Genomic DNA, 70,547 nt, shown 5'->3' with positions numbered 1-70,547 from the left:
GGAGTCCGTTCGGGGCTCCGGAGAGGGGGGGGTTCGTCACCGTCGTCATCATCAACCATCCTCCATCATCAATTTCATGATGCTCACCGCCGTGCGTGAGTAATTCCATCGTAGGCTTGCTGGACGGTGATGGGTTGGATGAGATTTACCATGTAATCGAGTTAGTTTTGTTAGGGTTTGATACCTAGTATCCACTACGTTCTGAGATTGATGTTACTATGACTTTGCTATGCTTAATGCTTGTCACTAGGGCCCGAGTGCCATGATTTCAGATCTGAACCTATTATGTTTTCATCAATATATGAGAGTTCTTGATCCTATCTTGCAAGTCTATAGTCACCTATTATGTGTTATGATCCGTTAACCCCGAAGTGACAATAATCGGGATACTTACCGGTGATGACCGTAGTTTGAGGAGTTCATGTATTCACTATGTGCTAATGCTTTGTTCCGGTTCTTTATTAAAAGGAGGCCTTAATATCCCTTAGTTTCCATTAGGACCCCGCTGCCACGGGAGGGTAGGAAAAAAGATGTCATGCAAGTTCTTTTCCATAAGCACGTATGACTATATTCGGAATACATGCCTACATTACATTGATGAATTGGAGCTAGTTCTGTGTCACCCTATGTTATGACTGTTACATGATGAACCACATCGGGCATAATTATCCATCACCGATTCGATGCCTACGAGCTTTCCATATACTGGTTTACGCTTATTTACTTTCCCGTTGCTATTGTTACAATCACTACATAATACCAAAAATATTACTTTGCTTTCATTACTCTTTTGTTACCGTTACCACCACTATCGTATTACTTTGCTACTAAACACTCTGCTACAGATGCTAAGTTTCCAGGTGTGGTTGAATGGACAACTCAGCTGCTAATACTTGAGAATATTCTTTGGTTCCCCTTGTGTCGAATCAATAAATTTGGGTTGAATACTCTACCCTCGAAAGTTGTTGCAATCCCCTATACTTGTGGGTTATCAACATGCTAGACCAAGTTCGAGCACATGTCTTAACAAGATGCTCTCCCGGTGGCGCTAAGTGCGGCACCAGCACTGCAGGTGCAGAACTGTCGTGTTTGTGAGGCAAGCTAGCGACGCGTCGAAGTTGTGTATTGGGCATTCAAACAGCACACCACCTTTCATACACATATTTGGACCACATGCAGGTGGTGTGTGTTGGGGAACACGGTAATTTTAAAAAAATCCTACGCACACGCAAGATCATGGTGATGCAGAGCAACGAGAGGGGAGAGTATCATCTACGTACCCTCGTAGACCCTAAGCGGAAGCGTTATGACAACGCGGTTGATGTAGTCGTACTTCACGATCGACCGATCTAGCATCAAAGGTACGGCACCTCCACGATCTGCACACGATCGGCTCGGTGACATCCCGTGAACTCACGATCCAGTAGAGCTTCGAGGGAGAGCTTCGTCAGCATGACGGTGTGATGACGGTGATGATGTTGCTACCGGAACAGGGCTTCGCCTAAGCACCGCTACGATATTACTGAGGTGGATTATGGTGGAGGGGGCACCCCACAGGGCTAAAGATCAATGATCAACTTGTGTGTCTATGGGGTGTCCCCTCCCCCGTATATAAAGGAGTGGAGGAGGGGGAGGGCCGGTCCTCCTATGGCGCGCCCAATGGGGAGTCCTACTCCCACCGGGAGTAGGATTCCCCCCTTTCCATGTAGTAGGAGTAGGAGAAGGAAGGAGGAACGAGGGAGAAGGAAAGGGGGGCGCGGCCCCTCCCTTCCTAGTCCAATTCAGACCAGAGGGGGAGGGGCGGGCGGACTGCCCTGGCAGCTCCTCCTCTCTTTCCACTAAGGCCCATAAGGCCCATTAAACTCCCCAGGGGGTTCCGGTAACCCCCCGATACTCTGGTATATGCCCGAACTTCACTCGGAACCCTTCCGATGTCCAAACATAGTCGTCCAATATATCAATCTTTATGTCTCGACCATTTCGAGAGTCCTCATCATGTCTGTGATCAAATCCTGGACTCCGAACTACCTTCGGTACATCAAAACACAAAAACTCATAAAACCGATCGTCACCGAACGTTAAGCGTGTGGACCCTACGGGTTCGAGAACTATGTAGACATGACCGAGACATGTCTCCGGTCAATAACCAATAGCGAAACCTGGATGCTCATATTGGTTCCTACATATTCTACGAAGATCTTTATCGGTCAAACCGCATAATGATATACGTTGTTCCCTTTGTCATCGGTGTCGGTATCAAAACCGGCGGATCTCGGGTAGGGGTCCTGAACTGTGCGTCTAAGGCTGATGGTAACAGGAGGCGGGGGACACAATGTTTACCCAGGTTCGGGCCCTCTCGATGGAGGTAATACCCTACTTCCTGCTTGATTGATCTTGATGATATGAGTATTACAATAGTTGATCTACCACGAGATCGCAGAGGCTAAATCCTAGAAGCTAGCCTATGATTATGATTGTTGTTGTCCTACGGACTAAACCCTCCGGTTTACATAGACACTGGAGGGGGCTAGGGTTACACAGAGTCGGTTACAAGGGAGGAGATCTACATATCCGAATTGCCAAGCTTGCCTTCCACGCAAAGGAGAGGCCCACCCAGACACGGGACGAAGTCTTCAATCTTGTATCTTCATAGTCCAACAGTCTGGCCAAAGTATATAGTCCGGCTGTCCGAGGACCCCCTAATCCAGGACTCCCTCAGTAGCCCCTGAACGAGGCTTCAATGACGATGAGTCCGGCGCGCAGATTGTCTTCGGCATTGCAAAGCGGGTTCCTTCTCCGAATACTCCATAGAAGATGTTGAACACAACGATTGTGTCCGGCTCTATAAAACAAATTCCACATACCAGCATAGAGAGTATAATATTCCACAAATCCAATCTGCTGACAACTTTTCCTAACGTGACGTCTGCCGTGGTTCGGTCATTACGAACCATTTTTCCCAGACTGCCACTACACATGTTGCGAGGCGGTTTATTGGCACGTCTTGTCGAAGCACAGATCGTGTTCCCCTTATCACGGTCATCAATACGAGTGTGGGTAACCCAATCGTGCTTGTTAGTATGACTCCTCGATTTTAGGCAAGTTCCAAACGGCCACGCGGAGGACGCTTGATATTCACCCTCTTTATAAAGGGGCCACGGCCTGTCCTTTTCTTCTCACGCTCGATCCTTCCCCTCCCCCACCTCGATTTCCAACACCCAAGGTTTAGGCTAAGCGCTTCGGACCTTCAACCATGTCCGGATCCAACCTTCAAGGTCAGTGGATGGCCTCCTCTGTCACAGAGGAGGACATCAAGAATCTAAGGGAAGCCAGGTATCTAACCGCTGAAATCTCGCATAGGCTGCCTGCTCAAGGGCAGGTCATCCCCACTCCCGAACCCAACGAGAGTGTCGTATTCATTTCCCACATCCTCCGAGGGCTAGGCTTTAGTCTTGATCCCTTTGTAAGAGGGCTTATGTTCTATTACGGGCTCGATTTCCATGATCTAGCTCCAGATTCCATCCTTCACATCTCATCGTTTATCGTCGTGTGTGAGGCCTTCCTCCGCATCATCCCACACTTCGGCTTATGGCTCAAGACCTTCAATGTGAAGCCGAAGACGATCGATGGGCGACACGCAGAATGCGGAGGTGCCATAATAAGCAAAGGCGCCGATGCTCTACGGCCAAAGGGTTCCTTCCCGAAGGTGTCCAACTTATGGCAGCGGGAGTGGTTTTACATCATAGCTCCCCGAAGTAAAAAGTGGGCAGCTGCCCCCGCCTTCCGCTCGGGCCCCCCGCCGCAACTGGCGTCATGGGTCAACAAGGGGCTGGACTGGGGGCCAGTTAATGACGTGTTGACATTGCAAAGTCGCATCCGAGATCTCCTCAAGAGGGATGTCAGTCTTGTCAAGGTAATGCCAGTCATGCTAGTTCGCCGGGTCCTGCCACTCCAATGTCGATCTCTCTGTATGTGGGAGTTCAACCCGGAAGGACCGCGAACTATTCAGCAATTCTTTGGAATGACGCTCGAAGAGATGTATGGATTGTTCTTCGGATCACGAATAAAGTGTCCGGACACCACCGAGGATGCGGGTCTCAACTGCAATCGTCTAGATACCCACGTAAGTAATTCTGCGGTCGAACATGCTGTCTTTTTATTTGTCACAACATCATTCTGAAAAAATCGCTCTCGGCCAGGACTGGATAAGAAAGGCGGAGAGGATCAGGTGTTCGGCCCCCCTTCCCGAAGGCTCGCCGGATCCTGTACTAGCCAAGATGCTTGAGCACGCACCTTATCAAGTGCCATCAGGGGAAGATAAAGGGAGGAATAAAGAAGCCGAAAGCGGGCTTCACACATTACTCATCCAAACCGGGGGAATTAGTGTCTCCGCGAAGGAGGATAATCAAGGAGAAGAATCTAGAATCCCCTCTCCCCAAGAAAGGAAAAGGTCCGCCTCTGAAGACTTGGAAACAAAGGTTTCCAAACAAGGAAAGAAACCTTTGCCAAGGGGCCCTGCCCCGAAGGGCGTCCTTACCGCACAGTGCCCGCAAGGGGGCCAGCCCTCCACCGAGCTGTAAGTGAACAAGAGTATTTTGGCAAATATATCCTGCTTTATCTCCAAGGACAATAACCGAGACATATATCTTGTAGTCTGGCTCATAGCCCTTCTTGACAGAGTTCGTCTTCGGGGGATCTTCTTCCGGAGATGATGGAGAGCGAAACGCCTCCCCCTGTCTCCCCGCCTCCTGGGGCGGACGACCCTGAGGTCTCATCACGGAGGATTTCTCCTGATCCGCCAAGGCCAGAAGGTAACCCTTTGGCCACCCGAAGTCCGGAGTATTCGGCTCCTAAGGAGAGCAACAGAAAGAGTTTGGGATTGTCCAGTGCCCAACCGGATGCACTGATGGGTCTTTTGGAGCAAGCGACTATCTCAGAGGCGCATCGTACTTTAATGGGTACGGTGGTTGAGAGGATTTCATCCGCCAAAAGTGGGTTGCATGAGGCTTTTACGAGCCTGCTAAGAGGCTTTGAGGTATGCAAAAAAATTGATGGTACCGCACACGCTAGGTGTGCTCTATACAGGTAGTAGCCCCTGAGACTCTGGTTGCTGTCTAGAGGCGGCAAACAAAGGATCATAGTCCCAGGTAATGATCGCAATGCTTTCATGTGCAGGCGGCTGAGGGTCCGGTGGCTGGCCGGACTGCTGAGTCTGCCGGACTGAGGCGGCAACTTGACGCGGCAGATGCCGACATTGCGCTTGTGAACAAGCGGCTTGACGAGGCACGGGGTATGTATTTTCGGGTGGTCAACAAATATTAAGAGGAGCATGATGCTAGTATCCATAATATGTTGTGACTGTAGATGGAGCTGCCGTCGTGGAGACCCTTCAGGCGGAACTTGCCCGAGCCAAGGAACAAGCTAGGAGAAGTGATGCGGCCGCCCTAAAGGCAGTCGAAGACTTAAGAGCCGAACAGGCTGGTCATCGCCAGAGCGAAGATAAAATAGCCAAGATGGCTGTTGAGCTGAAAGAGGCCGCCGGCCGATATGATCTCCTTGAAAAGGAAAGCCAAGCGAAAGTGGCTGACCTGAAGAAAGCCGTGGAAGCGACCAAGGAAACCTGCTCTGAAATCAGAGCGGCGAAGGAGGAACTCCGTCAAGCCGGAGATATCACGGCTGGGAAGCCCTTTTTGTTGCAGACGAAGTTCGGAGATCCGAAGTATGGCCCTTTGGGTCAATTATGGAGTGATGCAGACGCGTACTTGGACTTGGCAATGAGTGCTGCTGATGCGACTGAGTTTTTCAAAGATCGGAAAGATCATGAAGTGGAAAGATTGTTCTGATCGCAGTTCAGTGCTCCAACGCGTCCGTTGCTGTTAAATGAACAAATGGCCGAGTGGGCCGAGCTCCATAGGTTGTCCGGACTTGCCATGAGGTCTGTCGTGGACCATCTTTGGCCAAAGGGACCAAGGCCGAATAGTTATTTTGGTTTAGTGCAACGATTCCTTGGTGCTGTGCCGCATATCGACGCTGTAAAGAGGTCGGCGTGCATAGAGGGTGCGCGGATGGCTCTTGCCCGTGTTAAGACATACTGGGCGGACATGGAGGCCACCGCTGTTGCAACCTGGGATCCGGCCGTAGGCCAGGTCTCAGTTGAGCACTATTTTGAAGAAGTCCTAGAAGGCGCTCGTTTAATAGAGGCTCAGTGCTCGAAGAGTATCATGTTCGAGTGACATGTATCCCAATTGTAAAAACAATGCTATTTGGATTATAAAGGCTGTGTTTATACTTTTGCATGAAAGTATTATGATGCCTCCTGTGCGGCCATTTATGTATGTATATAACCTGAAAGTTTGCAGTTGTCGGCTTCAGCCCCCACGCACATAATGCGGGGGTGTTCGGAAAAGCGCATATTCACACTTGACCCAACGTCTTGGTCCATTAAGGAGGTGATAGCACGACGAACAAGGCAATCGGGCTATATAGCTTTAACACTTTCACTTAGCCATAGGAGTTTGATGGTGGGGCTACTATATAGCCCCTGGTACTTCCGCGCTCATCCGAATACGGTGCGCGTACATACATGATCGGGAAACCGGTCCTTCGTTAATGCGGAGGAATCGCGAAGATTCCGCTGAGTCATCGAGTGGTTAACCAGTCTCGTGCTTTATCATGACAGTCAGTTTTCGGCTTTCTCTACTGAGGTGCTCATCCAGATGAACCAGGACACAATCACAGTAGTTCTCCCGGTGCCACCTTAGCCGATAGAGCGGAACGTAAGGTAGCAAAACACGGGAGCCGGGCAAACCCAACTATTGACCAAAGACATGATTCGGAGCTGATGCATATAACGCCAAACTCGCGATGCCGAACACTCCCTAAGGTATTCGGACTTTACAACATATACTGGGCTGAGTAACGCCCTCGATTATGAGCCCTGAATTTCCAGGTACTTGCATTAGTCTAATGTGACGAAATGTCAATAACGCCAGCATCCCTTTCGGTTGTGTTGAGTATCCGGAGGGAGTGAAGCAACAAGAGACAGTAAAAAAAGATTTACACAGGGGCTTAATCTAAAAATAAGCCTTTGAGCGGGTCCCTGTTGCACGTCTGTGCCTGTGTCTCCGTTGTGCCGTATCCTGGAAGGGTGTAGCACGATGATCATCTATAAAAGAGAAAAACCCAGGTGAAAGTCTTCGTACAAAAAATTGGTTATTCTTAATGAACCATTAAAATGTAATCTAAATAGGGTCAAGCCGAACTGTGGCCCTTTTTACATGCGGGAAGTACCTAGCACCACCTATGGGGGTATATCCATCGACCCAATCTCAGGTTTATCTGAGCTGTTACAGCTAGTGGTGCGCCGGACTCGTCTAACCGTGTCCGCGGTCTTGACGACCGATCATTTATTCTGGTTGGAGAGGCCGTTCTATGATTGGCTGCTAGAGCCGCCACATATTCCTCCGTACGTGAGGAACGCTCTGTGTTTCCACTAACTATGATGATGCCACGTGGACCGGGCATCTTAAGCTTAAGATAAGCGTAGTGCGGTACTGCATTAAAATGAGCGAAGGCCGTTCTTCCGCGTAGCGCATGATGGCCGCTTCTGAATGGAGCGATGTCGAAGGTTAATTCTTCGCTTCGGAAGTTGCCGGGAGAACCGAATACAACCTCTAGTACTAGAGAGCCCGTGCAGTGGGCCTCTGGGCTTGGTATTACTCCTTTAAGGGTAGTATTGCTTTGGCTGATTCTTGTCGGGTCTATCCCCATTTTGCAGACGGTGTCCTGATATATCAGATTACGACTACTGCCGCTGTCCATAAGGAATCGGGTGAGGTGGTATCCGTCAATTATTAGGTCTAGCACCAAGGCAGCCGATCCTCCATGCCGGATACTAGTCGGGTGATCCCTATGATCAAAAGTGATCGTGCAGGCCGACCAAGGGTTGAACTTGGGGGTGACGGGATCCACGGCGTATATGTCTCGGGGTGCGCGCTGGCGCCTCCTCTTCGGTATGTGAGTTGCGTAAATCATGTTCACTGTTTTGACCACTGGTGGGAATTTTTTCTATCCCCCGGTGTTCAGCTGGCGAGGCTCGTCCTCGTCTTCGCTTGGTGTCTCCCTCCCCTTGTGTTCGGCATTTAGCTTGCCGGCCTGCTTGAAGACCCAGCATTCTCTGTTGGTGTGATTTACAGGTTTGTCGGAGGTGCCATGAATCTGACATAATCTGTCTAGAATCTTGTTTAGGCTGGACGGTCCATCTCTGCTGCCTTTAAATGGCTTTTTCCGTTGACCGGGTTGAGAGCCCCTGAATCCGGCGTTTACCGCTGTGTTGTCTGGGCTGTCTTCATTGTTCCGACGCTTGCTTTTGTTGCGTCGCGGTTTCCCGTTGCCATCCTTGACATCGGATGTGCCTGGGTTGCTGGTGCCGCTACAGGCCAGCCAACTATCTTTGCCCGCACAAAAGCGGGTCATAAGGCTTGTTAGGGCAGTCATTGTCCTCGGTTTTTCCTGGCCGAGGTGTCTGGCGAGCCATTCGTCCCGGACACTGTGCTTGAAAGCCGCTAAGGCTTCGGCATCCGGGCATTCGACGATTTGATTCTTCTTCGTAAGAAATCTGTTCCAAAGCTTTCGGGCTGACTCTCCGGGCTGTTGAATTATCGCTTCCTCATAGTTCGTAGGTTTGTCATGGTCAAGTAACATGACTTCCAGAACAGGATTACCGTACCACTCTGGTGCGGATCTTACTCTGGTTGACCTACGAGATTCGATAGTAACTTGATCAGAAGTTTCATGATCATCATCATTAGCTTCCTCACTTACTGGTGTAGGAATCACTGGAACTGATTTCAGTGATGAACTACTTTCCAATAAGGGAGAAGGTACAATTGCCTTGTCAAGTTCTACTTTCCTCCCACTTACTTCTTTCGAGAGAAACTCCTTCTCTAGAAATGATCCATTCTTGGCAACGAATATCTTGCCTTCGGATCTGTGATAGAAGGTGTACCCAACAGTCTCCTTTGGGTATCCTATGAAGACACATTTCTCCGATTTGGGTTCGATCTTATCAGGTTGAAGCTTTTTCACATAAGCATCGCAACCCCAAACTTTAAGAAACGACAACTTGGGTTTCTTGCCAAACCACAGTTCATAAGGTGTCGTCTCGACAGATTTAGATGGTGCCCTATTTAACGTGAATGCAGCGTCTCTAAAGTGTAACCCCAAAATGATAGCGGTAAATCAGTGAGAGACATCATAGATCGCACCATATCTAATAAAGTGCGGTTATGATGTTCGGACACACCATTACACTATGGTGTTCGAGGTGGCGTGAGTTGTGAAACTATTCCACATTGTTTCAAATGAAGTCCAAACTCATAACTCAAATATTCGCCTCCACGATCAGATCGTAGAAACTTGATTTTCTTGTTACGATGATTTTCCACTTCACTCTGAAATTCTTTGAACTTTTCAAAAGTTTCAGACTTATGTTTCATTAAGTAGATATACCCATATCTTCTCAAATCATCTATGAAGGTGACAAAATAACGATATCCGTCGCGAGCTTCAATGTTCATTGAACCACATACATCACTATGTATGATTTCCAATAACTCTGTTGCTCGCTCCATTGTTCCGGAGAACGGAGTTTTAGTCATCTTGCCCATGAGGCATGGTTCGCAAGTACCAAGTGATTCATAATCAAGTGATTCCAGAAGTCCATCAGAATGGAGTTTCTTCATGCGCTTTACACCAATATGACCTAAACGGCAATGCCACAAATAAGTTGCACTATCATTATCTACTCTGCATCTTTTGGCTTCAATACTATGAGCATGTGTATCACTACTATCAAGATTTAGTAAAAAATAGACCACTCATCATGGGTGCATGACCATAAAAGATATTACTCATATAAATAGAACAACCATTATTCTCTGATTTAAATGAATAACCGTCTCGCATCAAACAAGATCCAGATATAATGTTCATGCTCAACGCTGGCACCAAATAACAATTATTTAGGTCTAAAACTAATCCCAAAGGTAGATGTAGAGGTAGCATGCCGACGGCGATCACATCGACTTTGGAACCATTTCCCACGCATATCGTCACCTCGTCCTTAGCCAATCTTCGCTTAATTCGTAGCCCCTGTTTCGAGTTGCAAATGTTAGCAACTGAACCAGTATCAAATACCCAGGCACTACTGCGAGCATTAGTAAGGTACACATCAATAACATGTATATCAAATATACCTTTCACTTTGCCATCCTTCTTCTCCACCAAATACTTGGGGCAGTTCCGCTTCCAGTGACCAATTCCTTTGCAGTAGAAGCACTCAGTCTCAGGCTTAGGTCCAGACTTGGGTTTCTTTACTTGAGCAACAACTGGCTTGTTGTTCTTCTTGAAGTTCCCCTTCTTCCCTTTACCCTTTTTCTTGAAACTGGTGGTTTTGTTGATCATCAACACTTGATGCTCCTTCTTGATTTCTACCTCCACGGCCTTTAGCATTGCGAAGAGCTCAGGAATCGTTTTATCCATCCCTTGCATATTATAGTTCATCACGAAGCTCTTGTAGCTTGGTGGCAGTGATTGAAGAACTCTGTCAATGACACTACCATCAGGAAGATTAACTCCCAGTTGAGTCAAGTGGTTGTGGTACCCAGACATTTTGAGTATATGTTCACTGATAGAACTATTCTCCTCCATCTTGCAGCTGTAGAACTTATTGCAGACTTCATATCTCTCAATCCGGGCATTTGCTTGAAATATTAACATCAACTCCTGGAACATCTCATATGCTCCATGATGTTCAAAACATCGTTGCAGTCCCAGTTCTAAGCCGTAAAGCATGGCACACTGAACTATCGAGTAGTCATCATCTTTGCTCTGCCAAGTGTTCATAACATCTGGCATTGCTCCTGCAGCGGGTTTGTCACCTAGCGGTGCTTCCAGGACGTAATTCTTCTGTGCAGCAATGAGGATAATCCTCAAGTTACGGACCCAGTCCGTGTAGTTGCTACCATCATCTTTCAACTCAGCTTTCTCTATGAACACATTAAAATTCAACGGAACAACAGCACGGGCCATATATCTACAACAACATAGACATGCAAAATACTATCAGGTACTAAGTTCGTGATAAATTAAAGTTCAATTAATCAAATTACTTAAGAACTCCCACTTAGATAGACATCTCTCTAATCATCTAAGTGATCATGTGATCCATATCAACTAAACCATGTCCGATCATCACGTGAGATGGAGTAGTTTTCAATGGTGAACATCACTATGTTGATCATATCTACTATATGATTCACGCTCGACCTTTCAGTCTCAGTGTTTCGAGGCCATATCTGCATATGCTAGGCTCGTCAAGTTTAACCCGGGTATTCTGCGTGTGCAAAATTGGCTTGCACCAGTTGTATGTGAACATAGAGCTTATCACACCCGATCATCACGTGGTGTCTCGGCACGACGAACTGTAGCGACAGTGCATACTCAGGGAGAACACTTATACCTTGAAATTTAGTGAGAGATCATCTTATAATGCTACCGCCGAACTAAGCAAAATAAGATGCATAAAGGATAAACATCACATGCAATCAATATAAGTGATATGATATGGACATCATCATCTTGTGCCTTTGATCTCCATCTCCAAAGCACCGTCATGATCACCATCGTCACTGGCTTGACACCTTGATCTCCATCGAAGCATCGTTGTCGTCTCACCAACTATTGCTTCTACGATTATAGCTACCGCTTAGTGATAAAGTAAAGCAATTACATGGCGATTGTATTTCATACAATAAAGCGACAACCATATGGCTCCTGCCAGTTGCCGATAACTGTGTTACAAAACATGATCACCTCATATAATAAAATTTAGCATCATGTCTTGACCATATCACATCACAACATGCCCTGTAAAAACAAGTTAGACGTCCTCTACTTTGTTGTTGCAAGTTTTATGTGGCTGCTACGGGCTGAGCAAGAACCGTTCTTACATACGCATCAAAAACCACAACGCGGTATAGTGATTGCTTTTTGATCTTCAGAAAGAACCCTGTTCATTGAATCTGATTCAACTAAAGCTGGAGAAATAGACACCCACTAGCCACCTGTGTGCGAAGCACGTCGGTAGAACCAGTCTCGCGTAAGCGTACGCATAATGTCGGTCTGGGCCGCTTCATCCAACAATGTCGCTGAATCAAGAATCAACTAGTGACGGCAAGCAATATGTATATACCCACGCCCACAACTCCTTTGTGTTCTACTCGTGCATATAACATCTACGCATAAAGCTGGCCCGGATGCCACTGTTGGGGAACGCAGTAATTTAAAAAAATCCTACGCACACGCAAGATCATGGTGATGCATAGCAACGAGAGGGGAGAGTATCGTCTACGTACCCTCATAACCGTAAGCGGAAGCGTTATGACAACGTGGTTGATGTAGTCGTACGTCTTCACGATCGACCGATCTAGCACCGAAGGTACGGCACCTCCGTGATCTACACACGTTCGGCTCGGTGACGTCCCGCGAACTCACAATCCAGTACAGCTTTGAGGGAGAGCTTCGCCAGCACGACGGCGTGATGACGGTGATAATGTTGCTACCGGAACAGGGCTTCGCCTAAGCACCGCTACGATATTACCGAGGTGGATTATGGTGGAGGGGGCACCGCACACGGCTAAAGATCAATGATCAACTTGTGTGTCTATGGGGTGCCCCCTCCCCCGTATATAAAGGATTGGAGGAGGGGGAGGGCCGGCCCTCCTACGTTTTAGGATTCCCCCCTTTCCATGTAGTAGGAGTAGGAGAAGGAAGGAGGAAAGAGGGAGAAGGAAAGGAGTGCGCCCCCCCTCCTAGTCCAATTAGGACCAGAGGGGGAGGGGGCGCGCGGCCTGCCCTGGCAGCCCCTCCTCTCTTTCCACTAAGGCCCATAAGGCCCATTAAACTCCCCGGGGGGTTCCAGTAACCCCCTGGTACTCCAGTATATGCCCGAACTTGACTCGGAACCCTTCCGATGTCCAAACATAGTCATCCAATATATCGATCTTTATGTCTCGACCATTTCGAGACTCCTTGTCATGTCCATGATCAAATCCGGGACTCTGAACTACCTTCGGTACATCAAAACACAAAAACTCATAAAACCGACCGTCACCGTTAAGCGTGCGGACCCTATGGGTTCGAGAACTATGTAGACATGACCGAGACATGTCTCCGATCAATAACCAATAGCGGAACCTGGATACTCATATTGGTTCCTACATATTCTATGAAGATCTTTATCGGTCAAACCGCATAACGATATACGTTGTTCCCTTTGTCATCGGTATGTTACTTGCCCGAGATTTGATCGTCGGTATCTCAATACCTAGTTCAATCTCGTTATTGCAAGTCTCTTTACTCATTCCGTAATGTTACATCCCATAACTAACTCATTAGATACATTGCTTGCAAGGCTTATAGTGGTGTACATTACCGAGAGGGCCCAGAGATACCTCTCCGACAATCGGAGTGACAAATCCTAATCTTGATCCATGCCAACTCAACAAACACCATCGGAGACACCTGTAGAGCACCTTTATAATCACCCAGTTACGTTGTGAAGTTTGGTAGCACACAAAGTGTTCTTCCGGTATTCGGGAGTTGCATGATCTCATAGTCATAGGAATATGTATAGTTATGGAGAAAGCAATAGCAACAAAATAAATGATCATCGTGCTAAGCTAACGGATGGTTCAAGTCAATCACATCATTCTCTAATGATGAGATCCAGTTAATCAAATGACAACTCATGTCTATGGTTAGGAAACATAACCATCATTGATTCAACGAGCTAGTCAAGTAGAGGCAAACTAGTGACACTCTGTTTGTCTATGTATTCACACATGTACTAAGTTTCCGGTTAATACAATTCTAGCATGAATAATAAACATTTATCATGCTATAAGGAAATATAAATAACAACTTTATTATTGCCTCTAGGGCATATTTCCTTCAGTGTGGTCTTCCTACCCTCCCTCTCACGGTTTTTGGAGATGAGCCAATTCGTAGGGCTCGTGCGATCTACGCCTTTGACTGGACTCTATAGGGGTTTGACCAGGGTGAACTCCTTTTGGTTTGTGTTATGGTAGGCCATGGTGACATGCCAGACCAAGTTTGAGCACATGCCTTCACAAGATTTCCTCTCATCAGCGCTCAGTGTGCAACCAACACTGTAGGTGTGGAACATTCCCGGGGGACTGTCATGTTTGTGAGGTAACTGGTAGATAGAGAGAGATAGAAAAATTGAGGGCATCAAAAATAAGACCCATTATAATATTAAAATGGCGGTAAATAGAGAGAGATAGAAAAATTGAGGGCGTAAAAATAAGACGCATGAAACTAGTCAGAGAAAATCAGCGAGAAAGAATCAAAGAATGGAAAGAAATACTATTCGAATAGTAACTATAAATGCAATGTAAATCATTTTGAAACTATTTTTGCATTAAAAAATAGGCTTGCAGAAAAATCTTCAAAACATAAGCCGAATACATGCAGGAAGCACTCGGCTTATATCTCATGTAAGCCGAGAGCATTCACAGGGCACACGACTTATAGGCTGCTCCATGACGGCGCCGTCAAACACCTTCATTTTAGACACGCGACGGATATCTTTGTCGGGTTCCTGTTGTAAGCAAAGTGTTTTTTCGTGTAGAAGCCATGTACCACGCATAAGTCGAGTGCTTTTTCACGTAGAAGCCGTGTGCTGCATGTAAGCCGAGGGCTTTTTGAGACCACTCGGCTTACATGACACTATAGGCCAAGTGTCATTTGTTTGCCGAGTGTGATTCATTTGGCACTCGGCTTAGAGAATCATAAGCCTAGTGGCCGCAAAATAGCTCATAGCTTATATAGACTAGCACACGGCAAAAACGTGATTTTCCTATAGGTGTTGGTTGGGTTAAAAAGAGGCAACTGCGTTTACCCTAGCGAGGAGCTCGGTGTGGGCTATGAATGTCATTGACGAATTAGGCCGCGAGTATCTGCGCCCATGGATCTCCGCTCAGCGACTTAAAGACCCTACGGCGGCCTGCGGCATCACCACCCGTGGCTCCCCTCGCTCTCCGGCCACCGGCTCGTGGTTGGCCTGCTCCTCCGCAAGCCCAGACGTCGCCCTCGTTGGCATGGCCGCAGCTCGGTGACGCTACTCTACGGGTGGGAGGTTCCACTACTCCGGATGCGTTGAAGCAAGCACCTCTCTGCTCAGTTCACGCGGCGACTGTTTGGCTCGCGGGGGCGCAATCCGATGCTTCTTGCAAGGCCGTGGCAATGGCACTTGCGTCTGTGATAGGTGCGAGCATAGCAGATGTTAGGGTGGTCCGTCATTTTGTGGACAATGTTGCTGCCGATCATACAGTCTCTCGTGATTCTTCCCCGGCCAAGCAAGCGCCTCTGTCGACCGTGTTGGTGGTTGATTCTACTGCGAATGAAGCTCTCTGCATTTGCTCTTCGGCTAGGCCTGTGCTACCCTCGTCATCTTCATCTGCATCGCGCCCTCCAGGATTTGAGGCGTCTTCCTTGATGAGCTCCGCTACGCAGACTCTGCCCTTCATCACCGACGCTTGCCGCACACCATGCAGCGTTGCAGATGAGGATGACTGCTACCCTACTGCTGATATGGTTGTGGTGTCCCATCACCTCTCTGTCGAGCCTGCCCCGGCCGTGGGGCATGCCGCGGTGCTCCTAGGCTCTGGCTCTGCAAGTGGGGACGCGGCACGCGCCGTCGAATCGCTGCTTGTGCTTGCCCCTCCTTTGGCTACCGATGGGCACGGCCAGAGCCCGGCGGGTTAGACGCCTCCCCTGATGCCCAATGGTCCGTTACAGCGCACACCATCGTCGGTGCAGCTGCGCAGGGCTGCAGTTGCTACTGGTGGTGCGGTGGGCTTGCAGTGCCTCGCACCACTTTTCGAAGAGCGCCAGGACGCCATCCTGCCCTCCCCTACCCCAACACCTGTCAGGGCGCCAGTGGCTCGTCAGAAAACAATGGCTGGGATCAACATCTCCAAGATCGGTGGAGGCTTCTCCATCAGCAAACCGTGGGCTGCAGGCCGCCCAAAGGCACCTCCGGCGGCCAGGGAGGCTGAGCTGCTAGTGTGCCACACCTTAGGCATTTTCGAGGATGGAGAAGACGTCACTAACGCCACGATGGATGCCTTCGCGGAGCGATTCAAGGAGTAGCTGCCACCTGACGTGATCGTGGCCATGCGAGGGCTGTTTAAACTCGACAACGACAGCGCGACAGATGTTGAGGAGGCCCTCATTGCGCATGGAGGAGGAGGTGCTCTCGATCTGGAGACGAGCGACGCCGGCACCGTGGCTCAGCAGGCGGCCACCTGACTGCTCGTTGGCTCTGTCCAGCTGGGATTCTTAGTCTCAATATGTTAGTACAAATTCATGAACTGCTAGGTGTTTGGTCCATGTGAAAGGGCGCTCTGTGTGTTTGGAGTAGTCTGTATGTTGGCCTGTGGCCATGTATCCTTAGTGGGCTACGTTCCGTTTCCTCTGGATGGCAATGTTCTGTTGTATGTGCAACTTTCAAACCTTGCTGGTTGATGTCTGTGCGCCCCAAACATGTTCATGCCCCTGTTGTCGCTGCTTCGGCCACCTCCACCATGTGGCCAGGCTACAAGGTGCTCCTGGTTTTAATATGATAGAACAACCGATCAATTTCCTGAGCTGGAACATGAGGGGTCTCAACTGCCCAGATCGACGCTCCACTGTCAATGCCACGATCGCCTCCTCGTCCTGTCATGTCGTTTTCCTCCAAGAGACAAAGCTCCAGCATGCCAATCAGTTCACGGCAACCTTCCTGGGCGGGCATAGGTTGCATAGCTTCGCGCAGAGACCAGCAACTGGTACCAGGGGTGGCATCTTGATGCTTTGGGATGATCTGCTTGTTGATGTTTCCTGCATTAACTTCACTACGTACTGCCTTTCCGCCATGGTCCGGGTGAGAGGGACCGACGTCCTCTTCAAGATCACTTCCGTCTACGGCCCCATGGATTACTCATGCAAAGATGCTTTCTTTGACGAGCTACTGGCAGAGAAGCCACCACCTGGGACGGTGTGGCTTGCCACCGGAGATTTCAACCAAATATACCAGGCTAGAGATAAAAACAAGAGGAATGTTAACCGCAGTAGGATCAATCATTTCAGGGCAACACTTCAGAGATGTGAGCTCAAAGAAATTCACCTCCAAAACCGGAGATTTACGTGGAGCAATGAGAGGGCAAACCCTACCTTGTGCAAACTAGACTCGTTCTTTTGCAACGCCGGGTGGGACACAACCTTCAACACCCATGTCCTTAATGCGCTTTCCTCCTCCCTCTCCGACCACTGTCCACTACTTCTTGCCGACAACAAGGGACCAAGAAGACCTCGGGTCTTTAAATTTGAAAAAAATTGGGCATCCATGCCCGGTTTCAACTCGGTGGTCCAAAAGGCATGGACGAGAGGGCAGAACACACTGAGCCATACCAAAATCCTACATCACAAGCTCAAGAAGACGGCGCTCCGCCTCTCCAAGTGGAGTAGGGGCCTTTTCTCAAAGGCTAAAATTCACCTTCAGGCAGCGCTTTTGGTGATTCTACACCTCGACATTGCCCAAGAGGATAGGCTTCTCTCCACCGAAGAACTCGAGCTCTGAGCCAGGCTCAAGAGAAGGGTCATCTCCTTGGGTGCGCTCGAAAGATCTCGCAAGAAACAATGTGCAAGAATTTTCAATCTCAAAGAAGGGGACGCCAATACCAAGTTCTTCCATCGTCGTGTTAATGCAAGGAGAAGAAAAAACCATATACATAGAATCAAGAACGAGCTTGGTTGGGTCACCGAGCATGACGCCAAAGAGAAGCTAATCCAAGACCAATTTTCAAATGTCATGAGCAGAGGCCCTAAAAGCCGCAAAGATTTCAATTGGGAGGAGCTAAATTTCGAACCTCTCGATCTGCATGGCCTTGACTCCCCTATGTCTGAGAGTGAGGTTCTCGAAGCGATCAACGACATGCCAAGTGACAAGGCTCCGGGGCCGGATGGTTTCACAGGCCTCTTCTTCAAGAAGTGTTGGGACATTATCAAGCACGACCTCATGAGGGTTATCACGTGCTTTGACTCCCTACACACTCCAAACCTCCAGTGGCTAAACTCTGCAAACGTGGTGCTCCTGCCTAAGAAGGAAGGGGCGGAGGGGCTCGCTGATTATAGGCCCATCAGTCTCATCCACGCAATCGCGAAAATTATCGTGAAGGTGCTCTCCATGAGGCTTGGCCCGCACATGACAAACCTCGTCTCCAACGCCCAAAGTGCCTTCATCAAAACAAGAAGTATCCACGACAACTTTTTGTATGTTCGCAATCTCACTCGGCGCCTCCACAAGAGGGGGACACCTTCCCTCCTTTTCAAGCTTGATATTCGCAAGGCCTTCGACTCTGTTAAGTAGGAGTATTTGCTTGATCTTCTCCAACGGCGAGGTTTCCCAAGTAAATTCCGGGAATGGATCACGGCCCTCCTTAGCTCTTCATCCTCGAGGATCGTTCTCAATTGTATTGCTGGGTGTCCCATCAAGCATGGGAAAGGTCTTCGGCAGGGAGATCCCATCTCCCCGTTTCTCTTCATCATCGCCATTGATCCGCTCCAAAGAATTCTAGATGTAGCTACGAGAAAGGGGCTCCTCCATAAAATCCGGGGTAGGGGAGCCGTGATGAGGACCTCTCTGTACGCGGATGACGCAGCCGTCTTCTTGGCCCCGATCAAAAAGGATGTGGACAACCTTGCAAGCATTTTGAGGGGTTTCGGAGAGGTTACGGGCCTTTGCACCAATGCACCAATTTCCAGAAGAGTTCTATGGTGCCCATTCGCTGCAACCATCTTGATTTGGGCCGCCTGACCCAAAGTTTGTCGGCAACACGGGCTTCGTTCCCCTTGTGATACTTGGGGCTGCCCCTCTCCGTTTGGAAGCTCAAGTTGATGGACCTCCAATTTCTCGTGGACAAAGTTGCGAGAAAGTTATCAACTTATGATGGTCAAAACATCACCACCATCGGGCGAACGACCCTTGTCAAGTTCGTGATCACATCCCAAGTGGTCTACCTCGCCACCCCGCTGGTCATTCCACCAACCATCCTTCTCAATGTGAACAAGCTCGAGAGAGCTTTCTTATGGTCTGGTTCGGACAAGACGATGGGGGAAAATGCAAGGTGAATTGGGAGATTGTTTGCCGGCCTCTTGAGTATGGGGGGCTTGGGGTTCTCAACATCGACAAGTTCAGTCGAGCTCTCAGGTTGCGGTGGCCGTGGTATGAATGGAAGGAGGCCACCAAGATGTGGGTGGGGATGGGAAACCCATGCAACGAGGAGGACCTCAACTTTTTCTATGCTTCCACCACCATCATCATTGGTAACGGCGCGAAGACCCCTTTCTGGGACTCTCCTTGGCTCCTTGGGCGCAAGCCTAAGGACATTTCTCCGCTCATCTATGCGGCCTCCAAGAGAAAAAAAATTGGAAGGTGCGGGAGGCGCTCAAGCACAATGCGTGGATCCTTAAGATCAAACCCCCCACCATTGTTTCTGTTGAGCATGTCACACAGTTCTTCGCTCTTTGGATGCTCCTCCTTGAGGTCCATCTCGACGATCTCACCGAGGACGACATCCTTTGGAAACATATGGCAAGTGGGCAATACTCGGTGGCCTCCGCATACAAGGCGCAATACCTAGGGTTGGTCCTCTCAAGTCTCACCCATGGATAAGATGGTTTGGAAGGTTTGGGCACCTTCAAAAATCAAATTCTTTGCTTGGTTGACGCTCCAAGATAGAATTTGGACCGCCGATAGGTTGGCAAAGCATGGGTGGCCAAATTGTGATCTTTGCCCTTTTTGCAAGAGGGTGCAAGAATGCGGACCTCACCTCTTCTACAAATGCTGCTATACTCGAAGGCTCTGGTCATTGGTCATCGAGAAATTCCTCATTCTCGGGCTAGACACTTCTGCTTGGCCCTTCTTTGACTCGGTTAAAGATTGGTGGGCGAGTACTTGCGCCGACGGCACGCCAAACCGACAAGCCAAGGCATCCCTCATCATGCTCGTGTCATGAACAATTTGGAACGAGCGTAACGCAAGAGTTTTCAAACATAAGAGCGCTCCACCGACAATCTTGCTCTCCTCCATCTCTACTGAGGCCAACCTTTGGATCGTCGCAGGTGCAAAAAATCTAGGGTCTTTAATTTTGCGAGAATAATTCGCATGACGTGTAATTGGATGACTTGTAACAAACTCTTTTGTCTCTTACTTAATGGATGAGGCAAAGTTTTTTGCCTCCGTTTCAAAAAAAAAAAGCTCCCTGGAACGATCCCGAACGATTCGCGTGCAAGCCACCTGAAGCGTCCAACACCCAACGCTTCCACTTCTTTGCTGCAAGAACATCGGAGGGGTCATTGCTCTCTAGCCCAAGCGCAGGATTCGAGCTCCCCCCAAGCAATCCCCGGCCGGCATCGTCTTCCTCCGCTCCTCCGTGGTACGGTTTGCTCTGCTTGCCTCCTCTTTCAGTTAAGGTATCGCTGCCCTCTGGTTGCTGTTCTGACCGCGCGCGGCTTGGGGTTGGGTGGGGGGAGGGTCTGGGGTTTTTGGTTGTTTTGGGGGGCGTTTCGGCGGTCCAATCTCCGGCGGCCGGCGGCCGGCGGCCGGCGCTGTTTCCTTTTGTTCCCGTGGGTCGGCTGCCGGATTCGTGCCTTTCTTCCTCTCATTTCCCCTCCCTTGGCTCCACCGGCTACTGCCGCCACCGTCGTGCCTTTCTTCCCCCTCCTCCTCCTTTCTATCTTCTCCCCTGCCCCTCATTCAAATGCGCTTGCGGGGCTGGGTGGCCCGTGCGGAGAGCAGCAGCAGTCACACGCTCACACTGACAGGGGAGGAGGAGATCGATCGAGTTTGCCGTCGATGGGAGTTTCCTTTTGTTCTGGTAGGATCATTTTACTGACCTTGTCTTTCATACCGGAGGGTTTTGTAGTTTGTAGGTCTAAAAATCGACTGGTTTATTGAGGTCAGAAGAACGAAATCACGTCAGTTAATATTGGGCTCTGGACGCTAGCTAGGTTTGGTGTACTAGTTGTTACCGAGGTCTGCACACTTTCGAGCAAAAAAAAAATTGTGATGATGTTATCCTCCGTTTGCTCGCTGGATTTGCTGTGCATTTTGATGATAATCCACTTGATGTTTCCTAAGGTTGAGATGGTTGGATTAGGCTGAGCTTTTCCTTCCTGTTCCTGGTGGTTTTTATTTTCTGAAGGACCTAAAAATGATTTATTTTCTGAAATCATTTAAAATTGCAGTTCGGATATTCCTGAAATCAATTATTTTCTGAAGCCATTCATCAATTAATTTCAGAAATTAAACGCCCCGATACATTGAGTATTTTTTGCTCTCTTCTTCAGCATTGATCCTACTAACTACAAAATGCAGAAGCATGAAATCGGGCGTGATAGCTCGCCGAGCACCCAGTCCCTGTCAACCATCATCAGTCATAACAGATCTGTGCGTCTTAGATTTCTCAAAGAATTCAATGAGTTGAAGTACGGGAGTGTCACTGAAGATTACAAGGCAATCAATCGAAAGAGGCATGAACTTATCAGCACCCTTGAAAAGCTGCAACTTGTACCTATCAAGTTGCCCTATGCCAGTGTAGCTCTCAAGTCATCAAATGTGACATTACATGATGAAGCACAAAGTGGGAACAATATTAGTTCTGATAATATTATAGAATTGGATCTGTACAATGTTGGAGATGATACCCATGCTACCATGGACAATACTGGGGCTCAGAAAACTGTTTGCTTACTTGATTCTGATGATGAGGACACGGTTCAATCCTTTGTAGATGGAAATTTATCTGATTCTAAGCAAAATACTGATTTTATCCAAGAATGCATGCTGGCTGAGCAGCCTTGCCAATACCAGGACATCAGTTTTGAAGCTCAACTTGTAGTTGAGCCAGGAAAGGACAGCATGGACATTGACAATGAGGTGCATTCAACTCATCATATCTTCTGTTTCTTAATGCATCTAATATAATGCACAATTCTGCATTTTTTAACTGCATGAATAAGAGAGGAGGGAAATAGACATTATTCATTCCCATGCTCGCAAATAGCTTATGTGATCTTTAAACCCATAGGTCATCTTTTTATGCACAATTGTCTCATTATTTATTTTGTCTAAACTGCTTAACAGTATCAAGTTTGTCTAAACTTATGCTGGCATGATAAATTGCATTGTGCTGAATTTACTTATTACTGACTAGCTTCCATCTATATTTCAAGCCCAAGGAAATTGCTTTATTTGATGGCCATAGTACTTCAGAGCCACAACTGATCAAGCAAGGACAGAATGACATAAACATTTACGCCGAGGTCTGCTTCGATTTTAACTCTGGAAATGTTAGTCAATATTGCTGTATTTTTCCTATATAGTTTGATTAGAGAACTACTGGTAATCACTGAGTATGTTCATATTTATGCCTAGATGCTAATCAGTATCATATTCTCAATAACATCAAAAGTCCTTCCCCAAGGACTGCATGTCCTAGTAAGATATTGTTATATTGCACTTGATTCAACTCAAGTTACTCAATGATGTCCCTGAATTAAATTTCTGATATGTGCTTTTTACAGGAATATGTTTTAAATTTTTTGAATATCCCGCTTTTGCTCTGTTTAGTTACAAACAAATTTGATTTTTGTTTCATAACTTTTTTCCAGAAGATATGCCTACTCAGTTTCAAAAAAATGAAAACTGATTGATTTAGTTCAGATATGACTATATGAGAGATACTATTGTTTTTTAATCTCAATATCTGGATTGGTAAATGGAATTGTTTCTCCCTGTCATGTTCACTATCTTGCATTTTAACAGAGTCGTGACAAGGAGAGAGAAACAGGGGAAGGAGAAGGTGAGGATGTCCAAAGTAAACAACACATGGAGAACAACAATATATCTGTTGCAGATTCTTGTGAAATATCTTGTGAGGTCATACAAAGTAATTCAACGGCAAATGGACATTATAATCACTATGATAACAATGACAATCCAGTTGATGACCTGGATGACCTTTGGAACGAAATGTCTGTTGCATTGGCATGTTCAAAGGTATCTGTTTAATAAACTCATTGCAATTGTCTCTAGATATATTCTCTTCTATGTTTCTTATATCAGGTTAGATTTCAATGTTTCATGATCTCAGGGCCTTGCTTACTTGATAATGGGTTTCATATCTGCACTGATGGAATGGTTCTCAGCAAGTATGCCACATAGAAAATAGTATTTGTAGTACATGCCTATAGTTAAAGTACCATTTCTCTATCTACTTGGTGTATATTTGTCAAAAAGAAAAGGAAAATGTGATTGTTGTCTTCCACATGATGCTTGAGGCCAGTTATGTGACACATTTTGCATTTTATTACTTGAAGGTCTAGAGCAGGAGCACATGATCTTACTGGTTGTTTTGAAACAGCTAGTTTTGCATTTTCCTCTGGTCCTTTTTGGTTCTCACACATATACTTTAATTCTTTACCATCATCATACTACTGTTTTCTTAATTTTACCCCTTGACGCATTTGCTTTGTTCTTTTGTCTACCATTACTTCCTTCTTGATGAATCTGACCAACATACTTAATCTAACCAGACCATTGGAAGCGATCACAGTATTGTTCCGTCGGAGAAGAACAATTCTGAAGTAGTGGATGATTGTCATCACGACTTCCTGATGAAAGATGATTTGGGCATTGTATGTCGTGTTTGTGGTTTGATCCAGCAACGTATCGAGAATATTTTTGAGATAAACTGGAAAAAGGTACGGAGTTTCTGATCCAAATTAGTCCAATTTATTTTCTTGAATACTCTGAAGATAATTATTAAAAGATTCAAATAACATTAACTGGTAAATAGTGTCCTGTCAATCAACTCATTGATTGGTTCTGTATGTTATCGTTTATAAACTTTCTTCATCGGTTATTTGTCATTAATGATTGATAGATCAAACAAATGCCCTGTACGAACACCCATTGCATGTGTTTTAGCTTTTAACAAATGTCAATCAAGTCATTGATTAGTTCTTTTTGAATGAGGATTTTACTGGGATATAGTTCAAATAAACCAAGTAAATCCTATACCAACCCCAAATGTTAAGATGTAGATTTTGAAAAAAAGCAATTCACTTCTGTTTCCATATTGGCGGAGCCACATCTCTCATTTCCTCTTTGTTGCATCAGCGTAAGCAATCCCACAGAACTTATGCGCCAGAACCCAGAAACTACAATGAGCTGGAGGCAACTACCAGTCCTTCAGGAAATATTCTTCAAGTTGTCCCTAGTGCTCTCTCAATCCACTCTCAGCATTCAGAACAGATGAAACCTCACCAAGTGGAAGGCTTTAATTTCTTGGTCAAGAACCTGGCAGATGAGAACAACCCTGGAGGTTGTATTCTAGCACATGCACCAGGTTCTGGAAAGACTTTTATGCTAATTAGCTTTGTTCAAAGCTTCCTGGCCAGATACCCTGCAGGAAGGCCATTGATTATCCTTCCAAAGGGCATTCTGGCAACATGGAGAACAGAATTTGTCCATTGGCAAATTAAGGACATGCCCATACCCTTGTTTGACTTCTATTCCTCCAAAGCTAATACCCGGTCTGAACAACTCAAGGTTTTGAACTTGTGGGAAGAAAAGAGAAGCATATTGCTGCTAGGGTATCATCAATTTGCATGCATAGTATCTGATAGGAATACTTATAAAATAGAAGCTGTCATGTGCCGAGATAAGTTGTTGAAGGTCCCAAGCCTTGTCATTCTAGATGAAGGCCACACTCCGAGAAATGAGCAAACTGACTTACTCACTGCACTTGGAAGTATAAGAACTCCTAGAAAAGTGGTTCTCTCAGGAACCTTGTTTCAGAATCATGTAAGAGAGGTTTTCAACATTCTGAACCTTGTGCGGCCAAAATTCCTGAAGATGGAGAAACCTCGTGCAATAGTGAAGCGCATACTAAGCAAGGTTGACATGTTGGGGAAGAGTGCACGGTCAAAGTACACTTCAGATAAGTACTTCTATGATGTAGTTGAAGGAAACCTTAAAAAGGATGCAGATGGTAAAATGAGAGTAATGATCATCCAGAATCTACGCGAGCTAACCGCAAATGTGCTGCACTATTATAAAGGTGAGCTTTTGGAGGAACTACCCGGACTTGTGGACTTCACCGTTTTTCTGAATATGAGTACCGAGCAGGAAAATATCCTTAGGAGTTTGGTAAGACTAGATAATTTTAGCAGGAAAACAGCATGCAGCGCTGTTTATCTTCATCCGTGCTTAAAGAATATTCAAAACGTTGAAGGGAAAAATCGAGATATTGCTGTTCAGAAGATTGATTCCATCATAAAAAGTGGAATTGATATCAAGGTTGGGGCAAAGGCAAAGTTTATATACAATTTGTTGTGTCTTTCAGAAGCTGCAGGAGAGAAGGTACTCGTGTTCAGCCGGTATCTGAACCCTCTGGTTTTCTTGGAAATGCTGCTCATAAGAATGAAAGGATGGAAACCAGAGGTGCACATGTTTAAATTAAATGGTAAATCAACACAAGAGCAGCGAGACAAGGCGGTTGAGAGATTCAACCACTCAGCGGATGCTAAAGTTTTGTTTGGTTCCATCAAGGCATGCGGCGAGGGCATCTCCCTTGTTGGCGCATCACGCGTTGTCATTCTGGAGGTCCAGGAAAATCCTTCTGTGACGCGACAGGCAATTGGACGGGCATTCAGACCAGGGCAGTCCAGAATGGTGCATTGCTACCGCCTTGTTGCCGCCGACTCCCCAGAAGAGGAGGATCACATGACAGCCTCCGGAAAAGAATGGAAGTCCAAGATGTGGTTCGAATGGAACGAGCTTTGCAGCAGTGATGATTTTGAGCTTGCCGCTGTGGATATTTCAGAGAGCGGGGACAGGTTTCTCGAACACGAGGCACTGCGACAAGATGTCAAATCTCTGTACAGAAGGTATGTATGAATCTGATTAACCATGAGTACGAATCTGTTTAAACCTTTTTCTTTTTCTGCTAGGAGGTTGAATGCATCAATGAATACGCCCATATACTTGGTTTTGTTTGCAGGTGAACAACGGAGGCAATCGCTGACCAGTGAGAAAGAAAGAGGAAGAATAATCTAGGTAGGAACTGAAGTGGCTTCTTTGCAGTATTTTGTCTGATCATCTGAAGTGTGGTAGTATGAGAGATATAACAAGCATTTGCACTCTCAAATGTTAAAAGTGTCTATTTGTTGGCATTTTCTGTCTCCATTAAAATGATGATAAATTTCACGAGTCGTGGTAATGTGGTACTGCTAATGACTATTCCAATGCAAGTGATCTAGGTTTCAGTTCAACTTTTGCTGTCATGTGAGTCGAACCAATTGTGTGATGTTGTCTGTCCGCTGAACAAGTTTTCAACTGTATAAGAATTGTTACTCTTAACCTTACTGTCACGAGCCATTGTCTATGTTTCGGCTGCCTGAATCTGATGATTCTATGTCTGTCTTTGTCCATGGACAAAATCTGAACATCACGCGGTGTCATGATGCATTTGTCAACACTGTCTCCTTATCAGGTTCAGAAAACCTGGTCTTTTTTTCTTGTTCCAGCTTGTAAATGGCAGCAGGTCTTCAGAAGTTCAGGAGAGTGATACGTACGGAGGGCAGAACCATGATACGTCTGCATTGCTAAGGGCTAAACAAAACTTGGAGTTATTTGTAAGTTCCCTAGAAATTATCCAACGGCTCTCCTTCATCTTCCTCCTCCCAGCAGTCTTCCCCATCTCCTTCTCCGTCCCTTCATCTCCTCTGCCGGCGACGCCAAGCCTCCGCCACACCGTCTTGAGCTCGGACACCGTCTATAAAAAAAGCCCCCCTAAATTACTTGTTGCAGAAATGTTTGTATATAGAACTAAACATACGTCTAAATACATTCATTTCTGTGACAAGTAATTCCGGACGGAGCGAGTACTAGTAGATAGCAAACGCGAAAAAAACTTGTATTGTACTGGTATAGATCAAGAAACTGGTGTCTATTTGGATCAACAAATCATCAATATCCTGAATCCATTCGTCAATGAAGTACACCAATCTGTGCTGGCTAGCAAAAAATTACCAATCTACTATCTCTACAGCAAGCTACACCCCCATCTCATATACAGTTATACAACCTACTTCATTTACCACACCAATTGTATACTTGTATGATATACGTATATACTTGCTTCAGATTTACCGTGTACTACCATGCATGTTCTGCTTGCTTCTTCATGCATACCGGCGGCGGCGCCGGCCGGCCGGCCCAGGCTTCTGGCACGCCGCCCCCTGCGTTATTCAGTGCCATGCTGTGCGTCCAGGTGGTCGACAGCTCAAGTGACGAAGTCGTGCAGCAGCTGCGACGACGACGAGGCGAACCGCTGCCGGTCGTCGCCGCCGTTGAGGAAGTCGAAGTCGCCGGGGTTGCCGTACAGCAGGCCCTGCTGCTCGGGCGGCACGTGGCCGGCGTTGTTGTTGTTGTTGTTGTTGCAGTGCTGCAGGCCCAGCGTCAGCGACACGCTGCCGCCGAGGTCGCCCATGCTGCCGCCGTACGTCACGAACCTGGCGTCGTCGCCACCGTGGTGCGCGAACGCGTCCTGCAGGAGGCTGCCGCCGCCCGGCCCGTGGTGGTTCAGGCTGAGGCCTGCTGGCGCGTACGTCGTGCCCATGTCGCCGCCGCCGAGGCTGGACAGCGGGCCGGCGTCCATGCTGCCCACCGGCTCCGACTTGTAGGCGTTGAGCAGCTGGCTCGCGCCGGCGTGCGTCGACGTGCTCTGGAACTCGTCCCGGTCCTGGTCCTCCGAGCATGCCGCCTCGTCGACCTTGCCGTGCTTGTTGCCGGCGTTCTCCGACGACGAGTTGGTGGAGTCCATCTCCGCGCCGAACTCCTCCTTGTACATCTCCTCCACCATGGGCTTCCATAGGCGGACGCGCGCGTTGATGAACCAGTTCGACACCTGCCCCCGGGACAAGCCGGCCTGCCTCGCCAGCATCACCTTCTCCGAGTCTTTCGGGTACCTGCATCGATCATGGCGGATCAGTGAGCGAGCACAGAGGAGTAGAGTGACCAGCTGCATGGGCGGCGCGGTGGGTAGCTAGCTTACGGGTGGAGGAAGTGCTCGAAGAGCCAGGCGCGGAGGACGGAGACGGCGGACTCCGGGAGGCCGCGCTGGGGCCGCCACGCGTGCTGCGGCTGCTGCATCATGCCGAACTGCTGCATGGCGCGCTGCTGCCGGAGGTGCTGGTCGATGTACCGCAGCCGGGACAGGCCCCCCGCGCCGGAGCCGTCCTGAGGCTCGCCGAGGCTACGCCGCGCCGACTGCACCTGCGCGCCGATCGCGTCCCGCAGCGACCGGAAGTGCCGGGAGATCGTCTGCAGGGCCAGCGCCGTGTAAGGCTTCGCCGCGCCGGAGCCGGCCACCGCGTCGAACGACGACACCACCATCTGCATCTGCTGGTGGTAGTGCCTGTACCGCCTATCCACCTGGTCCAGCATGGCCATCAGCGCCGTCACCTTGTTCTGGAGGTCCTGCCTCTCCGCCGGCGACAGCTCGGCGGCGGAGCTCCCCTCGTTCTCCTCGCCTTTGTCGCCCTCGACCTTGCCGCACTCGCCGTTGCCAGCCGAGTCGTCCTTCCTGTCCCCCTTCCTCTTGATCGCGTCCCGGACACTGACCACCTCGTCCAGCAGCTCGCGCGCCGCCTTCAGGAACCTCGAGTTCTGCACGTACACGTTCACCTGCGCGTTCCTGCTCGCCGCCATCGCCATCGCCGACTGGTTCGGACTCATCAAGGTGGGGGAAGCGGCCGCAGCCATGCCACCCGGACGGCCGTACTGGTAGAGGGACACCGGCACCTGCGAGCCGAGGCTGAGCGACAGGCCGCCCTGGTGACTACGCTGCCCGGCCGACGCGCCGCCGTCTCCCATGAGCATCTGCGTCTGCAGGCCGCCGAGCTCGGAGCCGTCCCTCGAGCTCATGAACGCGGCCGGCTCGTCGTCTCGGCCATCGCCGCCGCCGCCGTGGTGCGCTATGTGGCTCTGCTGCACGATGGACGCCGGGAGCGGGATCAGGCCGCCGGTCGACGAGTCCGGGTATTGGTTGGACATGGGGTAGTGGTGGTGGAATGACATGTCTCCGCCGCCTCCGCCGCCGCCGGCGAGGCCCCTCTGATCGTTTGAAGTGGAGAAGAACGTGGCCATCCGATCTTCTTCAGACGCAAATGCAGTCGTCTATCATCAGAAGGGTACCACTGTCGACGCGTGGGAAGGTTTAAGTTTTGTCTTCAGTGTCGAACTGAAGAAATAGAGGATTGGAAACTGTCAGTAAATCCTGCTCAGAATTGTCAGAAGGCAATTTCATCTTGCTCCTAAATTCAAATTACAGTCGCAAATAGCAAGATTTGGAGCAAAGGAAAGATGGTAAAAACATGGTGCGCAAGTGCAACTGTGCATCGACACGCTGTAGTGAATTAGGCAGAAGTATGACATGAGTGGACTAGTCAAGAATAACTGCAAATTCATTCAGAAAATTACAAGAGGAGTGAAAGAATTCTACTGCAAGCGAAGTAAATCAAAAGGATAGAATGGATCCAACAGGATTGAAAGCATCTATATATCTACCTGGGAGGATAAACTTCAGGTCACCGTACTTCCCGAGCACACAATCCCTCAATCTTCTTTCTGAAGTACCTGCATACAAAAAGAAACCGAAGCCTTTCCACTCAGCTGATGAAACCAGCATATAATTTCAGGAAAACACCAGTCCAAATCAGTAGTAGTACCTATCAAGGGGGAAAAGGTCTAACTAGACATGACCTGAGATAAACTAAGAACACAAAAAAATATCAGCTACTACTACTTAGCAATTCAGAGGCCAAACTTGCCAAGAATCAGCTAAAACATGAAGCAATTTTTCAAGTTGGTACGGTGCTGCACCCGCCAACCACAAGTAGGTAACCAGGAACAGAGACCTCAACAAGCAAGAAGCCAGAACCACACCAAGAATCCATACAGAAACCAAAACACCTAACCGAAACCTGCTGCTCACTGAATCATCTACAGATTCATGGACGCAAAGGGCAAGGCAAGCTTGCTAAGATAAGCCTGTATCTACACATACCTCTGCAAGAACTGGCTTTGAGGCCAAGCAAGAGCTTCTTCTTGGCTGCTATCTGTTCAGAGTTTTTCTGACAGAAGACCGGCCGGGGACAGAGGGCCGATCCTCCCGGGGATTCTAAAGAGGGGATTAGCAGCGAGGGTGTGGGCTTAAAATAACCAAGAACACTCGTGGGATTGTATCTTGCTGCTTTTGGTGTTCGTCCCTTCTCTTTTGGTTGTTGTAGCTCCTCCTGCCTCCTTCCCTGAGCAATAATATACTCCGGGGCTGCTTGCGCCAATGAGGAGGGCCTGCCTAACACTATCCTCCCGCAAATCCTAAAGAAACCCCACCACCGTTTTTGTTTGTTTCCCTCTCGCTTATTCCTCCCTATCTCCTCTCTTTACCTCACTCGTTTTTTCACGTAGGCTTGCTGCTTTGCGCGCGTGCGTCACGCTCAGGCCACAGGGACGTCGACGGCCGAGATCGGGAGACCGACGCTCGATCTCGGCCGTCGGCATGAGACCGATGCGCCTTTTAGGCATGCAATACATACATAGTATGTACTTTAGTTTAGTTGTGGCTCACATGATAAAACCAAGATATATCACACGGTTGGTTGCAGGTATCTTGCTAACTCTGAAGAATATGCTTCCACATGCAAGTGTTGTTTTTCATTTTCGTTCTGAACAATTAGACAAATCAAAATTTCAAATTTGACGCGGACGCCGCGGACCGGAGTGGGGAAAAAAATGGAGCCCTCGCTTTTATGCCACTATAGAAACCCGTAGATTCTTGCCAGTTTTGAGTGACCTTGCAGCAAGCATACTTGTTGGCCAGTTCGGTTCAGTTAGTCCACTCAGTGCACAAAAAAGCAAAGCAAAGCAGGCCCATTACCCTCCTCACTTGCTGGGTGTGTTCTCAGCTGAAAAGGCCCCCCAAGTTGCCATTTCTAGCTGATTCTCCCCGGCGCCTTGATTGCAAGGGCGCCAATCGGAGAACTTTCAGTAGGTGATGGCATCTGTTAAGACGTATTAGTCCCCTAACCACCAGTTGGTAGACCTAAAACCCTCTTTCCCTCCCCCCTCCCAACCTTCCGTATCTCCCAGCTGATCATCAGATGCTCCTAAGCAACTGCATCACCGGGGACGACGCTGACATCTCACAGAAAGCCAGCCCTACCTACATCTACACACACACATACACATTTGCAGCACGACCAAATCTTCTACTCTTCTCTTCTCCGGTTGAAGAAAGTGCATGAACAGGAGGCCCCTATCTAGCTAACACCAGATATGCATGATGATGAGATAACTAATGCCCCACAGACCCTTTATTTTTCCGTTTGGTGGCAGCACTTGCTTTTGAAATTGGACATGTGGTAGTGATGTGCAAGGACGAGTGTTTCCGTGGTCCCCCTACAATCATGAATTTGACCCCTCAACCCCCTCGCCGTTGCTTTGCGGGTCGTCTCGCTGAGCGGCGGGCCAGCCCCGAAAGGCGCAGGATTCGGCGGAAATCCGGTGAACAGTCGGGGTGCAGATTGTGATGAAATGTATATAGTACTCCCTCCGGTCCTTTTTACTCTGCATATTAGATTTGTCTGAAGTCGATCTCATCCAACTTTGACCAATTTTATGTAAAAAATTGTTGACATTTACATAACAACACCAACATCATTAGATTCATCTCGGAATATATTTTCATATTATATTTATTAGATATTATAGATGCTAATAATTTCTAATATAAATTTGGTCAAACTTAGCTAAGTTTGACTTTCGGCAAATCCAATGTGCAGAGTAAAAAGGACCGGAGGGAGTATTGTCTCTGTTGCTCGGCTCGAATAGATAGATATAGTGTGCACGTATCAAGTTTGTGATTATTCGTAGTTTTGAGAGAATATCTAGGAGATATGCAAATCAAATCATCAAAATAATTTTACTAATTTGTGAGGTTTGATTCATTTCATGCTATCAGAAGATACTTTTAAAAAAAACAGAAGATACTTTTGAATGTCACCATCATGCCTTTATTATCAGGAAACATAGGTCACATCCCATTTAATTTATTTTCCTCCATCTATTTTTATTTTGTGAAAACCCAGAATTCTAATCACCACAGGCCGGGGAATCAAACTAGAGAGTCTTCAATGCATGGCAACATTATTCAGTGTGGTGGTGACAGTGATCTTCATAGGTTCGAGTGAGCTGTTGCCAACGGCTTTATTTCCTCCGAAGTTCAAATGATTTAATGTGGTATTTTGTCCAATTATAGGGTCTTGGTTTTCTCATTCTCCTATGAGGCTACAACCTTTACAAGATATGACATCATAGTTCAGTAGAGATCAACCACTACTACCATATATTCATTCAGATGCATGCTTGGCATGGACTAATTTTAGAGGCCGGCCCGTAATTGATAGGTACAAATGTGAAGCTCACAATCCTTATTTCTGAAGAAACACAGGCGTAATCATTCCTAACAGCACTCATGTTGACACATATATAAAGGAAGGGAAATGTGAAGCTCACAATCCTTAATTTCCAAGAAACGCAGGTCATGTCGCGATTAGTTATAGACGACGAAGATCCCGTCAGGCGATTTACATCAATCGCCACCTACAGGCCACAGCTAGCTAACAGATCTGTCGGCCTGCCGGCCGGCCCCGGGAACGAAGAAGCTTCAGAGTTCAGACCCGCCGGTGCCACCCAACCCAACGGCCATTGTAGTAGCTAGCAGGCTCCCTTCACTGCTACGTGTCTCTCCTCTGAAAGACCGAGACCTCACCAAATTTGTCCAAGGCCTTTAACAATTAACCAATTGCTGGTAGCTAATTAACTACTAGCTGTCTGGCGATCGTCCTCGGCTTGACCCACCCTTGCTTATCTCAAATTGTTAATCAGGCTATAGGTGACCTCAGTTCTGTCAGTCCGTCACCGGATCGAATTAGGCGGATCGCGCGCGGTGTCGCCGCGCGATTCGCCGACGGGTTGTCCGATTGTGCGGAGGACGGGGTGACCGGCGGAAGTTTCCAATGATTGATTAATCCGAGGGGGTGTGGGAGTGCGGGATAATAGAGAACAAACTCCCGGCACTTCCGTGGACTGCTGATGAGCAGTGCGTTGAAAGGCCATTTTGTTGACGGGATGAGCAGCGCGCGGGGTGTGAATGTGAGTGTGAGTGTGACCAATCATCGGCGATAGAGAAAAGAAAAAGATGAATTAAGGTGTCACGTCCAAGGAAAAGAGACGGGGAGAAGAGGCATGGAGAGGAGAGATATCCGATGAACAAGAAAGAAAGAGAGAGAACAAGTGGCGGCTTCAGACTAGCCACAGTGGAGAGTAATATACACTAATAACATACACATATTCCTAGGCTATGTTACTACCTTCATAGTGGGTAGTAACTTAGGTGTGGTGTCATGCAAAGCTTTATATATTAGGTTATAGACTCATATTGCATTGAAAGATGTGATGTTACAGTAACTAGCTAAGTTACTAGAATGACCTCTCTCTTCATTAACTCATTGTCACATAGACAAATTTGCTGAGTTAGACTCGAAGTTACTACTAAAGTTACTCCCACTGTGGCTAGTCTCACGCGAACGTTGCTGAGCCTATGCCCTATGCTATGCTGGGTAGGCCTATGTGGGGGTGATACCTAGGGGTCTACTACTTGGGCGAGGACAGGAGCACGTACGCTCACATTATCCTATAGTAGTATAAGTGCAGTGGCAGGCTCTGAATGGATTGTATATCGAGCAATTGACAGTGAGAGGAAAATCGGGGGAGTAGCGACAAGGGTTGATCTTTACAAGGACAAGGAAACTGTATTCTCGATCGATCGTGGTCGTGGCGGCCATAGAAAACGGGCACTGCTTTTGTACTGTGTTTCGTTGCGTCAGGAAATGGATCTCATGGGGCTAGATAGATGATGAGCGAGGCTACCTAACCCGGTAACACGTCTCGTGTTGGATTGGAACGGCATTGTTTGCCATGCATGTCGCCGTCTTTCTGGCCTGTTTCAGGCCGGTTTTGCACTCTGCGATCGGACTGTCGGCGAGCCTGGAGGATCGACCCTGGTGGCGGTGGGGTGGAGCCAATCGGGGCTCGGCTGGCCATATGCATGGCCCGATGTGGTAACTGACGGAGCTTTCGACTGATGTGACCGATGTTACGGCCTGCATGCACGTGCTCTGGATCGACGGTCCAGATGCACGCCGCATGAGCACGGCCGGAGAGATTGTAGCTTCTGCTCGAGCTCGACTCTCCCCGCTTTTCCCCGTTTTTCCGCCTTCTGCTTTTCTACGGCCCTGTTTGGATACTCTAACTTAGTTAAGATTAGAGTTAGATTCTAACCCTAAATTAACTCTAGCCAAAGAGATGTTTGGATGATAGGGTTAGATGAAGCGCGGATACGACGAGGCACCTTCACGGAAGGTGTGAGAGGGAGGGAGGAAGAGGACGAGAAGCTTTGAGGAAGTGGGGAGGGATGAAAAAGGTGTTTTTTAGTGGTCCCAAGAAGAACTAACCCAAATAAGCATCCCTTGGGTGGGTTAGATTTTTTAGATGGGTTAGATGCATCTAACCCAAGCTAACCCTTCTGTTTGGATATTTTTGGGTTAGTTCAGTCCAAACTAAACCAAACTAACTCTAACCCATAGATCCAAACAGGGCCTATATCAGGATCTTATCTGGTCGTACTCCACTTTTTTCCTTGGCGTCGGCATGCATGCGGCGTGTTCGAGTTGGCGCCATGGACGACGCCAACGGGGCTCGTGATTTTTTTTCCACGAGTTTGCAAAGCCTGTGTGGTACTCCCTCCATAAACTAATATAAGAACGTATAGATCACTACTTTAGTGATCTAAATGCTTTTATATTAGTTTACAGAGAAAATATTTGTTTTTCTAGAGATTTCAACATACGGAGCAAAATGAGTGAATCTATACTCTAAAATATATCGATACATCCGTAAATGATAGTCCATTTGAAATCATGTCTATACATCCGTAAATGATAGTCCATTTGAAATTTTTAAAAAGACAAATATTTAAGAACGAATAGAGTATATTCTATTGATAGAAGATAGAGAGTACAGGGGGTCCGCTGTAGGAACACTACTCCTGGCGGGGTTCGAAGAGCGTGGGGGTTATTCCTCTATAGATGGCCGCACTTAGTCGATTTTCTAAATTTAGTGGAGTAAAAAAAATCGATGATGCATGATTCACTTGATTGATGCAACCGGACCATGGGTTGGATTGGTCGTGAATGGTGCTTCAAGATGCCCAAGAAAACATTGCGTACAGCTTGATTGCACCTCCACAAAGTTACTGTAGTAGTCCATAATTCTCTCTCAAAACATAGTATTGGTTTGATCTGTTACAATCGTTGCATCCATGAAGATGTTTATCCAAGCATAGCATCGAGCAACATCTTCAACTTGATTGTAGTTGCCGGTGCGTGACCTTGACGACCGCGTGCTTGCTTCGGCCACCTCTACAACCTCATCTTCATCGGCCACCTCCTCTTCTTCCATCTCTTTGGCCACCTCCTCTTCTTCGGCCACATCTGAACGATCCCAAATTGAGATCAACTAGCCCCATTGCCATCGAGGACTCCAAAGACGCTAAAAACTCGACCGTGTCCATCTCCACACTAGTACAACAAAACGAACAAACTCCATCACCATCAGCCACCAACAATCACCGACTAAAATTTGTTGGCCAAAATGTGAAAGATGGTTTTGTTTACCCTTTCGGCATTTCGTCGAGCACTTGGCAACCGCGGCCCTTCTTGCCGGCTGCGGCCGCTGGACGCGCCGCTGCAGTAGCGGTAGGGGTAGCCGGAGACGCTGGATTAGGCGTTGTCGGTTTTCTAGCTCCCTTGACTTCGGTGGGAGCGCCAGGAGGGCGGCGGGCCGTCGCGGGAGTGCCAGTCGCCACCCCGGTGGCCTTTGCCGCGGTTGGAGACGGAGCTTGATGCAACTGGAGATTTTTAATCCCCAACCTTTTCTTCGGCGCGAGCGGCGGTGCAGGGTAGTTTCCGGCGGCGACAAGCCCGCGGCGGTGGCCGACGGGGTGACGGAAGGGTCTGGGCTATCCATTCCGGCAGGAGGACCAGTCATCAGTGGTTAGTAGCGGGAATGGAGAAGGCGCGAGGGCAGAGGAGAAAGAGGACGTCACTTTTACTCGGCCGTGCAAGCAGTGAGCATATTTTGGAGGGTTGGAGGGGGTTTTCTGGCAGGGGAGTAAAAATTATCCTTCTCCGTTTGGTTTAGAGAATCAATTAGAGTTGGCATTAGGGCATCTCCAGCCGCGCCCCCAACAGGCCCTCCCCAGGCGATTTTGCCGCGTCGGCGCCAAAAAAGGCCCAGTCGCGCCTTCAGAAGCCCGTTTTTCGCCGGCTCGGGCCAAAACTGGTGCCGACGGACCCAGGCCGAACCCGGCGCCCTGGGGGGCGCTTGGGGAGCCGGCACAAGCGAAAAAGTTGCGTGGGCCTGCCCTGGAGGCGACCCGAGGGCCTTTTCCCGCCGTTTCTTGACGCTTTTCCCTCGCATCTCTCCCGCTCGCTCGCCTTCCTCCCGCCATTCTCTGCCTTTCTCCCGCCAAACCCCCTCCCGCTCGCCTCCCAGTCGCCGCCATGCCGCCGAAGAAGTACGCCATGCCGCGCGCGGCGGCAACTGCTACTGGCACCGTGGCCCAGCCGAAGCAGAGGAAGCCGAGGGCGCCGCCATCGAAGCCACCGGGCCTGTCGAACGCCGAGTTGAGGGTGGAAGTTCAGCGGCGCGAAGCAGTCACCGCCGACCGGCGGAACAGGGCCATAGCCAAGAAGGCCCGCGACAACGCGGCGCGCGCGGCGGCGTCTTCCTCATCGGTCGACCAGGTGGGGATGAATCCACCCGTCGTCAGCCACGCCCAGTACGCGCCCTGGGGACAGCAAGGCGTCGGATCTCCATGGGGTTCATCGTCGCCCGGCTATGCCGACGGCGACGCGCACGGTGGGTTCAACCCAAACGTGACCTTCCCTCATGGTCACCCCGCTACGTGCACGCCCTCGCCCGCCTTCGTCGGCGTGCAGTACCCTCCATACAATTACTCGCCGCCCGCCGCCTACGCGTCCACATCGACGCCCCATCTCTACCGTGGACCGCTGCCCTTCTCGCACCTCGGCGACGCCGACGACACGGGAGCCGACATGGACGACATCATCGCGACAGGATCGACCGCGGCCGCCGCGTCTCCCGGGTTCGCCACCCAGGACGAGGTAGTTGATCTCAGCGGCGACATGGAGGCCGAGCTCGGCTACGTCTACGGCGAGGACGCGCAGGAACCCGAGGAGGAGGAGGAGGACGAGGAGGAGGAGGAGGAGGAGCCGGCTCCTGTTCCGACAAAGGGGCGCCAGAAGAAGAAGAAGCGGGCGGCCAGGTCAGGCGAACCGCCCATCAAGTGGACGTCCAAGGAGGAGGAATGCCTCGCCGAAGCATGGAAAGTCGTCTGCCTCGACCCGACCACCAGCGCGAACCAGAGCTTGGAGACGTACTGGGACCGCATCAAGGCCGAGTTCGACGAGTGGAAGCTCCTCGACCCCTACTTCAAAGGCGTCTACATGCAGCGCGGCTCCAAGGCGATGGCGAACCATTGGGGGCGTATCCAGTTGGCGTGCAACAAATGGCATGGAATCGTCGAGGAGGTCGCGGCTCGCCCGGAGAGCGGCGCCAGCGTTGAGGATTAGGTACGCACGCCGTTCGCCCGCATATCTTCGTCGTCTACGCCCGCCGCCCGCCAACTGTTCGTCCCTCCGCGCAGCTGCTGCGTATGTTCGCCATGTATCGGGGCGACAACCAAGACGCCGACTTCAAGCACCTCCACGTCTACAAGCGCATTGACAAGTGTGAGAAGTGGGCGGAAGTTCGACGTGCCCTCGACAAGGCCAAGGAGACATACAAGCCGGAAGCGACGACTCCGGACACGTCAGAGGGGCGGCCGGACGGCCACAAATTGGCAAAGAAGGAGGAAAACGCCGACGCGGCGACCGCGCGACTGCAGGAGTCCATCGAGCATTGCCTCGCCGACGCCCAGGCCCGGGCCGTCCTACGCGAAGAGAAGACCAAGGCGCGGTGGTCGTCGCTGATGAAGAACAACGCCATCAAGCTCGACCTGCTCCGGACGAACGTCGCCGCGAAGAAGAGGAACATCGACATGGCTTTTATGATGGGCGGGGCGGACATGCTCCAGAGCAACGACGAGAAGCTCAAGGCGTGGTACCTGGTGCAGCGCGGCCTCATCCTGAGCGAGCTGCCGACGGCAACGCCGACGACGCCGACGACGCCCACGACCACACGGACGCCAAGCCCGAGCGACACCTCTACATCGCCGCCCAGCAGTGCCGAAGCCGCGCCGACACAGCCCAGCACCGAAACAGCTCCGACACCGCCGAACCCGCGCACGCCGACTCCGCCAACGCCTGAAGCCGACCCCGCCGAATGAATCATTGCGCACGCGAACTTGCGGCGGCGGCGCTCTGTTTTTTGTGACGCCAGACTACGTCCGTTCGCCGGATTTGCGGCGTCTTTTAAAAGCGGGAACGACCAAGTTTAAATTTTCCGCATCCTGGGGCCAGCGCGTGGGGGCGTGACTGGGAGCTCGTCGCCCCCAGGGGCCGAACTAGCGTCGGCACGCCCCCAGAGCGCTTTATTTAGGCGCCCGGGGGGGCCGAATGGCTGGAGATGCCCTGAGTAGGGAGCGGTTGCACAAGGACGGGGCTCGCGTTAAGCCGAAAAAGCGAGGCCGTGTCACGTCGACACGCTCTTCACTTAGATGCATGCCAGTCGACGCTGCTGCTGCAGTGCATGCATGCACGTACGTCCTCTGGTCTGGTGGAGCCGTGGAGACTGTACGAGTCCAGTCCACCAGGTCCAGGCATCTTCCTTCTTTCCTCCCTTTAGCTCGAAATCATTCTCCGCACAGGGCCGGGGAACATCGCACGAACTCGGCAGCAAGTACACGCGCACGCACCACCTCCGGCGTTAGATTCTACCAGCGGCCTTGTAAAGGCATGGAACAGAAGCACGCACTGGCATCGGTGCCCAATAATTGCTGCTTGTACTGCCAGCTTGTACTACCACGTGTCGTCGTCGTCTCACGCCGCGGCACTGCACCGCATGCGCATGCACGGCCACAGTACAAGATAATGGCGGGAGCACCTCATGCATGCATGGGCGACGGGTCTATACATGCGGCCGCGAGGCGAGTCGCACGAATGGCCACGAGCTGGATGGACAGGTACGGGGACGTCCAACTGGCATGCATGTGCGGGAATGTCGACGGCGTGGCCGGTGCGGTGCACGGCCCGCGTGATGGCATTCGCACGGAAGATAGCTGGACGCCGGCGTGCGTACGGTGCGTCGGCATGGCCTAGGCTTTCAGGTACGGCGCATGCAGACCGTCGGCGCGCGGCAGGGACCGGAATACGGCCGAGATGAGCACCGCCGGGGCGTGCTGCAGTGGCGCCGCTGCCCCCATCCGGCGCCGGATAGATGCGCCTTGCACGGGGCGCTGCAGAAGAAGAATGGACGGAAAGAAAGACTGTGCATCCATTGCTCGGATGCTCGGAGTCAACTACTGACAGCGTGCAACGCTCCAGCCGAGTTGTTTACTCGTTTATACTGCATGTGGCGTCCAGCATCTCCCGCCTTTTCCTCGTGTTTTGTCCTTTGCATCCTGCTATCAATGCTATCAAGATCTCGCGCGTAGTAGTATGCTTTCCACAAAGGCGTCGGCAGGAGCACGCGCTTTTCTTTCAGCGTTGGCCGACGAGGCGTAGGCGAGGCTGGATCGCGTTCGGCCAAATTCCTGGTCGACACGCCTCCACTTGAGCTGCACGCGGTCAGCCAGTTGACGCTGTGGGGTGGCGGTGGCCGGGCCACGTACGTACTGTGCGTGTCCAGGTCTCCAAGCATCTCCTTGATTCCCTTCTATCCATTTGACTCGAAATGGTTCTGCGCATGCACGGGAGCCCGGCCCGGCCGCGCGGGGAACATCGCACGAACACGGTACCAAGTAGAGGCACAGGCACCACCTCGTTCTCTAGATTCTACTGAGACGGCTGGCGTTGTAAAAGCATGCATGCATGGCATGGCATGGCATGGAATAGAGGCACGCACGGCTTAGCGTTGGTGGCGGCCAATAATTGTTGCCTGTACTTGGTATCGTCGTCGCCGTCCACGTCTAGAAGGAGGACACAGAGGCGGGCGACCATCATGGGCGGGCGACGGATCCATATTCTGTACGCGTGCGGCGACGAGTCTCGTCAATGGCGAGCTGGGCATTGGACAGATGGACGGGTGCAATGGCAAATCCATGTGTAGGAATCTTGACGATGATGAATGTACGTACGTACGTGCGCACTCGGAGGCCGGGAGGCGGTGCGGTGCGCCGTGCACGGCCGGCGTGAATTGATGGCATGGCACGGCAGATGGCTTGACGTACACGTACATACCCCGCCATTTTCCTTTTTCTCTTTTTTTCTTTTGAGGCAAATTTTCCTTGTTTCCCTTGACTCATGAGGTCCGGCTACTTCTCTGTGGTACAGCACCAACCGAGAGTGCCGGGCCGTGCTGCGGGGGCTTTGCACGAGTGCCGCACCAGGGCCGGCCCGTCAGACTAGGCCTGCTTTCCTTCTTCTTCAAATAACAATGTCAACATGTTTATTTGCTTTTTGGGTTTTTGTTTTTGGCCGGCTTTTTTCTGTTTTTCTTCTTTCAAAATTCACGAGCTTATTCAAAATTGATGAACTTTTTCAATTATACCATTTTTTTTAAATTTGATGAACTTTTCTTTTAAATTGATGAACATATTTCAAATTCGATGAACTTTTTCAAATGCGATGAACTTTTCTTTAACTTCTATGTACTTTTCTCAAATTCGATGATTTTTTTCCAAATCCAATGAACTTTTTTAAATTTTCCTGACAATTTGTATATTCAGTGATTTTTTTGTGAACTCTTTTAAAAGTTGGCGAACTTTAAAAAATTCCATGAACATTTTTTAATTCACTAGATTTTTCGCTTTTTGCGATTTTTTTCTTTTCTTCCATATTTTTAAAAGTCAACACTTAACCAATCAACCGCGACCGCTAAAATGGGATCGAGCGACCTAGGTACACTGGTCAAGTCGATTGAGCACTCTCCATTTACATGGGCCGACCCACAAGCAGAGGGCCCGTGAGCGCCGGTTCCTCAAGTGGCGCTTAAGGCGCCACCCACATAGGAGCACCCATGGGTCCGCCCGTTTCTCTCGGTTCAGGGATGGCTGCATAACTAATCCTGTTCCGCGCCTTAAGTTTTTTTTTGCATCTAAACACACTTTATTCATTCAACTATGTGCCTCAAAATTTGTAGTGCTACCTTCAAAGATGAAGCTGCAATATTGGAACTCATCAGGAGTGGGTCTAAATTCCTTGACTATGCTTGTGTATGTCTGTATGATCCACCAGTTTCATTCCGGACATCATAACTCACTACCTAGCAATCTGAAGCCACCACCACAAGTGATAATAGGAGATCATGTGCAACTGTTAATGCCTCCCGACAACAAGTGCCTCAAGGGTGGTCAGATATGTTATACCCGAGCACTTGATGACCGAAGCGCCATGCACATACCTCTTGAGTCTTTGCAAACATCAATGTAAGATCCCTCATTCGAGCTCGTCGAGATTGCTCCATCTACCCGAATTTTTGCTAAACTGGCCACAGAAAGGATCCATCTATGGGATGGTTGTCTTGTCGTTGTAGAAGCCAGCACTTGCGCCTTCTTGGTCTGCAATCAGCAAGCTCCCTGATATAACTTCTAACAAAGCTATTTGTTTTCCATGGTGGCTTTGAAAGATTTGCTCGTGCAGAGCTTTGCGATGGGCATGCCAAATCACCCATAGCATGACTGTAATTTTGATGAAGTCGTCTTAAGCACCAACCGGCGCACACCCCTCCGATTGAGCGACCCAGCCCATTTAGGAATTGTTGTGCATTTTCTTCTGGCTTTTTTCCTTTTCTTTTTTATTTTCCTTTCAATTTTCATATGGGCAAAATTTTCTAAAATTCTTGAAAAAAAAATCCTATTCATGAACTTATTAAGGCCTTCTTTGGTTTAGAGGAATGTTGTAGGAATTTCATAGGATAGAATTTCTATAGGAAAAACTCCTTTAGACCCCTTTGGTTTGTATGAATGGAATCCTATTCCTATGGAGGAATTCTTCCTATCCTCCATATTTCGTAGAAAAATAAATATTAACCTAGACTCAATGGAAAAAATACTGTGACGTGAATCAAAGGGCATCTCCTTTCCTATTCCTACTCATAGGATTTGAGATACATGTCATCTCATTTCCTATGTTTTTCCTATTCCTACGATTTTCCTACCCTATGAACCAAATAAGGCACAAAAGTTAATGAACTTACTTTGAAACACATGAACTTTTTTTGAATACATGAATGCATTCTAATTCACAAACTTTTTCCGAACTCACGGCGGGTCGCTAAACCCTAACAGAGAGGGTAACTCAACCCTTCCAAATCTTCATCCTCTAGATTTTATTTTAGGCAAATCTTCATCCCCTACTACCAGTTGCCCACTAGAACCCTGCTCCCTAGCGCAGGAAAGTGTCATAGTGGTCCGGCACATTAGTGGGCGCTGTGTATGCGAGCTACCGGCAGCAGCCACACTTTGGGCCGGCCCATTAGCTCTTTTCCGAATTTGGGTTCTCTCTATTGTTTTTCTACTTTTCTTTCCTTTTTTCTATTTTTCATTTTCGTTTTTCCTTTTCTTTCTTTCTTTTTCATTTTTCATTTCTTTTACTTTTAGATTTCACTTCTTTTTTTTTTTTTTTTTTTTTAAATCATGAGTATTTTCAAGCTCAAGAATATTTTTAAAATTTGTGGCCATTTTTTACAAATTCGCAAACATTTCTAAACATTGTAAACACTTTTTATGAAACTTGTAAAAATTTCTGAATTGATGAACATGTTTTCGAACTGCCGAACAATTTTTGAAATCCAATAATATTTTTTAGTTTTGACAAACGTTTTACAAATGCATGAAATATTTTCTGAATCGATAAACTTTGTGTAATTCATGAACATCTTTTGAATTCACACACATTTGTTCAAATTCACAAACTTACATTGAATACATGATCATTTTCTGAAAATCATGAACATTTTTTTTCAAATCACCAAAATTTTGATCATTGTTTTAAAATTGTCAGTTTTATTAATTTGGGACTTTTTGAAATCCCAAATTATTTAAAGGAAACAAACAGAAAAAACAAAATGAAAAAGGGCGCCCCACACATGGGCCTCGGGGGGGGGGGGGGGGGGGGGGGGGGGGGCTGCCTCTCAACCGCCACAACATGTCGTGTCTCGCGTGCTGGGCGCTTCCTCAGTATTTTATTATTATGTATGTGTTTTTGGGTTTTAGATCCTGTTTTTTTTGGCTTTTGAATTTTGCCCGATTTTCCTTAGGTTTTGGAAGGGAAAAATCAAACGAAAAATGTGGTTTTTTGCTTCCACGAGAGGCATAGATTTGCTTCTCGTGGAGGCACACGTTTTTTCTTCCGTGAAGGCATAGTTGTGCTTCTCAGAAAGGTAAATAACGCGGTTTTTTTTCACGAGAGGCACATACTTGCTTCTTGTGGAGGCACAGGTTTGCTTCCGCGCTCCCGGGAAGCAGAAAAATGCGTTTTTTTGCTTCCGCGAATAGCACAGATTTTATTCATGAAGAAACTGTGCTTCCAGCTCATTTTTTCTTCTCAATTTTTTCGTGAAGAAAAGTTCGTCGAAACCTGTTAACATGGATATAGTTTCGAAAATCTCGACGCGGGAAATCGAACGATGAAAATGATCCACGATTTGGACACACGCTTTAAAAAGATAAAACGTTTGAATAAATAGATTTATGAAAAAGTTGAAACTCACAGATTGTTTTTTTGAGGGTTGTTAAAACTCACAGATTGCTGCGCCTTGCCGCAACTGGAAAGGTGGAGATGACTAACTACGACACATGCGTATCGGCCCTATACCTACTGCCCAGCCCAGCCCAGCACGGCCGCACCGCCGTACGAAGCCAGATCAAACGGGGTGGACGCCCCAGATGCACCGAGCCTACTGATAAAGCCACCACGAAGTCCCCACGCCCACGGTCTCCAGCCCTAGCGCCTCCGCTCCTCTCCCCCGCCGCCACCCCTTCCCCGCATCGTCTCCCACGCCAAGACCGCCGCCGTTCGTCAAGATGGTACGGCGGGGATACATCGCGGCTTTGATCCCCTTCGATTTTTCCCGAATGTTTGCTCTTTCGTTTGATCCGAGACGTATGCATCTCCCGTGATCTAATCTGTCTGTGGTCTCAGGTGCTGCAGAACGACATCGACCTCCTCAACCCGCCGGCGGAGCTCGAGAAGCTCAAGCACAAGAAGAAGCGCCTCGTGCAGTCCCCCAACTCCTTCTTCATGGTACGTGCGCATCAGATCACGTAGGATTGATCTGTGGGTTCACGTTCCTTTGGTTGCTCTCCTGGCTCGGCCCTTAATCTTGTGCTTGTCTTTGTGTTCCTTGCGTGCAGGATGTCAAGTGCCAGGGCTGCTTCAACATGTAAGACCTTATGATCTTTTCGGCCGTTCAGTTTTGTGTTCATAGTTAATATACTGCTGTAGTACACAGTAACATTAAGAGGGTGGATTGGATTCTTGACTTGGCTACTTGATTTAAACAAGATGCTATCAATGATTTAGGTTGATCTGCTTTAAGAATGGCTTAAATGTTAAGTTTATGCACATAGAACTGCCTGCTGTATGACAGATTGTGTAGATTTAGCAATATATGTGCATCTTGTACTGTGGCATGGTTCGCTGATGCGCTCTTGTCGCCTCTGCTATTGCTGCAGTTAGTACTGAACGTGAACGAGTAGTTATTCTGCTTAATTTGCTAAGTTGGGTTAGTTTTCGTGCAGTTATAGAACATACACACTTCACCTGGTAGTTCAGCTCGAAATGTCGAGCTGATTGCTAATTTCTTCTGTCACCTCCTTGAGTGTCATGTTGTTTGTCTGCCCCTGACTTGAATTATATCTATGTATCAACCAATTCCAGTTTATATTCATTATGACTGAAGCTTGCTCTGCTTGATTCACATACCATATATCTGTTCCATGGAAAATTCACATAATGATTAATGTTTCCAACCATCTATTGCCTTGTGACAGAACGACTGTGTTCAGCCACTCTCAGACCGTGGTGGTGTGCCCTGGCTGCCAGACGGTGCTCTGCCAACCCACCGGAGGAAAGGCGAGGCTCACCGAGGGATGCTCCTTCCGCCGGAAGGGCGACTAAGCTGCACGCCTGTTTATGGGAAAAATGAAGCCCCGCTGAACCTTACTTTTCAAGTAACTAGTTATCCCCGATGTGTACTGGTCAATTTTTTGTTAATTATGCCTGCCTGTTTGCCAGCCTGAACGTTGTAGCAACGTGTTCTATGTCATGCACTTTTGAGTCGCCTGTTGTTGGTTCTTCTGTTTGTCTGACTGCCTGGTGATATCTAAGTTTGGTTCTTGTTATGTAGCAGTAATAGTCTGCTGCATTTTCTTGATGGTGTTCAGTGTTTGGTATCTATGCTCATTTATCTGTCCTTCATCACCTATAAGGTGAAGAAGATGAGAAACGTAGCGTGAGCATCTGCGCAGCAACATTCCTCCCTTCAGCAGCACGCACTAGAGTGCCACATAACTTTCTTCTAACTTCATGTGGCTTTTCGCCGTGACCGTGCCATCACCGTCTGCCATAGTGGATCAAGACAGGATCTTGCCCCTCTAACTTGGAGCGGTGATTCACATCTTGTAAAGAGAGGAGGAAGCCACCCAACATAGATGGAAAGTTCTCGTCTTGGGCTTTGACAAAGTATATCATGAGTTGAGGGGAATGTACATATGTCACATTGAGAGGTTTGTCTGAACGATTTTGTGTGGCCTGGGAACTGGCACGTAGAGGTCGTTACCATTTATTGGGCGAGTTTGAGTTAGCCTGGATCAAGTGGATGAACTCGGCGCTAGAGCAGCGACCCAATGGCGAAGTGTCTACATACTCTGCTATCAGGCAAGGTAAGAATTACTTGGACTTGAACAGCCGCACCGCAGCGGACGTGCACCATCCTGCTGCAGCGGACTTGAACAGCCGCACCGCAGCGGACGTGCACCACCTGGCTGGCGCTACTGCAGCCGCTGGCCTCGCCCCACGCCTGGCCGGTGTCGCGCCGTGCTTGCCATGCCTAGCCTCGCTCCGACCTCAAGCAGTAGGAACAGGTGGTCGCCGCCGTCAGGCACCTCTCGCACGCGCTCGCGTGGGTATCGCTTGTCTCGGCCATGGCCAATGTACGCTGGCGTTTGTGCCCGCTTGTAGGTCCTCGCGCTTGGCTTGGGGCAGCGCGCGGCGGCTGCTGCAACCTCGGCGAGCTCGCGGGCGAGCGCGGCCGAGCAGCAGCACGCGGTGGGGCGCGGGCGCGCGGGGCATGGGTAGGCGCGCAGGGAGCGGGGTGGGGTGCGGAGCACGGTGCAGGCGTGACGCAGAGCACGGGCAGGCGCGAGCACGTGACGCGGGGTGCGGGGCGCAGATATGAAGCGACTGTTATGTCACAAATGCATCCGGCTGCGGTTGGGCACACCGGGCGACCATGAAAAAGTGGACAAATCTGTCCGCTCGGCCGAACCAAAAGGATAAAAAGCGACAAGTCAGACGTCCATTTCGGTCGGCCTGTTGAAGTTGCTCTTACAGGAATTAAAATCCACTTAAGCCTCAAGAGTTGAGCCCGCGTAGGGCAGCTATATAAAAGGTCAACTCCTATCTGGGCGAAATAAAAACAAACGGGCCAGCCAGAAATACTAGAAGAACAACGGATATTCGTCCTTCAGGGTGGATTGCACCGCCGGAGAACTTCTCAAAACTCGATGTAGATGCTACTGTACATCGTAATGGGCATGTTGGAGTGGTCAGAGCTATCTGGCGTGACCGAGCAGGGGCTTTTCTTGGAGCTTCTGCTATGGTATTCAACAATGCAGATCCGGCTACTTTAGAGGCATTAGCTATTCGAGAAGGGCTAGCTCTGATTGCAGATTTGAATCTCCAGCAAATACAGGTGGCATCGGATTGCAAGGGTGTAGTCAAAGAAATTCAAGAGGGAAAGCGGAGCTATTTATGGGGCAATTATCAAGGAGATCAAGCAACAAAAATCTGCTTTTATTTCTTGTATTTTAGTTCATGAATTTAGGAGCTCAAATGCTGAGCTCACAACTTAGCGAGACATGCTTTAACTTTGGGCCTGGCCGCCATGTCTGGTTAGACCAGCCCGTGGGGATTCCGTTCGTCTATGTAAACATTGTGATTGTTTAAATGAAGCCTCGCAAGGTTGTCTAAAAAAAAGCTATATAAAAGGTGGAGTGCACTAGATTAAGGCACGCGAGAGGTAACCAGTTTTTGGGATCCACTATAGGGTTTGGAGAAACCCTCCAGTTGTTGCTGGCATCTCCTTTCTTCGTCCTGCGTTGCCAACTTAGCTTCTAGGTCGTCAGTGCACTGGAATAGAATAACTCAAGGGCACAAGGGCGGTGGATTCCGAAGATTTGGTCAAGTTACCCAGTGAAGAGCAAATGTTTGTCTCTTGTGCACACGCCTTGTTTAATCGAGGGGTGTCATGTAAATGCCTAACTTTCAAGTTGATCTTCATTAGTGGCGAAAAAATTAGTCCACATTAGATGTTTGAGTCATCTTTAATTTCTTATGTCTATATAAGACCGATTCCTTGAGGAAACATCTCATGTTTTTATAGGCTAATTATGAGTGACTAGTGATGTTTGATTGCGGAGCAGTTAATCTTACTCAAGGCCCTACTTAGTCCTACCAAACCTATAATTGGCAAATCATCAAGGTCAAGTGAAGCAACCAACTATGGTCAAACAAGTGAATGGAGGAAAAAGAATAAGACTAAGAAATAGTTAATGGAAAAGAGGCCCAAGTCAATAAGGAAGCCCAAGAAAAGAAACCCACCTAGGTGGATAGATGAGAGGGATTGGTCCACCACGAGCTATTGACTCATCCTCTCTCCTAGTCCATCATGGAATTAAGGATCAAAGATTACCTCCATTACCCCTCCCACCGTGATTTCATTATCGTTTTGTATAGATCATTGTAGCTCTTCCAAGAACTAGTGATATATATGTATTGCCATAAGACGGCGCCAAGTGCTATACTAATGTTCTTATTAGTGAATTTAGTGAAACTAATATTCCTAGCATTGGTATCGCCTGGTATTGTTGCCATGGTTAAACTAGCAATGCCAATAAATCTTTCACCTTTTAATTAGTTATGTACAAAGAACCATATAGAAGACGAGGAATGAAGTTTCATGTAGCTGCCGTTGATAGAAAGGGAGGATGTAGTTTTTATGGCAAAGCGGGACAGATTCGAAGGCAGAGTGAGGGGTTGACAAAGAAAATGGCAGGAAGGAAGAATATGTTTCGCATGGTGGTGCTAACATATCTTCTATTTTGACACGAATAAGGCTTTTTTTTTCGTTTCAATTGTCAGAGCTAAAGGCAGAGCCTACGTGTATGGTGTAGCTACATAAGCCCTGCGGTAACCTTAGTCTACATAAACCTTGTAGGTATGCAACTCATTCACCACCTGAATAAAATCGCACAAAAGAGCACTATAACTCCCAGACTCGTTCAAAAAACTGTAAGATCAAGTTCTAGGAGTCTCGTATGATTTGGTCCAATGTTGAGGAAAAGAAAATTTGGAGAGTGCCCAGGGCCTATAACTACACATCTCTCGGCGCCTTATCAACATAGGACTAACCCGCACTCTGTTGAGTATATATACTGCACCTATTTTTAAAATAATAAAAATATTAATATTACCGTTGTGTGCTGGGAAACAAGAGTAAGAAACGATGAAAATAAGGAAATACTCCCACCATAAAGAATGCTAGAGAATTTAGATCACTACTCTTATATTTCTTTACAGAGGGAGTATAATGTAAAAACACCTTTTTTTTGAAAAGGGCAAAAGACTTGCGGCATTCATTAATTAAGAGAGAGTTTAGAACAGGTTTGGCTGGCCGCCCTAGGGCAAGTAGCCGGTAAAACAAAAGCCTACTCTCCCGACATAAGATTACACAAATGGGCTGCGCCTGCCAACCCCCAATTCTTCGCCCCGCACCGGATTTTGGCCATGATTACTGCCGACGTGGCGAACTTGTTGTTGAAGATTCTTGCGTTGCGCTCGTTCCGTATCTCCCAAGACACAAGCATTGTAGTAGAAGCCATGGCCTTACGACGTCCAAAGCTGTCATGAACCATGGCTTACCACCAAGATTGGACATCTTCGAACCCAAAAGTATTTGGGTGTAACCCTTCAAGCTGAAGCCAGTCACGCACCATGGTCCACACCATTATGGAGAACCTACATTGAAAGAGTAGGTGTGTCACCGACTCCGAAACTTGGTTGCACAATGAACAATTGCCACAATTTGGCCAACCACGTTTAACAAGGCAGCCGGCCGTCCTAACTCGGTTCTGAGTGATCAACTAGGCAAAGAACTTGCATTTTGGCGGTGCCCAGTTCTTCCAAATCATGCTCTTGAAGCTAGAAGCCATGATGCCGCAAAACTGTGCCTTGTATGCAGTGGCTGCCGAATAATGCCCTGAGGTGGTGAGCTTCCAAGTGATGGTGTCGGGGTGGTTGTCTTGTAGTTGCACCTGGGTCACCAAAGTCCAAAGCGAGATGAATTCTTGGATGTGCGCCACTGTTAGGCCATTTGAGAACCGAATTTTGTCCACCCAAGCACCATTCTGAATTGCCTTCCTTACACTCCAACTTTTGCTTCTGGAAATGTCAAAAATTAGTGGTGCAATGTGCTTAGGTCTAAACCCATCAAGCCAGGCGACTCACAGAAGCTCGCCTTGCGCCCATCTCCTATCGTGACCTTCGTGAGGGCGTGAAAAAGGCCCATGTCCTCCTTGTCGCAAGGGTTCCCGGTGCCCACCCAAGGTCTTTCCAGCGTGATCCACTCAAGCCATGGCCACCTTAGGCGGAGTGCACGAGCAAACTTTGCAAGGTGAAGGATACCAAGGCCACCGAGGATCATGGAGCGGCACACAGAAGTCAAGTTAATTTTGCATTTTGCCCTTAGAAACCTTGTCGGAACCCGCACAAATCAAGGCCCTCCAGATCTTTTCAATGGCTTGTAGAACCTCAGCTGGAATGACAAGCGTCGTGATTTGGTCCATGAGGTGCTGGAAGTGGCTCCTCTTTAAGCGCCTAATCGACAAGGGAAGCCCAAGGTAGCGCAAGGGGAACGTCGAGCGCACCGCGGGCATGCTTTGCATGATGTCTTCAAGGTCCAATCCTTCACACCGGATGGGTGCCACACAAAGCGTTTTTTGGAAATTTGTAGCCAGTCCGGTCACCTCTCCAAAGCTTTCCAAGACATATAGTGGAGATGGCCTGGACGTCCTCCTTGATCGGTGCAACAAATATTGCCGCGTCGTCCGCATAAAGCGATGTCCGGAGTTGCACCCCTCGACCACCCAAGTCACCGATGCATCCCTTCATTAAACTGTGGCAGCCGGCATCTGAGATCTGATGTATTGTCTAACTATCTGACACGCTGACAGCTGATGCACATGAAGATGTGGATACTTAAACATTATAGCAGATGCACATGAAGGTGTGGATACTGACATTATTGGCAGCTGCAGGAGCCGGGGTGCTAACCATACGATACGACCGAGAGGGTGAGAGCAATTGTTTACCATCTCCCACAAAACAAATGCATAAGACGAGGGCCTGAGCCAAAACCCACAAGTCCAGTCCATGCCCTGCACCGTACGCACACACCGAGGAAAAGAACTCCGGAGATGAGACGGCGGATGGGCGTCGGTAACCGCGACGGCATCCGAGACGCCGGGCCAAGGAGGAGGGAGCACATCGTCAAAGGGACCCTAGCAGCCTAGCTCCCCTCTTTTACTATCATCGCGCCTGCACTGCACCGGAGGTCCGCCCGCCGCGGCACGCCGTCTTTGTGTCTTTCTTTCGCTAGATTTAGGGTTGGTTCTCCATGCTTTACAGGTCGGAGGAGTCGGACAGACAAATCCTGCACCCCCGCACCGCATTGCTCCTAGAATCTTCTTTTTGTTTTTTACTTTCAATCACCCTCTGCGTTCTACGCTGCTCCCGCGTCTGTAGCAGAGCAATGCTACATCCACGCAAAGCTACGTAAGGTTTACGTAATGCTGCTGATTTTGCAAATTTTAATTGGAATAAGGGGAGTGAGGGGGGCCCACAGCCATGAAATCAAGGTTACATAGGATCACGTAGATGTAGTATTATAGGCATGATGATCCTACTCCCTTCGTTCCTAAATATTAGTTTTTTTAAACATTTCAAATAAAATATAACATACGGATATATATAGACATATTTTAGAATATAAATTCACCCATTTGACTGAGCCTGCAGGGAGAGAAAGATTTCATACCAAAAAAAACTGCCCCCGCGTCCTCCGCCTGGGCGACTCGGGCGGCTCGATCCGCTTTTTCCGGCGTCGTCCCTGTGCGCCCTCCCCTCGCCGCCGCCAGTCGGCGTCATCGAGCTTGCTCGGGCGGCTGACGGCGGCAGCAGGGTTCCGTTCCCGTGGATCTTTGGGCAACGTATTCAACGAGATGCAGATGGTGGCTGGCCGCTGTGAAGGTTGATGCTGCAGCGGCGGCTCCAGCACTCCACGTATCTGGCGGAAGCATGGCTTGGGATAACTAGGTCAGCACCATGTGCGCTCGCGACGCAGTCATCTTCATCGACAGGACCACTGGAGCATGCACACCTGTTGCTCCTCTGCGTCTTGTGCTGTGACTTCCTCCGATGCATCCAACCTGAGAGCACACCCATGCTAGGGCCGCTGCTCCATGGGTGCATCTTTGGCGTTGGTGCGTAGTGCTCATGGTGGTTGTTCCCTCAGGTTCGGCCGTGAATCTGGTCCGCAGGCTGCTGTGTGGTTGTGGGCTAGACTGCTTACCTCAAGAGCTTCAAACCTGAATGATGTGCGTCCACTGGTGCGAAAACGCTTGAGGTAGTGGCAGCTCGTGGAGCTGTCGTCTGATACAGATCAGCCAACATCTGCTACTTGTGAGGATGGTGTAGGCCTTCAGAGTGTCCCCATCCCGGGATTTTGGTGGTGCCGACAGTCCTTCTTCCTGTCAGCACTAATCTTGATCGCAGCCTCATGCAGCGACCTGGCCGAGTCACGTTCATGCGAAGTAGCGGCCGGGATTCCATCTACATGCATGGCTGGTTAGTTAGTGGGCTAGCTACAAAGCTGGGCGTGAGTGATTCTAGTATGCATGCTAGCTGAGTTAGTTAGTGCATGGAGGTGTGGCGTCATGGTAGTTAGTAAGTGTTGTTAGTGGCCGATGGAGGCGGCTAGGCTGTGCGTGGCCTTGCATATTTAAGTGGCTGCTGGTGTTGTGTAGAGAGAGAGGAGCCAGAGAGAGATGTAGCCTCTTGGAGTGTATGTGTGCTCGCCGTGGGATGGTGTGTGTGGCAGAGTTCGAGTTCGCCGGAAATACAAGGGGCTGTTCATGCGGCGGGAGGCGTTTGTGCGCCGGGAAACCTCGTGTCCTCTCTCTCTCTCTTGTTTCTTCCTTGTCTCCGGTGATCGCCGTGGTTCAGTGAGTAGGCTAGACACCTACACTTCCCCGTCAAAGTCTTCGTCGGATGGTGGCGAGAGAAGATCTTGTCTCGTCTTGTCAGCTTGCTCGTACGGGTGTGGACATCCCCCGGCACAAGGACCGTGCGCATATGCAACTACTGGGATTGAGAAAAGTGGAGGAGAAGGCACAAGACTACTTCGATTGGGTGGTACTTCTGTAGTACCTAGTCTCGAGCTCCGTGGTGAAAACCATAGGTTTGACCCTAGTTGGTCATATCTGGCAATGGCGCGTTCTTTTGCGTTGTTACCCTGATGAGGGCATTGCTCGAAATTGGCTCGGACAACACCTTCAGGGTGAAAACCCATGATCTAACCTTGGTGGTTGGATTCGGCGACGGCGGCGCTTCAACGTCGTTCCCTTTCTGAAGGCGTCGCTTTTGGAGAGCCTTTCTCGTAGTCCTTGTGTTGTGAAGAGATGGTTGACGCTGATGGTCACTGCTGTATATCGTTTATCGTTGCTTTCAATTCTTTGGGTTTTTTTTTCTTCACCTAGGCATAGCTTCGGTCTTTTATGACTTTACTCTTTGCCGAAGTGACGTGTGGGTGCGTGTGTTGTGTTGGCTGTGTACATCCTAATTGTGCAGAGGCCGTGTGTGTACTCGTTATGATTGTATCCCTCGATGCTACACTATGAGTCAATAAGAAAACACCCTTTATCGAAAAAGATTCATTTATTTTGCTTCGTATGTAGTCACTTGTTGAAATCTCCAAAAAAACTTATATTTAGAAACGAGGGAGTAGGTCGCATGATGATCCTCTAAAAAGAAGAGAGAGGCATCCAACCACAACCCCAACCGCATGATTGTGTTGGGTTGTGCGTGGCAGCTTCCGCGGGTTTCTTCCTCTTCTCTTAGGCTCCTTTGGTTTGGAGGAAGGCAAATTTTAACATGGTCCCTCTTACCTCCTTTTTTTACATGTGAGGTAAGAAGTTAAGAGTCAATCAAGTCATTCATTGATGAGATCAACGGCTAAGATCTATTTTATACTCTTAGCTCTCATGTGAAAAGAGGGGGTAAGAGGGACCATGTTAAAACTGCTCAGGGAGGAATCTTGTAGGATTTTAGAGGATAGGATTTTTGTAGGAAAAATTTCTATGGAGCCCTTTGGTTTGTAGGAATGGATTCCTATTCCTATATAGGATAGGAACCAATCCTTCATATTTCAAAGGGAAAAAAAATATTAGCCTAGACTCAATGGAAAAAATCATATCCTATAAATCAGATGACATCTCTTAATCTATAGGAAGTGAGATGCATGCCACCTCGCTTTCTATGATTTTCCTATTCCTATGATATTCCTACCCTATGAAACAAAGGAGGCCTTAATCAAAAGAGTAGAGAATTCTTCTTCTTCGAGCTCGAGCTCCAGCTATGCTAGTGCACGCCTACATACTTTGCCTGTCAATAACTCGGCTTCATTATTAGGTCCACCTCTATGGTTTTCAGGATAATGCTCTGTCGGGCATGGAGCTGTCTGGCACCGGCCTCTGCAAAGGTTATCAGCGAGGACCAGTAGGCAGCCAGTCCACTGTCTTTAAGACTGAGCCACCATTCATGTTTGTTCTCTTTCTTTTTTTTTGAAAGAAAAGGCAGAACCAAAATCCCATTCATGTTTGTTCTCTTTCTTTTTTTTTGAAAGAAAAGGCAGACCAAAATCCCATTCATGTTTGTTCAGAGAGGAAACTGTCATGTCGATTATTTACCATGTTTCCTGCCATTTGCTTCTTTGTTTTCACATGACAATGAAGTTTTCTTCAGATTTCAGGCTCTTCGAGCACAAAATCACCAGCAAAACACGACTCAAGAACCAAGAGCAAGTGATCATCAGCATATTCATGCTCACAGCATGCGCAATTAAAAGCAAGTATTTCAAAAGTAAGGATACAGCATCTTCTCTTCTTCAAGAAAGATGGCAGTGACACAGCCAAAACATACCGACGACACGAGCAAAAGAATGCATCAATCTTTTGCCTCTACTCTCCCTACACTCCATCTAGGACCAACCACAAATTACCAGCTGGTCGCTTTTGAACAATTCATGGAGATGCAGGGTAGAGCACCAATCCTAATCTGAATCACAATGCTAGAGATGGAATTCTAATCCTCCAGCGCCACGTCTACATCGAGTCGGTAGTACTTTACAGTTGAACTCTCACCTCCCCACATCACTTCCCATGTGCTTGATCGGTCACACACAAGGCTGCTGCGCCGTCTTTAAATTAGTCTAGTCGGAAGAGTCGCCTATGTACCGGGAGAACATACCGCCTCGACCGCCACCCTCTTCATCACATCCGGGCAGGGGTCTCCACCGAAGTTGTCGGGGGAGATGGCGACGGCGCACCTTTGCTTCCCAATGCATTTCTGTTCAAATGAACACAAGAAACATCAGCAAGTAGCATAACAATGTGAACATGGGCATTCTGTAGCACTCCGGTGCAGAGAATTCAAGCGGTCTAAAACTACTGAAAGAAATTAACTGACCTCAAGAACAGTCTGTGACTTGGTCGAATGGCACTCCCCTTGCTCGAAACTTCCGCAAGTCCCAGAGGGCGTCCCGAAGCTTGCAAACTTGATGGCAGAAATAGACTGCCCAGGCGCGCATCTTAGATGCACCTTCGACCTGTGTAACTCAGGCTTAGCTTCCCCTGAGCTCTCAGTCTGCCAGTTCTTGATACTTGGATGAAACTCTGATACATCAGCACAGACGCTTGACACTGATCTCTTCACAAGCGAAATCTTCGAAGTATCCCCGCCAAGTTCCTCGAAAACAACTAACAGATTTCTAGATGGCTGCAACCAGGATTTTGGCACATGATACCTGAATATATCAGTTTGAACAATTTAGTCAATGCAGTACCAACAATACTTTACTAACGAGGGCAAAAAACAAAAAATAATTGGAAGTGAATGCTCCAGTTTTAATGGTGAAGGAAGACAAGTATCAAGCAGCATGATTTTTGATACTAAAAAAAGACGAGGCAGCGGGCTGATTATCTCTAATTCAAATGTTGTGGTAAATGGTCTTACCAGCGTTGTGTCGGCTGACCGCAACCTGCTTGACATTTGGTTGCCCGGAATGACCCAGTGTAACTGTAATTTTTGCAGTCCCCAGTTGCATATGCTAATGAGTACCGTCCAATGCTTTGTCCGTTTATCCAGATTTGTCCCTTACCCATGCTACCCATATCCAGAGCCAGAGGTTCATCACCACTTGGAGTATCAAAGTATGCCTATTAAAACAAGCAGTTGTAAGAGTGGGACTGAAAATATTATACCGCTAAAGGGTTCCTATCATAGATTGATTTTTTTCCTTACCCTATACCATGCCAATGGCATTTGGTTTTGTGCTATCAATGATCCTTGCATCCATTCAACTGAACTTGCACCTTCTAAGGAGTTCAGGTTCATTTGTTCACCTTTCAGACCAACCTAGAATGGATAAGGTACATTTATTTACCTTCTTTCTTACTTGAACATAAATTAGTCAACAACAAAGTTACTAGATGCTGCACTCACCTGATAGGTCCATGTCTGCCAGGTCAGATCTCGCGAACCTTCGTCCAAACCATGAAGCACAACAGGACCATTGACACCAGTATTCCATGTCTCGTAATGAACCCCGATATTCTACAGGGACAAGAATAGTTCAGTCATATATGCAAGATCATTAGCTGTAAGTTTATAAATTCATGCAGCGATGAGGGAACGAACCGGCAGCCCGCAAGCAACACTCAGCAGTGAAATTTTGTTAGTACCGGCACGAAGGTTAACATTGCCCTTGTATGAGATTCTTTTATCTTCCCTGGTTCCAGAAGCAGAACCTACACCAGAACAAAAATTATTTTATTCACTATTCAGTTTCCACAGTGCTGGTGTTGTATAGACAAGAGAGCAGTTTCAAGTGGAAAACCTTGTAGCTGTCCATTGATAAAGATATGCAAGGCATGGCCAGCAGATTGCACAGAGAGAGACAAAGGCTTGCCACCTTGTAGAAACTTCTCAGAGGGGCTTACATCCACACTACAATAATCATTTTAAGCATATTATGTTTCAGCATGAAAGGATGCAGAGGCCAGTGATAATCCTCCTTTTCTAAAACAAAAAGCATGAAAGACATGAACCTCGCTTTTTCATAAACAGAAAACGAAGAAAGTTTTACAAACAGATCAAACTCCCATGAAGTTGGATTTAGAGGCCTGTAACTTATTCGTGTGGCAATTACCTGGTCATGTACCAAAGATAATCACTGGTGTCTCTTGTGACGTTAAGCTGTTCCAGTAGACCAGTTGTGGTGAGCAATGGAGCAGCTGCCAGTGAACCAACCTCCTCATCATACCTCTCCCACATCATTGAAGAGGCCCCATCGGACCACATTTGCATTTGAGATGTCTGAACACCAACCTGTGGAGATAATAGCAGTTTGGACCAGCTAAACAACCTCCACATATAATGGATTGAAATAACAAGACCGGAGAACGACGTAATACCATACTCATAAGCACAAGTGGAACTTACTGTTGCAGTATTATAAACAACTGTTTTGCAATCAGGAAGGATGCTGATTGACCAAGGTGGTAGACTGTAATGCTCATTGTCGAAGACAACTTTCGCATGAGAGTTAGAATTATAGTTTGCGAGAAAAACTGCACAACCAGATGGAGATCGGTAGACATGGGCCTGAATTATAGGTTGTAGATGTAAGTGACAGATCAAGCCATATAGGATATATGCACTTCAGTGATGGGAAAAGGTAATCAAGACAAACCTCTTGCATACTTCCAAGGGAAGTCACAGTTGGATCAACAGAAACCAATGCCGGCTCACATAACTTAATAGCTCTATGAAGTTCTTTAAGATGTCCATACTTTGGTTCTCTTGCAAGTCCTGGTTAATAACAAAGCAGAGTTTGGGTAAGAATTATCTAGCCCATTTAGCAAAAATTCAATTATTTATATGTCAAAAGTCACCACCATGCTCAAAATAGACAAATAATAGATACAGATAGTGACCATACTGACAGCAACACTATATTTCTAAACTTACCATATTCATCAAGTGGAGCGTCATAATCATAGCTTGTTGTAATGAAGGGACCCCCAGCGGTGCGCCCAAAATTTGTTCCACCATGATACTTTGTTCAGAAGAAAAAACGTGAATATCTCCCCGCAGGAAGCTTCAAGAAAACTTACGAATGGTAATAAGCATATCTACAACTTGTTTTCTGTCATACCATGTAGTAGTTGATAAAAGAACCACCCTTCTGCACGAAGCGAGCAACAGCAAATGAAAGATCTTCAACTGGTCGTTTACGGATGGTCCCACCAAATTCAGTAAACCTACATTATTGTTCATATTAATGCAATTGTACAAAGAAACACTAGGATCAACAGAATCTAAATGATGAACATGTGAACTGCATCAATGAAAACTGTAGCTGTATACTTTTCACAGTAGATTGGATATTTCCCTCGAAAGAGAACTTACCAACCAGTCCAAGCTTCAGTCCACATCGTAGGCTTGGAAGGCGCATTCGGTGTAAATGCATCACAGTAGAAACCATTGCATGCGTTTATCTGTACAAAGGACAATTAAATGTAATTTGAACTACTAGTTCAACAAGTTCGACAAGATGTAGCATACAAACTGATTTGATTATAGTTGTAAAACGAGTCTATATTCTGTATACGAACTGGAACCAGGTATTTTAGAAACCTAAAACACTAAATGGAATGCCTTATGGATATAACCTGCACTGAGCTCACAGAAATAAACACGTGAACTTACATGACCAAAAAAGAAAAAGAAAAATACCCTTAAGAATCTAAGATGTCAAATAATCATCAGTTTGCTACATTTGCGCCATGATCCTTTTAATTCGGCATGGGACAAGATCAACATACCACTGGATCTGGTGCGTCTTCCTGCTTGCACATCACCCACGGCACACCGGTGTCCAATCCCACGGCCATCTTTGCCGCCCAGTCACTGTATGACTTGCCAGCAGCCCCAAACTCTTTCTCTTCTGGCCCATACTCATTCTCAATCTGCACTCCAAATAACAACAGCCAACACCATGAGCAACCAGGGAAAATACGCAGATTAAGACAAACCATGTTGACAAATGCTGAATCACTAACTTCAAGCAAGAAAAGAAGGCAACAATAAGCAGAGCACTTGCAACAAATGAATGAGCAGTTTCGCGTGTCATGGAAGAAAATTTATTCATTTCAGCGTTATGTACAATGGCAAGTTGGCAACTATCTCAACATGCAGTAAACAACCATGCCATGTCAAAGATTTGCATTTAGCTCGAAGAGAATGTTTATACACACTTGCCTGGGAAAGGATAATAGGGCCACCTTGGGAAGCAAAGAGCTCCTCGCTCTTCATCATCCCCACAATCTTCTCAGTGAACCCCTGCATTGCCGCCTGCAAAAACAAAGGGTCATTGCCACAAACCTAAGCAAAAGAAGACCTGCATCCCAGACAAGATCCAGAAATTGTGGAGGACTCCCACGGACCTTGAAAGGCTCGTTGTCCGTCCTGAAGCTGATGCCCGGAACATACTTGAGCCAGACCGGAAAGCCGCTGCATAAATTGCATGTGGACAGACACAAGTCAAGTGAAGTGAGTGACAAACAAAAGCAAATCACACGCATTCACCAAACTGGAAGCAGCAGCACAATGCCAGTAAATAGTGCCATTTCTACTGTGCTGGTGATTCATCTTAACAAGTGGTGGCGAGGAGTAAATGTGCATACCCAAAATTCCACTCCCCGCAAATGTAGGGACCGATGCGGAGATGCACGAACAGCCCGGCCTTCTGGGCCGTCTTAATGAACTTGACCAAATCGTACCTCCCCTCGAAGTTGTACTGCACCAAGCGAGAAAATTACCACTGGAATTCCACACCTCTTATAGTAGCAGCTCACACTGAATGTCTGAATGGTAGGTGATGATAAGTGTGGATGCAGTACGTTTCCGGGGGTTGGTTCGTGGCCGTTCCAGAAGACGTAGGTCTGGATCACGTCCAAGCCTCCGTCTTTCGCCTTCTGAATCAGCCCTTCCCACATCTGATGGACAGGAGCAGCGTCAATGGGCAGTCAGTGGTCGGTCAATCAGCCAGAGATTCGGAAATATGTGAACGAAAATCTAGTAACAAGCTACTATAGATTATTAGCGGTGCTGGGGAAGCAAAATGCCCCAAAAATGGTCGCAGGAGCAAGCAAAACGAGCAGCATTTCAAGAAAATCTACAAAAAAAGGAGCCCGCAAGGATAGGGAAATGTCGATATCTGTCGCTTGAAAGCATTGAGCGCAAAGCAAAGAGGGGGAAACGTACGGGCAAGCAAGCGGCATTTCACTTTTCTTTCATGGCAGCTCTACCAAGCAAGAAACCGGGAACCGCGCCATTAACCAGCCACACACGAAACCCCCGTCCCCTTCCCCGGAAAAAGCAAGAAAATGAAAGGAAAAGGAGACGGTCTCCGAAGAACGCAGCTGGGGGCTACCTCTGGGGTGCTCCGGGGGTAATGTATGGATCCCGAGAAGAGGATCCGCCTCTGCCCGCCGATGAGCACCGCCTTCCGGTCGTAGGTGACCGCGGCCGCCAGCACGGACGCCGCCGCCGCCGCCGCCAGGACGGCCAGGCACAGCAGGGCCGCAGCCGCCCGCCGCCGCGCCATCACTGTCCGGGAAGGCGGCGGTCGGAGGAGGAAGGAGAAGACAGCACGCGAGGACGGGCGCACGCAAATGCGCCTGTGCCTTGCGTGGTCTTCACTGGTCTTCTTCCCTTCCCTCCACCACCACCACGGACGGACCTGGCTGGCCTGTGTTTTGCTGGTGGGTTTCTTGGATTCTAGGATTCCTTGGCGAGGTTCTCGGGAGGAGCGTCGGCCGGTGGGGGCAGCGGCTCACTGGAGCTTTTGGCCCATCGTGATATTATAATCTCTACACCGAGCGAGCGAAACTGCTTGGACGGAGAGAGTGAGAGAGGGTGGAGGGAGGGAGAGGGAAGAAAAGAGAAGAGTCCCACCCACTGTAGGCGCGTGTGTGTGTGGGACAGCGCGGAGTAGTGGCGCTAGCAATGGTACAAACATGGCAGCTCATCATGCGATGCATGCCATGGTGGCCTCCCTCCCCGTGCCTGCGCGGTGTTGATGACCTAGATGGACGTGGCCAGCTCTGGCACGGCGAGCCACTGACACCGGGCTCGTCTTTCCGTCACAGAGCGAGTACACACTCTGTCCGTTTATCAAAAGGAGCTTCACAACTGCGTGTGTTGTGCCTGCTAAAAACATGATTACTGGCAACTATAGTAATTGTAAGCGTGTCACGCATGGATATTCTGGGTGTAGCCAAGATAAGACGCAGCCACGAGGCTGCAACGTACTACTGCTACTGTGCTCGTAGGTGTAGCTTAGGAGCTAAGCTTGGTTGCATCCAGCAAGCAATGGAGGCCATGGCCATGCGGTGCTCGTTGCGTGTTTGGCGCCGGAACCCGCTTTCGTCCCGTTCCAACAAAAGAAAGTGGCGAGTGAAAGCGGCAGCGGCTCTGCTGCCTCTTACACAGACGCCTCGCTCTCGCTGCTGCTACTTCCACATTGGGAAGCCTGACTGACTGGTTGGTTACCGGCCGTTTTGATGCAACGGGAACGAAAGAAAAGAAAAGAGGAAGAGAAAGAGAAAGGCATCTTTCGGTACGGCGAGGCCTCTGGACGAGGGCACATGGGACGAACGAGAGTGACCCAGCGAGCAGAGCGCGGTAGGTTGTAGAGACCATCCATCGCCGCATTCCTCCTCTGTGTGTCTAAACGGTGGCACAGGAGCCTAGAGAGAGCGTATGTCGTCATTATGCAAGCGCATTGAATTCACTCGTCGTGGCCGAGCGAGCCTGGAAATGCAGGTCGAGGTCAGGCTACGTTGCACCGATGTAGGCATGGTGTAGGCGTGTGTAGCGGCAGGCAGTGCAAGGGAAAGGCAAAGGCGTCAGTGGACGGACATACGAGGATGGATCGGACGAAGATGGATGCACATTCGCATCGCGAAGATGCACCCGAAACAGCACGCACGCACGCTTGCGCCCACCGATCCCTGCCCCGGCCGCTGACGACAAACACCAGAGAGGATGCAGCGCCTTTGTGCAAAGCGGGGCGGATTAAAAGGAGGAAAAGAGAGAGGTCGGAGGCGATTCATTAGTGGCGGCACAGGCGGCCCACCACGCTGTGCTGAACCAACGACCCAAAGCACATTTGCATGCACGGTGCACGCCGTTCCCCATGATCGGTCACCGCGGCCGTGTGTGTGCCGTGGCCACACCGTTTGCCAGCACGCCCCGTGATCCCGAGCCCCAACCACCAGGGCAGAGCAGAGCAGGGCATACCCATCCCACCCGCTCGCGCTCGCCTCGTGTCCGGGCGGGACGTACCTGCGCGCGCACGCCAGCCATTTGTGCCCATCTCCCCCTCCGCGTCGTGTGCAGTGCCAGTACTAGCGGTGCTCTCGTGGTGGCCTGGGCCTGCTCGGTGGCCGGCGTGGCGCGTCACGGCGCGCAGCGCCCACGCTCGGCGCCAAGGGCCGCCTGGGAACGGAGAGCGCGGCGGCATGGGGACGGCCAGGCGCGTGTACGTTCCACTGCGGCGCACGTCCAGTCATTGACCAGAGCATCCTCACAGGTCGCAACAGGACGAGGCGGTGCCGACGCGGCCGTGCGGTGCTGCCTGCGCGGCGATCGGTGGGCGAGGGTGCTCGATCGATCACTCGTAGGCGTCCAACCATCCGTTTCAAATGTATGTTGTTGTCACATGCACAGCGTATGCGCGCCTGCGTACGCCGTGTTGTTGCACGTGTACGATCAAACAGGGACAGTTGTGTGGACGCGTCGCGGTCGACGTCCGTGGTCCAGGCTCCTGAGTACGAAATATGGCTTGGGATTTGCTGGATGCGTCGGCACGGTCGTGGATGATTGCAGACTTGGAGCTGGGCGGGTGGGAGCATGGTAAAAGCGACGTGTAAATAGGACACGGCAAACGTTGTCACAGTGGCCGTCCAGGTGCAGGCCCGTGTTCCGCGCATGCATGTGGTGCTCCGAGTCAGCTCTTGACCGCCACGGCCACATGCCCGCGCAGAGGAGAGGAGCCCCTCCCTCCCGGGTCCATCGGGCAGGCGGCCCCCAACAATGTGTAGGCAGATCCATTTCAAACGCAAACTTACGCCGGGTTTAGGTCGCGACGGACACCAAACGAACGGGCGCCTCGTCCGCGTCGGGGCCGCGTGGCAGACGACCACCTACCTCTCACCCGCCCACATCAATGCACACGAACGGGCGGCCCCACTTGTCATCCACACGTCGAACGGTCGCCGTCCTTCTTTAAGTGGGAAGTATGGACGGGTCGTCGTCCACACTGTCTCACACCATCCCGCGTCCTCCTCGAAACCCGACAGCCCCAGTCCCAAACCCTAGGCAACACCTCGCCGGCCGGCCGCCCGCAGCCATGGGCCGCAAAGGCATGCACGACCGCGAGGCTGGTTCCTCGCCGGGACGCCGCCGCGGCTCGCCATCGCCACCACGCCGGGCCCCCGCACCGCCCGCCTTCTCCATCGCGCCCACGTTCACCGGCGAGCGCGACCGGCATTACGTCCGCTCGTCGGTGTGCCGCCGTTATTGGGAGACGAGGACGCCGCTCCCCTGGAGCGACGTCCATCTCCCCAATAACTGGCATCTCTTCGCTGACCGGGTCCCGATCCCGCCGGTCCCGACGAGCGGCCGTGCGCGCGACAAGGAGATTGAGCGCCGCCGCCGCCGCCTCCCCGACGACCTCTTCTACGACTGCAGGTACGCCCCGACTCCGGGCTCTGGGACACCTGCTTTTGTGACGAGCACGACACCAGGCGCGCGTCGTTCTTCGCCGGCACCTCGACGGGGCCGCGGCGGCCACGACAGGAGGGGGGGCGTACCTGGGTGCGCGGCCTGACGCTCACGTCGTCGCCTTCCCCCTCTCCGTCGCCACCTCCCCCTCCTCGCATGACAGCGGAGGAGGAGGCCCGTCTCCTGCAGCATGTCATGGACGACTCCATGAACACGCACGACGAGCGGCAGTGGAACGGCCTGGAGAAGACCATGGCCCTCTCTGCCGCCGGGGACGTCGCCTTCCTGGAGCTGCAGATGGCGGCCGTCACGGAGGAGGCGACGGAGGAGGCGATGCCGGCCGCGTTCCAGCAGCTGCTGGGCCAGGGGTGGGGCTGGTCCTGCACTGCTCCGGAGATGGCCGCCGGCGTGGGCGTGAACTGGTGCCCCACTCCGCCGCAGTCACCGGAGCGGGAGGCGTCGCCCCGGGAGGAGGTGGTGCAGGCACCTCCGGTCGTCCAGCCCGCCCCCGTCTACCACGCACCGCCGGCCCACCTGTGGACACCGTCGGCCTACGTCGACCTCGTCAGCGACGACGACGACACCGGCGGCCAGTGAAGACGGCGATGGCCACGGCACCGACGGGCACGGCAGGAGCGCGCGGGAGGCTTTTTTTATTATTTTTTATATGTTAATTATGAAACTGGGCATTTTAAGTGGCCGTGGAAACTGGGCCGTTATGTGGCCAACCCCTATATATGTTTTATGTTTTTTTAAATGCGTTTATTTACTTTTTTAGTTATCTCATTCTAGTTTTTATATTTTTTTATCCACGTCCATCCCGGACACGATTTGGGGTGCGGCCCCGCGGTGGGCACACGCACGACCCGTCCGACAAAGCCGGACACGGGCGAATCCATCGGAGCCCAAAGAGACAAAATCCAATCAATCCGGACGTCCGTTTGGGGTCGCGTGGTGGAATTGGCCTAAAAAACCTCGTTATTCTACTACTACTACTACTCCAGCATGTTTTACTACACCAGATGCCCCAGGCAGTAACACACAAAGCTGATAGCATACCACTAGATAGCACTTCCATGTCCAAAAGCGGATGGTCAAACAAATCTGCGTGCTCCAACCGGTCAAGCAAGCACGGCGCCGTGGTGTCTTTAGAGAGAAAGTGTGATCACAGATTCAGCATGCACACACGCGCGCGCGCGCAAGCCAACGGTAAAACAACAAGGAAAGTAAACGGTGCCCCTGATGAACCTCAAGTAAATAATGTCCTGCTCGTGTCGTGTGTATCTCAGGTCCCAGCCCGACTCGCGTCTGTGCAAAGTGGGATCCATCGTCCGGCGGGACGCAGGCTCTGCCCTGCCGCCGCACCCGTCGGCAGCAAATCTGGTCGGGATCTCGGCGCGGGAACTCGTCTCAGATTTTTTTTTTGAATGTTGGCAAGAGAACTGCCAAATTCATTGATCAGAAGAAGAAGTTACAAGAATTCTCAGAGGAGGAAAGCACTGAAAAAACAGTGCGAAAAGAAAAATAAATAAAAAGGACCTGTCGGCAACACCACGAACCCAAACTCTACCATCAATCGTGAACACCATCGGATCCATCGTCGGGATTCTCCAAGGTGACGTCCCCAAGAAGGAAAACGATGTTGAGAACACCGCCGTCACCCGATCTGGCACTGCCTGATCTTAGGTTTTCACCCGAAGATCTCACACCGTTGGGTAGGAAGGGCAAGCGGCTCCACAACGATACCTTCAAGGAGGACGACGACATCCGTGGATGCCGCTACCGCCGGCAACGACAATGTCGATGCATGATTTTCATCTGGAGCCGAGTCTTCCACCAACAAATCCAGGATCCGAGGCCACCAGCGCCACGGAGCATCACATCCCCATGCGAACACTACCAATAACGAGTATGTCGAAGCCGCACGCAGAAACTCGGTGAGCACACGCCAACCTGGCCGGTCCACATAGCCGCTCGCAGACCCTGGGCGAGCCAAGCCGGATCTGGCCATTCTCTATCTCCGTGCGCAGAACTGGGCGATCCTCCGCACCGCAGCGCACAAAGAAGGCAGAGGGAAAGCCGGACATAGCCGGTCCGCACCGCAGCACGCAGAACTGGGCAGGATCCAAGCCAAATTGTGCCGTCCGCACCACCGCGCGCAAGGCCAAGAGTGCTCGTGCTGGATCTGGTTTGCGCAAGCCTCGTGAAGCCCCAAGCAAACTGGAAGGCGCCACCACTCAAGGGAGCTGGCGTGTACGCACTTGAAGGAGAGACACCACCAGCAACCCCGACTCCACCGCTACTGCCTCCACACGCCAAAAACGCAGGCGACCCAGACACGAAACGCAGCCATCCGACTAGCAGGCCCGCGGCGCCAAACCATCCCACCCTGAGCGAGCTAACGGCCAGATCTGGCCGGCCGACCCCGTTCCTATGGCCTCAGAGGCCTCCTCGCGCCAACGGCGCGCGCGCTGGCACCCCCGCTTGCCCTTCCACAAGCCAGCAGAGGCCAGATTTGCCCCGACCGACCGCAGGGACCCCGCGCCTGTCGGACCCGCGACCTCCTCTCGCCGGCGGCGCGCGCTCCGCCACTCGCCGCCATGGCGCGCCGGGCAACGCCAGCCCTCGCCTTCGCTAAGCGCAGAAGCCCCGCGCAGCCCGCCTCGCTTGCAGGGGAGGAAAACCCGCCGCCGCTGACACCGCGCGTGCTTTGCCCGGCGGCGCTCGCCGGCGACGGCGGGGAGAGGAAGGCTGGAGGTGCGGCGGCGACCGGCGACTAGGGTTAGCGCCCGGGTCGCTCGCGGGGAGCGACACAGGGCTCGTTTCACTAGGCCGGTCTTGCCCGTAGATAGACGCTCTGGAACCCATAACTCGTCTCTGATTGAGAGAGACTGATCAGTGATCACCACCAGGTGAACAGCGTGAGTTTGCGCACTGTGTCGCGTGCAGGCCGTCTTCTGCTCTCCGGTCTAGAGGACCGCAGACCAGTATTTTAGCATGCCAATGGTATACGTGCGAGGCCGATCACCGTGTCACGCAGTGGCGAATCTAGAAAAAAATGGAGGGCGGGCTGGGCTGCCTGGGTCATGCAAATATGTGTTGGATTGGATTTGCAAGTAGTTGGGCTGGACCTTAAAACTAGTAGTAGAAACAAATTTTACAGTGCTGGAGGGGGGGCTTGAGCCTGTTAAAGGCCCCCAGTAGAATCGCCCCTGGTGTCACGTACGTACCCCATCCCATCCCATAGTTACATAGCTGGGTGAAACCAAGCTTTCACATTCATCGGAGGTTCTAGACCGTTAGATATGTTTTCCAGTGTCATTGGCCGTCGGAACTTGGGTTGGCTTGCTGTGAGCGTTGCATATTTCACCGGTCAATCTGGGCCGTTAGATTTGTCTTTTTAGCACTCTAGGTTTTGCCAATTTTGTTTATGCCACACTAAAAAATGATGTTTTACTTTTGTCACCCTTAGCTCTTGACAATGTATCACAATTGTCATTCCGTAACAAAAGTGAAATAATATCATTTCACTTTTGTCACTCTTAGCTTTTGAAATAGTATCATAATTGACACTCTAAAAATTTTGCTTTTGCCATGAAGATGTATTGTCAACAGCTAGGAGTAACAGAAGCGAAACATCAAAAGCTAGAGTAACATAAGAAAGATTGGCAAAAGCTAGAGTGGAAAATATAAAAAAAATCCCTTCATTTTATATGCAATGCTTCAATGACTTTGTTACGTGTTGGATATGACGGGCTCCCGGCTTGGGTGCGGCAAGCCGCACATCCTACCTAATACCTTTAGAAGCACATGATCATCGGATACATATGAGATACATGTGTACCGTGTACAGGCGTCAATGGGTGTTACCTACAAAGCTTGTCGTGACCCAAAGCCAAGTCCAAGCCAAAATGGCCATGGTTATCTATGTGCATCAACGACATGTTGTCGTTATTGCGCATGCAACTACGAAATGGTTCGCTCTCACCTTGATTACATGTGTGATGGGCGTCTGAAGGCTACTAGAATTTTGGGGTGAAGCAAGAGCATTGAAGAGAAGCACGCACCCATGAGCTCCTTTCCTTTCCCATGAAGCAACTGAGGTAGAGGAGGAAGAAGAGCCTGGGGAAGAACTGGATACATGACAACACAATGAGCTCACGTTAATTATCCCACTCGGGCTACTATAAATCGATACCAAGGACCAGATCGCCCAGGTTACTTTGGTCGTTCGTGCATGCGTTTCTACGCATTGGATGTGTTTGGTTACTCGCATGGATTTTGGGCACTTTGCATCTGTCGCCAGTAGAGCCTGTTTAAGGGTTTTCAGGCTCTAGACCACCTTCTGCACATTGTTTGGAACCTTGCATTGCACCATCGAGCATTTGAATGTCTAGCATCTGGTTGCTCGCGTATGTGCTTTAGGGGTGAGCAACTGCAAATCATAATTGTTTGGCTGTGTGCGAATTTTCCAATGTGCTCACCCCTTTTAAATGTGGCGGGCTTACCACCACACTACACAAGAACAACACAACAGCAAAGAACAACAAACACACATTAAGCAGAAATAAGCAACAACACAACAAATTCAGAACTAGACATACATGACTAAGCACGTCAGCAGCTTAGTAGGGGGTGTTTATGAAGGAAATATGCCCTAGAGGCAATAATAAAGTTATTATTTATTTCCTTATATCATGATAAATGTTTATTATTCATGCTAGAATTGTATTAACCGGAAACATAATACATGTGTGAATACATAGACAAACAGAGTGTCACTAGTATGCCTCTACTTGACTAGCTCGTTAATCAAAGATGGTTATGTTTCCTAACCATGGTACAAAGAGTTGTTATTTGATTAACGGGATCACATCATTAGGTGAATGATCTGATTGACATGACCCATTCCATTAAATTAGCACCCGATCGTTTAGTATGTTGCTATTGCTTTCTTCATGACTTATACATGTTCCTATGACTATGAGATTATGCAACTCCCGTTTGCCGGAGGAACACTTTGTGTGCTACCAAATGTCACAACGTAATTGGGTGATTATAAAGGTGCTCTACAGGTGTCTCCAAAGGTACATGTTGGGTTGGCGTATTTCGAGATTAGGATTTGTCACTCCGATTGTCGGAGATGTATCTCTGGGCTCTCTTGGTAATGCACATCACATAAAGCCTTGCAAGCATTGCAACTAATGAGTTAGTTGTGAGATGATGTATTACGGAACGAGTAAAGAGACTTGCCGGTAACGAGATTGAACTAGGTATTGGATACCGACGATCGAATCTCGGGCAAGTAACATACCGATGACAAAGGAAACAACGTATGTTGTTATGCGGTCTGACCGATAAAAGATCTTCGTAGAATATGTAGGAGCCAATATGAGCATCCAGGTTCCGCTATTGGTTATTGATCGGAGACGTGTCTCGGTCATGTCTACATTGTTCTCGAACCCGTAGGGTCCGCACGCTTAAGGTTTCGATGACAGTTATATTATGAGTTTATGAGTTTTGATGTACCGAAGGAGTTCGGAGTCCCGGATGAGATCGGGGACATGACGAGGAGTCTCGAAATGGTCGAGACGTAAAGATCGATGTATTGGACGACTATATTCGGGCATCGGAAAGGTTCCGAGTGATTCGGGTATTTTTCGGAGTACCGGAGAGTTACGGGAATTCGCCGGGGAGTATATGGGCCTTATTGGGCCATACGGGAATAGAGGAGAGAGGCCAAAAGGAAGGAGGCATGCACCCCCCCTCTGGTCCGAATTGGACAAGGGGCGCAGCCCCCTTTTCCTTTTTCCTCTCCCCCTCTTTCCCCTTCTCCTACTCCAACAAGGAAGGAAGGAGTCCTACTCCCAGTGGGAGTAGGACTCCCCTTAGCGCGCCCCCTTCTAGGCCGGCCGCCCCCTCCCCCTTGCTCCTTTATATACGGGGGCAAGGGGGCACCTCTAGACACACAAGTTGATCTTCGTGATCGTTCCTTAGCCGTGTGCGGTGCCCCCCTCCACCATATTCCACCTCGGTCATATTGTAGCGGTGCTTAGGCAAAGCCCTGCGACGGTAGAACATCAAAATCGTCACCACGCCATCGTGCTGACGGAACTCCTCCCCGACGCTTTGCTGGATCGGAGCCCGGGGATCGTCATCGAGCTGAACGTGTGCCAAGAACTCGGAGGTGTCGAAGTAACGGTGCTTGGATCGGTCGGATCGTGAAGACGTACGACTACATCAACCGCGTTGTCACAACGCTTCCGCTGTCGGTCTACAAGGGTACGTAGATCACACTCTCCCCTCTTGTTGCTATGCATCACCATGATCTTGCGTGTGCGTAGGAATTTTTTTGAAATTACTACGTTCCCCAACAGTTTAAAGCCAACATGGGCATCACATGCCCCTGCACGAACCCAGGGTGGTGTTTCCCTAACCAAAATGCACAGTTTAAACATCAAAAAACGACGGTTTAACAGCTAACATGTCGAGACAACTAGACAGGCAATAGGACCACGTAGAACTTTGGAAGGCGGTATCATATGGGCCTCGACAGACGAACTTGTGGCATATGTACATGGTGATGGTAGACTTCCGCGTCGTAGACCTGCACTTTGAACCCCCAGGTTCGAGAGCTTGAA

At 49.3% G+C, this 70,547-nt stretch overlaps 4 protein-coding genes across 4 annotated transcripts; 2 read left to right on the top strand and 2 right to left on the bottom strand.

Annotated features, from left to right (window-relative positions):
• Positions 1–18,022: 18,022 nt before the first annotated feature.
• Positions 18,023–26,975, top strand: LOC125554869 (protein CHROMATIN REMODELING 35-like). The gene is made up of 8 exons (XM_048718258.1): positions 18,023–18,356; positions 20,384–20,561; positions 21,475–22,063; positions 22,360–22,449; positions 22,952–23,185; positions 23,722–23,889; positions 24,308–26,079; positions 26,193–26,975. The coding sequence occupies exons 1-8, from the start codon at positions 18,023–18,025 to the stop codon at positions 26,194–26,196; spliced, it is 3,369 nt and encodes a 1,122-aa protein (XP_048574215.1). The 3' UTR covers positions 26,197–26,975.
• A 148-nt stretch (positions 26,976–27,123) lies between these two features.
• LOC125552745 (BEL1-like homeodomain protein 7) lies at positions 27,124–30,589 on the bottom strand. Its single transcript, XM_048716415.1, has 4 exons — positions 30,261–30,589; positions 29,762–29,830; positions 28,248–29,435; positions 27,124–28,161 (listed from the first exon to the last, which is right to left on the bottom strand). Exons 3-4 carry the CDS (start codon positions 29,339–29,341, stop codon positions 27,477–27,479), a joined length of 1,779 nt encoding a protein of 592 aa, XP_048572372.1. The 5' UTR covers positions 29,342–29,435; positions 29,762–29,830; positions 30,261–30,589; the 3' UTR covers positions 27,124–27,476.
• A 13,781-nt stretch (positions 30,590–44,370) lies between these two features.
• Positions 44,371–45,869, top strand: LOC125552744 (40S ribosomal protein S27). Its single transcript, XM_048716414.1, has 4 exons — positions 44,371–44,525; positions 44,641–44,742; positions 44,853–44,881; positions 45,492–45,869. Exons 1-4 carry the CDS (start codon positions 44,523–44,525, stop codon positions 45,616–45,618), a joined length of 261 nt encoding a protein of 86 aa, XP_048572371.1. The 5' UTR covers positions 44,371–44,522; the 3' UTR covers positions 45,619–45,869.
• An 8,989-nt stretch (positions 45,870–54,858) lies between these two features.
• Positions 54,859–61,043, bottom strand: LOC125552743 (beta-galactosidase 5). The gene is made up of 19 exons (XM_048716413.1): positions 60,551–61,043; positions 60,018–60,113; positions 59,802–59,914; positions 59,562–59,628; positions 59,377–59,469; positions 58,941–59,084; positions 58,525–58,613; positions 58,271–58,376; positions 58,084–58,171; positions 57,806–57,924; positions 57,556–57,717; positions 57,263–57,441; positions 56,951–57,060; positions 56,752–56,861; positions 56,557–56,667; positions 56,356–56,469; positions 56,068–56,270; positions 55,522–55,858; positions 54,859–55,401 (listed from the first exon to the last, which is right to left on the bottom strand). Exons 1-19 carry the CDS (start codon positions 60,722–60,724, stop codon positions 55,282–55,284), a joined length of 2,535 nt encoding a protein of 844 aa, XP_048572370.1. The 5' UTR covers positions 60,725–61,043; the 3' UTR covers positions 54,859–55,281.
• Positions 61,044–70,547: the final 9,504 nt, after the last annotated feature.

The sequence above is a fragment of the Triticum urartu genome, chromosome 4 (assembly GCF_003073215.2).
Source record: "Triticum urartu cultivar G1812 chromosome 4, Tu2.1, whole genome shotgun sequence".
Lineage (NCBI taxonomy): Eukaryota > Viridiplantae > Streptophyta > Magnoliopsida > Poales > Poaceae > Triticum > Triticum urartu.
The sequence above is the reverse complement of the archived record's forward strand: the minus strand, read 5'-3'. Positions and strand labels throughout refer to the sequence as shown.

Bases quoted from the DNA above. Each gene is read 5' to 3' on its own strand.
- LOC125554869 (XM_048718258.1), top strand. From the start codon at position 18,023: ATGTCTGAGAGTGAGGTTCTCGAAGCGATCAACGACATGCCAAGTGAC. The intron at 20,562-21,474 runs GTACGGTTTGCT...TCTCTTCTTCAG, and splicing joins TCTTCCTCCGCTCCTCCGTG to CATTGATCCTACTAACTACA. The intron at 23,186-23,721 runs GTATCTGTTTAA...TAATCTAACCAG, and splicing joins TTGCATTGGCATGTTCAAAG to ACCATTGGAAGCGATCACAG.
- LOC125552745 (XM_048716415.1), bottom strand. From the start codon at position 29,341: ATGGCCACGTTCTTCTCCACTTCAAACGATCAGAGGGGCCTCGCCGGC. The intron at 28,162-28,247 runs GTAAGCTAGCTA...TGATCGATGCAG, and splicing joins TTCGAGCACTTCCTCCACCC to GTACCCGAAAGACTCGGAGA.
- LOC125552744 (XM_048716414.1), top strand. The intron at 44,743-44,852 runs GTACGTGCGCAT...CCTTGCGTGCAG, and splicing joins CCCCCAACTCCTTCTTCATG to GATGTCAAGTGCCAGGGCTG. The intron at 44,882-45,491 runs GTAAGACCTTAT...GCCTTGTGACAG, and splicing joins TGCCAGGGCTGCTTCAACAT to AACGACTGTGTTCAGCCACT.
- LOC125552743 (XM_048716413.1), bottom strand. From the start codon at position 60,724: ATGGCGCGGCGGCGGGCGGCTGCGGCCCTGCTGTGCCTGGCCGTCCTG. The intron at 60,114-60,550 runs GTAGCCCCCAGC...CCTGTCCATCAG, and splicing joins ACCCCCGGAGCACCCCAGAG to ATGTGGGAAGGGCTGATTCA. The intron at 58,614-58,940 runs GTATGTTGATCT...TCCTTTGTACAG, and splicing joins AAGACGCACCAGATCCAGTG to ATAAACGCATGCAATGGTTT.